This window comes from Rattus rattus, chromosome 6 (assembly GCF_011064425.1).
Source record: "Rattus rattus isolate New Zealand chromosome 6, Rrattus_CSIRO_v1, whole genome shotgun sequence".
Classification (NCBI taxonomy): domain Eukaryota; kingdom Metazoa; phylum Chordata; class Mammalia; order Rodentia; family Muridae; genus Rattus; species Rattus rattus.
Genome location: NC_046159.1, coordinates 53,521,230 through 53,593,318, shown reverse-complemented (window position 1 = coordinate 53,593,318; position 72,089 = coordinate 53,521,230).

Here is a 72,089-nt window from a genome sequence, read left to right as displayed (position 1 = left end):
TAGATAATTCTCATTGTCAGAAAACATCGAGAACAAAAACAAAACCCGTTCCTCAAAGACTAAGGAAAAGAAGCAAATTACATAGAAGAAAGACAGTTTCAGCAGAGAAACAAAGGACAAAGGACAAAGTCCCAGGTAGCAGGGAGAAGCTCATGGTAATAACCTAGCATCACAGATAGAATGTTAATCCAGATTTGATAGGTCACCTAAAATACAGGAATTCTAAGAGTTTTGTCCCCAAGATATCTGATGCTGGTGGAGTGGGTAGATTAGTCAAGTGTACTTGGATACTGAGAGGCTCATGGTAACATGACCTTTCTGATTCCCTTTGTAATATGGAGGATATTTTTCATATAGAACAGTCTGCTCTAATGTACTCTTCCAAGGAAGCCACAGCTGACTTAGTGAAAAACATAGAGAAGCCCAAATCATTTGCCATTATGTCAGCTGATGTCAGAACTTGATCCAAGTGTCCCAATTTGGGAAACCCTCTTTTCTTTGTTCTGTTTTGATCTTGCCTGTTTACTATTCCAATTTGATTCTTGTAAATTCTCTGAAAATGTGAAGTCAGACTAAGACCTAGAAACGTTGTTCTGTCTTTGTTTCCTTGAGACTTTCTTGTAACATAGCCAAACTTGTTTTCTCTTAGTTTCTTAAAATCAAGCTATTAGTTAATACATAAAAATATAGAAGCTCCACAGTGGTGGTGCTTTTAATCCCAGGACTCAGGAGGCAAAGGTACACAGATCTCTGTGAGTTCAAGGCCAGTCTGGACTACACAGCAAGTTCCAGGACAGCCAAGGCTGAGACAGCCAAACCTGTCTCAAAAACCAGACACAGACACAGACACAGACACACACACACACACACAGACACACACACACACACACACACACAAACTCACACATGGAAAATATGGGCAGAGTGATTAACAGAAAATAATAATGTGCTTACTTTGGGGAGTAATAAAGAGCGGGAAAGAGCTTTGACTTGGAAAAACATGGACAATATGTTCTTAAGGGTTAAATTAGAATTGTGGTCCTGGGTATCCATGTTATGTTATTTTGACTCTTTAAACTGTATAAATACTTTTCATTCAGTGTCTTGTGTATGGGACATTGGAAGCAGTTAGGTGGTTTGTGCCATTTTGTTTTTTATACAGGATCTCCTTCTGTATCTTGGGGTGGTTTCTAATTCATTAGGTAGCCCAAGGATAGGCTTGAATTCTGCCTTCTAAGTGATGATATTAGAGGTATAAATCACTTTGTTTAGCTTACATTCCTTTTAATGTGCAAGATACATTTGAAATGTTTTCAAGTATTTTTAATCTCAATAAAATAAAATGACTAAGGTAATTATGGTTTTCTCATGAAGGAGGCAAAGAAGCATCAAGAAGAGATGCTCAGTGGAGGGGAGAAAATGATGAGATGATGCTCCTGTATGGATAATATTTATATAAAGGACAATTAGGAGGTGATGGGAAGAACAGAAGCATAAATGATTCAAAGCCCAATTTTAACCTCTGTGCCCACTGCTCCCCAATACTCTCAACTAATACTCAAACTTATTCCAAATGTCTCAATGGCTGGTGTAACAGACAGCTGTACATATATAGGTTAAATCTATTCTGGATTCTAGAATCATATCGTTAACTGTGGAAAATGTTAATCAGGTTAGCCTTTGGAAGATTTTAATCAGGAGTTCCCAGTCAAGTATCTCTGCAGCCAGGCATTTCACATACCCTGAAAGTTACACCTGAGGATCCTCAACTTAGTGTAATAGATGTTGGAAATAACTCGTTCACTTGTGAAGCGAATGATATTTAAGGTATTAAAATGGCCAGAACAAGCTTTTATTATTATTATTATTATTATTATTATTATTATTATTATTATTAACTTGAGTATTTCTTATTTACATTTCGAATGTTATTCCCTTTCCCAGTTTCCGGGCAAACATCCCTCCCCCTCCCTTCCTTATGGGTGGTTCCTCCCAACCCTCCCCCATTGCCGCCTCCCCCAACAGTCTAGTTCACTGGGGTTCAGTCTTAGCAGGACCCAGGGCTTCCCCTTCCACTGGTGCTCTTACTAGGATATTCATTGCTACCTATGAGGTCAGAGTCCAGGGTCAGTCCATGTCCGGTGGCTTAGTCCCTGGAAGCATTGTTGTACATATGGGGTCTCGAGGATTTTCAAGCTCTTCCAGTTCTTTCTCTGATTCCTTCAACGGGGGTCCTATTCTCAATTCAGTGGTTTGCTGCTGGCATTCGCCTCTGTATTTGCTGTATTCTGACTGTGTCTCTCAGGATCGATCTACATCCGCTCCTGTCGGCCTGCACTTCTTTTTTGCTTCATCCATTTTGTCTTGGGTGGCTGTATATGTATGGGCCACATGGGGCAGGCTCTGAATGGGTGTTCCTTCAGTCTCTGTTTTAATTTTGCCTCTCTCTTCCCTGCCAAGGGTATTCTTGTTCCTTTAAAGGAGTGAAGCATTCACATTTTGATCATCCGCCTTGAGTTTCATTTGTTCTAGGCATCTAGGGTAATTCAAGCATTTGGGCTAATAGCCACTTATCAATGAGTGCATACCATGTGTGTCTTTCTGTGATTGGGTTAGCTCACTCAGGATGATATTTTCCAGTTCCAACCATTTGCCTACGAATTTCATAAAGTCATTGTTTTTGATAGCTGAGTAATATTCCATTTTGTAGATGTACCACATTTTCTGTATCCATTCCTCTGTTGAAGGGCATCTGGGTTCTTTCCAGCTTCGGGCTATTATAAATAAGGCTGCGATGAACATAGTGGATCATGTGTCTTTGTTATATGTTGGGGCCTCTTTTGGGTATATGCCCAAGAGAGGTATAGCTGGATCCTCAGGCAGTTCAATGTCCAATTTTCTGAGGAACCTCCAGACTGATTTCCAGAATGGTTGTACCAGTCTGCAACCCCACCAACAATGGAGGAGTGTTCCTCTTTCTCCACATCCTCTCCAGCATCTGCTGTCACCTGAGTTTTTGATCTTAGTCATTCTCACTGGTGTGAGGTGAAATCTCAGGGTTGTTTTGATTTGCATTTCCCTTATGACTAAAGATGTTGAACATTTCTTTAGGTCAGAACAAGCTTTAACCTTTACAGAGATGAGGCATGAGAACCCAGTGAGGCGAGAGGAGCCTAACAATTCTGCTGCAGAGAGGACATTGATTCAGGTACAGACCCACGTCGGGGATGCTTCTGCTCCTTGGTATGAGAATGCAGTTAATTCTTGCTGTATTATGTGATGACCATGTTTGTCTCCAGGTATCCTTGCCAAAGTGTCAGGTGGTGAGCTAAAACAGCAGAGGGCAGGGTTAGCCACAGGGAGGATCTCAGAGAGACCTATTAACAAGTGTTTGTAAGTGTGACTGAGATTGGTTTGGGTCCTGTACTGTTTAACAAAGTATCTCTGAGTGCATAGATTTATAAAGAAAGAGACAAACACCTCCTACCTAAGACTCCTTGTCAGGTACTACTACTACTGCCCTTATCTGATCTTGACAAATATGGAAGAAGAAACAGGTTTAAGACCATTTGCAACACTTCTCAGCCTACTTGCTGAATGAACCATGCTCGGATTCAGCTTTCAAACTCAACCCTTTCTTGTATTACGCCCTGCTCAAAATTTCCTGCCTCATCTTGTCTATGAACTTCACTTACCATTTCATTAAAGCTATTAAAATATTTAGAGAATGCATAATGTAAGCCCTACTTAACAAGTAAAATGTAAGCTCCCAGATGAGACTCGTACTACTCAATATTTTTACAGTAATAGTTATTCATTATAAGGATCTCAAAATCAATGTCTCTCTCCATCTCTCTCCTCCCACTCTCACACTTACAGTGTGCCAATCATTGTCCTATATGTCTAATATGAAGGAACTTGTTCAATTCTGGAGGTACTATAGATCCACATTTGACAGAGGAAGCAGCTGAATGAGACGAAGGCGGAGGAAACAGTTCAGAGTCACACAACTGTCATTCAAACTGAGCCAGCCAGACTCTAAAAACAAAACTTTCAACTTTTAGAACATAAAAATAGGGAACATTTTTTTGGTTTACAGCACTGAGTCGATCATTGCTTTTAATAGCAATAGGAAACCAGCTTATTGACATCTGTTCAAACCACCAGCATCTTTCTGATATAAAATGGACATTGAGAAGGATAGATATGTATGTCTATATGCTTGTTGAAATTATTACAATGACCAACAAAGAACAAGGGATGCAGAAATACAAAAAAATACATTTATCATGAGAAAAATACTATTAATTATAAATTTTAAGGGAGTTAAAGACACCGGTCTAAGAGTACAGGTCTTTACTCTGAACTGGGTTGGCTCAGAATGTCCTGTGGAGTTTGAGTAGCTCTTTCTATGTCTTTGGATCTCCACACCATCCAATCACTCAGAACCATAAAGCATCACAAAAGATGATAGATTCTCCTAACCTCACAGAGCAGAACTATTATTAACTTTGTTAAAGAAGAAAGATACACTGGGCCAGGTCATATAAGACTTCTTTTTGTTATAAGAATAGCATTCTAAGTATTTTTTTCTTTATTTCTTTATTTTTATTTATTTGGAACAAGTAATAATGTGTCCCAAGATATTCTATGAGACAGCCAAAATACATCATCATGAGTAGTGCTAATAAGCAGAGTCATGAAGACGTGTTCCAGGCTGACTTTAAGGACCACCATGTACTATAGCCTGGAGGTTTCTCCCTTCTTTTTAATGGATTCTTTTTAGTGACTTGTCATTCATCATACAGATTGAGCACACAAACCACAATGGCGTCAATCATATTCTGGAAGCTGTGCATTTGTATAACCTCATTTTGTCCTCAAAGTGCACAGAATGAGAACTTCAGATATCATTTTCTCTGCTGAAAGCTAATAGACATCTGTGCTAGCCCACAGATAGGGCCAGATCATCAGAGTGTTACTGTCACCAACACAGTATGTTTATGCGTAATGTTCCTCTAACAATACCATTACTGTAGAGTATAACAGGAGATTGTCCTGCAGGGACTAGAGGAGGTAGGGACAGAACAAGAGAGAGAAAGTGAAGGACACAGCTGTGGAGACTGGGGGATTTTGATGCTATTTGTCCTTGCGCCCACAACTGACAAAACCATTTAATGTTGTGTCAGCTGTGCAGCTCCAGCTAGAATTTAGTTAGGAAAGGGATGAAGGATATAAAAATTAGCAGGAGAAAAGTAAACAAAACAACTGAAATGAGCAAAAAATTAGAGCCCTCCACCGAAACCTGCATTGCCAGTGTCTTGGCAGATGACAGAGTTTGGGCATAGTATACACGTCTAATAGTTAAAGCATGTAAGGACATCGAATGAAGAAGCACAACAAACTGAAGACAATTCTTGTCTCATCAGAAATGGAATTACAATATTGGTTATGGAAAAGAGCAAGGGCATTTCTCTTCTGATTAGAGAATCTTCTTCTAATGAGCCCGTAAGGAGACAATGAGATGGAATATACGTTATCAGACAGGGAGGTCTAGTTGGGTGACTATACCCCCAAAAGACAAAATAACAGAGCTTTGTGACATGGATTTCACTGACACTTAAAAAGAAGTATAGTGTGGGAAGGAAAAGGAAAACAAAGAGAAGGGAGGTGGGGGGAAAAAGCTAAGCTGGCGAGCCACTTTTGTAGCGAGCAGAATGAGAAAACAAGAGCGAAGGAAATGTGTAAGGCACATAGGAAGGGCGCCTTTCTGCCCACCACTGGAGCTATCAGTGCCACCTCCACATTCACCGTGCTGTCTCCACGGCTCGTTTACTGGTGCTTCCACCTTCTCTTCTCTTCCCTTTCCTGACACCAGAATGGAAGTGATGGAAGATGCCTCTTGGCTCCTTTGTACTCTTGTGATGAGAGGGCTGTATAGCTTTATTTCCTGTCTCACCCAGGAAGAATACAATGCTGTCCTGTGACAACATAAAATTACGCCCCTCCTAGAAAATCCGAATGTTTGTTAGGACAGACAATGATATAGTGGGCGAGCAACATACCAATATCCATAGTGTCTCTATCAGGGGTCTCTACATATCAATAGTGTCTCTGTCAGGGGTATGTTGCACCAAGTTCCAATCACCCCTACCTTAACAAGGTGCTTTAAACAAAGTAGCACAGAAGACCATAGACTCCCCTAAGCTCACATAGCAGAGCTGGAAAGACGTGACTACACAGCAGTTCTTTCCAGTTCCCCGATGTGAGCACACATCAGTTTCTTTATGTGTATTTACAGCGCTGTAAGCCTGCTCCAATAACAAAAGCCCTAGATAACTGAACTCTGACCTCTTAAAGTTTTCAACAAAAATACAAAAACATTACTTTTTGTTGGAAATCATATGGATATTTATGATTATGTAACCATGTATGAAATGAACAAACAGTTCTCAAAAGATAAAGTACAAATAAACATGAAAAAAATAATGGCCAGCATCCTTAGCCATCAGAGAAATGCAAAGTAAAACCTAAGCCGAGAACCTATTTCACCTCAGGCGGAATGGCAGGCATAAAAAACAAACAAACAAAACAAAAGACAGCTAATGCCAGGGAGGATATGGACAAAGGGAATTGCCACAGCTGATCTTAGTTGTCAACTTGACTGTAACTGGAATCAACTAAAACCGCAAGGAACTGAACACACCTGTGAGGAATTTTCTTGACTGGGTCATTTAAAGCAGTGAGACACATCCTAAATCTGGGCCACACCTTCTGCAGCCCACATCAAAAGATATGAAAGGAGGAAGCTTTTGCTTTTTGCCTGCTTGCCCTCACTCTCGCTGGCAACTCCATCTCCCCTGCTGCTGAGACATTCCTTTGTTAGCATTAGAACTTAATTCTTCTGGACTCCTGCACAGACTGAGGACCGGCATCTCTCAAGTACTTCCCTAGGAAGCCAGCACCAGATTAGGACTGCTGAGGCATTTAGTCCCTTTTGAGAGACAACCATTACATAAACAGGTATGTGCTTATACAGTCACCAAACTAGATAAGATGGATGAAGCAAAGAAGTGCAGGCTGACAGGACCCAGATGTAGATCTCTCCTGAGAGACACAGCCAGAATACAGCAAATACATAGGCGAATGCCATCAGCAAACCACTGAACTGAGAATAGGACCCCCGTTGAAGGAATCAGAGAAAGAACTGGAAGAGCTTGAAGGGGCTCGAGACCCCATATGTACAACAATACCAACCAACCAGAGCTTCCAGGGACTAAGCCACTACCCAAAGACTATACATGGACTGACCCTGGGCTCCAGCCTCATAGGTAGCAATGAATAGCCTAGTAAGAGCACCAGTGGAAGGGGAAGCCCTTGGTCCTGCCAAGACTGAACCCACAGTGAATGTGATTGTTGGGGGAGGGCGGTAATGGGGGGAGGACAGGGAGGGGAACACCCATAGAGAAGGGGAGGGAAAGGGGTTATGGGGATGTTGGCCTGGAAACTAGGAAAGGGAATAACAATTGAAATGTAAATAAGAAATACCCAAGTTAATAGAGATGAAAAAAAAAAACAGGTATGTGGTGTGTGTGTGTGTGTGTGTCACTGTATCAATTCTATTCTTTAAGAAAATCTTTCAGTCCTTTCTTCTCTTTCACAAGATTCCCCAAGCTCTGTCTAATGTTTGTGGGTGGGTTAGTGTCCCCATCCCTTCATTGGAAGTCTTGTCTGGTTACAGAAGGTGGCCATTTCAGGTTCCATATTTCCTGTTGATACAAGTCTTAGAAAGAACTGATAGAACCAGAGAAGTCAAGGACACCACAAGAAAATCTAAGAACAACTAACTTGGGCCCATGGGGGCTCACAGAGACTGGACCATCAATCAAACAGCATGCATGGGCCAGACCTAGGCTCCCTACATATATGTAATTGATGTGCAGCTTGGTCTTCATGTGTGTCCCCTAATAACTGGAATAGTGGTTATGTCTAACTCTGTTGCCTGCCTTTGGATCCCTTTCCCCTAACTGTGTTGTGTTGTCTACACAATAGAAGATGTACCTTGTTCTACTCCAACTTGATAGCCAAGGCAGGTTGATATCCATGGGAGGCCTTCCTCTCTCTCATCCAGGTGGGAGGATGAGGGGAAGGGAGGGGGGCCTGAGAAGGGGGAGAGCTGAGATCAGGATATAAAGTTAATTAATTAATTACTTAATAAAAAGGAGAAATTTCTAACATAGAAACCCTATACACTGATGGTTGTAATGTAAACTTAGTCTAGTCATGGAAATTAGTATGCTGATTCCTCAAAATGCTAAAAAAAACACCTACTCTATGATCCATTTGTACCATTCATTTGTCTGGTCTGTCTGTCTGACTCCCTGTCTGTCTGTTTTCTGAAAGATCCAAAGTTAAGATCACAGAGACGCTTGACCACCAGTGTTCACTGCAGTGCTGTTCACAACTCTAAGTTATGGAACAAGCTTACGTGTCTGCAATAAGAGGAATGGCTTAAGAACACGTGGTTTATTTGCCCAATTTCACCACAAAGAAAGAAGTTGTTTCATCTGCAGGAAAACTGGAGAACACATATTAAATTAAATCAATTTCAGAAAGACAAACACCACAGTCTCTTGCATTTGAGAATCCTAAATTTTGTAGCTTGATAAAGTCATATATGCATAAATGACACAAAAGTAAAAATAAAACTGTCTGGAGGAACACAGGGGACGATGGGAAGGAGAAGCAAAGAGAGAGGGTGGGGTATGAAGGAGGTTTGCTCAAATGTGTTAGGTGTTTACACGTAATGGCTGTACATATAATAAAAGCTGAGGATCTAAAATGATAAAAGTAAGCTGTTCTCTTTGTGATTAAATTATCTCAGGGGCTTGCCAGCAGTGCCATCTTGTACAGTGCCACATCTAAACATAAAGATAATGATTGTAAATGCCTGTGAACCTAAGAACACAGACACACACATAAATACCATCAGAGTATTTAAACGGCTGGATATAAACATGTCGATTTTAGTTGTAACACACGACTTTCTTACTTTAGTCGTTAGCTGCCAACAATACAATCACGAAGTAAAAAAAGTAGCCTCAGACCAACTTTTAACCATCAGAATTATAGGTATAGGTGCTAAGACACAGTTGCTCCTGCTTTCAAAACTAATCACAAGTAACATGTTAATAGCTGAACACAATGGAGGTATGTTTTGTTCATGGCCTGTATACTGTGTGCATATAGTGTGCTAATAACATTTCTGCTGTGCTAATAAAAATATCTTGACAAAAATCATCTTAGGGGAGAAAGGGTTTATTTGACTGTCACATGCAGTTACCGCCACATCATCCCAGAGAACCCAGGGGGAAACTTGAAGCAGTTGGTCACATCCACAGTCATGAGCAGAGAGACAACACATGTCTACTTATTCAACTCGCCTTTTGGCTCTCCCAAAGTTCAGGGCACAAGCCAAGGAATGGCACTGCCTACAGCGAGACTCAATTCCTACGTGACTCTGGGCTTCATCAATCCCACAGTTAGAATTAATTATCATCTACAGATAGACAAACCAATGGATGGACTCTAACTTACTATCCACTTAAAGGTCCCAGATGACAGAGTTCCCATCTGTATCATTTGGTTGATGGCAGCTCCTTGGGCTTGTCTTAAACATTTGAATCAGCCCAGCAATGATACCTATTCCTACTGTATATAGCCTATGAGTGTTAGCCAGTGTCATAGCTCACTTAATGTGCAAGGAAACTGAGATTGGAAAAGGTACATGGGTATACAACTAGCAGCTAATATGTCTGACACAGTTCATATAAAATCTAAGTAAAAACCATTGAGTGGGTACCTTTGAAGAAATTAAAGGGAAACTAAATCATTCTATGTTTTATCCAGATTTTTACATTTTACAAGTAAAAGGCAGGTGTTCCAATTATCAAAAAGCAATGTTTTAAAGAAAACTGCTGAGTCCTCCTGAAGTAATTCAGTTTAAACAACACTGGTAAGTAAATGTTTAAAAGGGAACAAAAAGTAGCTTCCCAGGATAGCTCAATGTCAAGAATGGGCATTCTTTCCAGGGATCGGCCAAGGCTCTGTGTGATTTAGTGGCTGCAGCTTGATCAATGGCTGCAGTGATGGAGTGGAGAGCTTGCCGATTAAGTTCACGGATGAAGCTGTGTTAACTAAAGCTTTAGGAGCAGTGATTAAGATCCAAACTGGCCTGTCAGAAGTGAGTTATGGCCAAGTGTGGGGTAGGATGTTCTTGGGAGTGAAGAATGGATCTCTGAAGACGGGAAGGGTCAGACAAAAGCACTTCAGTGCCTCTGGTTTCACGTAAATCACATGCCAGATGCATGCATGTCTGGAATAAATGGGGCTACTTCCAGAAATATGGCACCTTGAACATTTCAAGTGTTAAGACAGGCATGGAGAGAAAAGGCGCATATTTAGACCTTGCTGTGTTTGGTACCACCAAGAAAAAAGAGAGGGAGGGAGGGAGGGAGGGAGGGAGGGAGGGAGGGAGAAAGAGAGAGAGAGAGAGGGGGGGGGGGGGGAGAGAGAGAAACAGGTATCATCACTATGTTCAAGGAGTGTGTCTAACCTTGTTTTGACAACAGACCTTATCTCTGGGTATCAACTGAAGCAGTTCTAAGCCCCAGATCTTCTCTGTGTGGTCCAGGCATCTGCAGTAACAGACTCCCCTGGGAGTCTCCGAGTAACACAAGGCCTAGGCTGCATCCCAAGGTGAACTAGAATCTGCATGTTAACAAGATGCCCTCGAGGTGGTTCACACACACGTGTCAGAAGATGGGAAGTGCCTCCCCAACCTCCTCACACTGTGAAGGAGGAAGGTCTTTACTTGCAGTCTTCTTAATTTTGATTTAGCCTAGCCATGGCTAAGCAAGAGGCCTCACAGTAAGGTGAGAGGCTAAACAGACAAAGATCCTGAAAAGGTCAGTCAGGAGAAAACACACAGAGAGAAAATGTCAGCACTGAGACTTTGAGGGAATGTTCAAGAAAATGCAGACAGAAGGAGAGATGCTGGAGATTACAAAGAGCACAGACAGCACTGCCAGGCATATCTGCAAAAGAACCAGTGTCTGGCGTCTCTGGTCACCATTCTTTGAGAGACCTCAGAAAAAGCTAAACTTTTCTGGTAACCATCTTTGAAAGTCACTACTGCTCCTGCTTTTACTGTGAACTCAGATCAACGGCTCTCTATATTGGCTCTACATTTCCAACTCTCCCTACCGTTTTAGGTTGCAGAGCAAGGAAGGCATTGAAATGTTATGACAACCTCTATCATCTCTGAATGCACACTTATCTTTCTGTGTCGTTTGTGAATTGGAAGAATCTTTCATTATCTCACCATGTTTCTGCTTTCGCAAGTCTCTGTTCTTAACGTCTCGGTGATATTATCTGGAGTGAGAACCACACACCTCTTTGATGTAGTTACACAGAAAAGGATGCACTTGGCATCCTTGAAGCTGACTTCAGCTCTGTGTCTCCAGGACAACGAGGAAAACCAGTGCAATGAAGATAATGTCCAACAGGTGGATCAGACAAGCAGTCAGAATCTTCCAGCACTTGGGTTGGGATGAACGACTTGCTTGAAGATCAGCCAGCACCACTCTCTGCTCACAGCAAAGCAGATCAATTTTAACAGAGCAAAAAGAAATTGTACAGCACCTAGTAAGATCCGATAACGTAGAACTTCAGCTGCTCTGTGTAATCTCCACATATCAAAAAGTTACAAGGCAAGAAAATGAGTGATGAAGAGAATGGCTGTTGGAGCTGAAGCAAGGTTGATGCATGAAAATTACTCTCAGGACATTTATTTTAAAAATAATTTTCAGATCAGGAAAACATTTTTTTAAAGAAACCCTTCCTTGCCTCCTTTGCTCTTTTTTGGTGTATATTTGATTTGAACTCAAGGTTATGACTTTAGAAACAACACAAAAAATTATTTTGATTTAACTTAACCACAGCCTTTGGTGACCTGTTGACTGGGTGCTGCCCTGTTTGACTTGGACATATTGCTATGTGGCTAATTTTAGAGCAATTCCAGATTTTAAAATGCCTGTTCTCTCCACAGTGGCATTTAGATCATGATAAAGAATTTTAAAACACACACACACACACACACACACACACACACACACACACACACACACAGAGAGAGAGAGAGAGAGAGAGAGAGAGAGAGAGAGAGAGAGAGAGATTTGACCAAGTTTAGCACACTTCTTGTCAGTGTATGTGTGACTGTGTGCATGTGTGCATGTGTGTGTGCTGTATTGATAAAAAATTATCTATAATTGCTGGTGTGGCTATCATTGAAGTTTTCTACATAAGAGAGGGGTAGGGAATTTGCTGATTTGAATATGCTTTGGAATATTTTATCAAAACTGCCCCGCTTCAAGTGTCTCACAGAAACGCTTGTAGTAGGAACAGAGATGGTGGGAAGTCATCTCAGGTTGATGGCTGCTGTTTAAGTTCTCTCAAGTGAGCTGCCCCAGACCTGGGCATCGCATCCTTTTGTCCACCTTTCAGCCCTTAGTTCCTACTCCACCGTCAGCACAATTTTCTGGCTTGGGGTGTCAGTATTTAAACTCTAATTACAGTTAATGCACTAATCCCAAGCACTGATCCCTCGGCTGCCAAATCCACTGAAGAAATTGGCCAAACACCAGGACCAGGGAGTCTAAAGGGAAAATAAAATGCTGAGAGGTGCAGGGTGAGTCTGTGTAAATGGTTTTACGTGACCCTTGGGATTAAGGTCAAAATTCTTAGGACAAATTTCCTAATATCTTACCAACAGGTGGCTCCCTAGCTCCCTTGCTCCTGAAGTCTGCCACCTTGCTATCCCACCAATATAGCCTTCTCCTCACCACAGGTCTTGGGGTTTGGCCCAAACTATGTGGATTTGCTCACTGCCATTCTAACTCTATCCTCCAAGTCATAGGGTCAGTGTCCTTGCCTCCAAGAAGCTCACCCCAAACAATACAGCTAGGAAGTTTGCTCCTCTGTTATATGAGCCCAAGCTCTTCCATGAGAACATACTTCCCAATTTCAGTTACACTGCTATTTCACAATCATCCTTTACTACTGCTTCTCCTTGGCCTTGAGTACCAAGTTCTGAGCATCTGGCACTCTTAGACTCAGTAAGTATTTGTTAGCCAAATACACAAATAAGATGGAGAAGAGCTAGGACTTCCCATGTTACAGCCTCTTCTACCAAGAGAGTTAGTGCCTGCTTCTACATTGGTGCCCGCCCCACTTCATTATATGATCTCCAAGGGAAATATGCATGTCAGGTATGAAAGTTTCTCAAAGCTAAGTGACTTAAAGAAGAAGAAGAGAAAGATGGAGAAACAGAAGATGAACGCAAAGGAAGGATGCAGTGGAGAGGAAAAGGAAAAGAGCAGAAAGGGTTGCCATTAGGGAGGAAAGAAGGAGATGCTGAAGAGGCATGGTTTCTGAGGACTTAAAGTACTCTGGTCTAGATGATTCTGTGGACATTCTTAAGTCAGAATGATGAAACCCAAGAGAAAAATCCCCTGATTAAAACCTTCCTTTGGAAGAAGAAAGGGCTTATGTAATTTTTCTGGAGTGAATATCAAAAAACATGGCATGCTAACAGCACGTTATAAATAGTACTGATTATAAACTGTTTTTACAAAGACGAACAGAGCACAAGAATTCTCGCTGGCAATTCTCAAACTAGTAATAATTTTGATTTCAAACTAATTATCTTGGGGGTGGGGAGAATAGACTGCTCCAGAGGACGATTAAAATCATTAGAAACCAGTGTACTACCACTGCTCTAACAACCCCTGTGATGTCACTTGCTTTGAACAATATGGAGACCAGCTGTACGTGATAGAGAATGCAGACTAATGACTAACCGTTCGCATGCAAACCCCCCAGCCTGGGAGGAGGACTTCTTGGGCAGCACCAGATTGTTAAGCTAAATTATTAGCTTATTTTAATTGTAAGTGTGAAAAGACAGCATTATGCAAGGTGGCACTCAGCCAAGGGCTTCCAAGCTAAGAGAACTTCAACTCGGGGAATTGCACAGAGCCAAAGCTTTGAAGTACACTTTGCAGATAAGGTGACGGTGAATCATCTGTAGTCTCGGGAGCTACATTCAAAATATACTCAGCTATATTCAGAAAGTGTCCACATTAGAAGCATTTAAATTATGCTTGGCCCTTTTTTACTTATAAAAAAAGTCAGTTATTGAAGATAATATTTTTTTCCAATGTTCCTTTCTAGAAGAAGATGGGTATCATTAATGCTTCAACTTCCTGACTTGTGTTGTTGTTTTTAATTCCTGAGTTCTGCACTACATCGACACTCTTAAAATGTGAACTCTCTCCTTAGCAAATGCTTCAATTCAATTCAGAGAGGAAGTTGGAACAGTCTGTCTTGACAGAATCTCTAAGTCAAGCCCAGTAAGTTTTCTGACATAATTAAGATGTTTTTGCCAAAACAGGCAAAAGCCAAATTCTGTGAAACAGCAGACGATTTCAATGAACTGGAGTCAGGCAGGATTCTGAACGTGAGCACACTGAACCCTGGCTCACAAAGACCAATTCCGCAAAGAGGAGCTGGCTCATAAATCAACCCAGAGTCTCCCTTCCTCTACTCCGCCTCATGTGCAGTCTGACACTTAATCCCCTTACTTTTCTTTTGAGATACCCTTCGTATCAGCACATTTCTGAGATTCAACCTCCTTCAGTGGTTTCTGCCCTTGGTTTCTTGGACGCCATCTTATAGGCTCTCCCGTAACATACTCAATAGCCACTGCTATTCTGTCTGGTCCAGGGTTCAGAACAGGAATGCAAGAAGGCGAAGATGACAACAGGCAAGGCTTCAACTCATCCACTCCTGCAGGCTCTTTTTTTTTTAAAAAACCCAAGTTCAGAAGCGAAGAGAGAACAATATTTAATTGTCTAGTTAGTAAAGAAGTGAACAATGAAAATTAATAAACAACATAAGTCAGGGATGAAGTACAACCACAACCTGCCTGTGGAGACTCCTCCAGGGGAAGGCAGGACCACTGCCCACTCCTCCCTGGACTCCAGCCAGCTCTATCTCGCATGTTAGCAAAGTGCATTTTATGATTATTAATCTTAGTCTTCCTGCTTTCTGTGAAATAAACAAATCTAAATGTTTTCTAGGGAAACGAGAGATGGTAAACGATTCTCTCAAATTTCTTTCATTGAAAATTTTCTGAAGCCGAAAAAGTAGAAACCAAATGGCAGCCAACACGCTGCCTTTAGAAAGAGGAATAATGGTGTAACCGTGGCAGGCTCGCTATTCTTCTTCCTACCTTCCCTGAGCCAAGAGAAGCCACGTTGCCCCATCAAGATCTGCGACGCCTGTGGTTGCTTCCACCTGGGCTCTTCACCACCTTTTCTCTCTCCTGGCCTTGCCTTTCACTCTGACATAGATATCTCTCTCTGATCTGCAAAACCTCCTTGCAGGAGTCTAAATGGAAATCTGTTTTGATCTACAGCCCAGTCGAAGGTGAGATCTGTATTTCTGCTTCCAGTGCAGGCTGCCTCCCTGTTGACATTAATCTTCTGACTTTGCCAGGTCTAGACAATAGAGGTTGGGGAGTGTTAATCTTCAAATTCACCAGACACCAGGTCATCAATCTGCCTGGGGGGCAGAGAGACTCCTGGTGTTTTCTATTTGCTCCGGAGGAGACGCTGGGTTCTGTTTGATCCTCATTGTCTTTTCTCTGGAAGATTGAATTACCCTTAATGTTGACGTGTCCTTCCTCCCGAGTGTCTCATACCCCACAAAGCTGAGGAGGACAAAAGCACCTTCGGCTGCTCCAGGAACCAAGTCAGAAAAGTGCTGAGTTGTTCTAGGATTCTTTCTCAGCAGAATAGAGCTAGGAAGGTGCTTCCCACATAGGGTCATACTCCCCAGTGCATAATCCCCAAGCTTTTACCTAATTGCTGCATTTAGGGGCACTTCAAAAAAATGGGGTTTAGGATGAAAGTTCTGAAATGAAGCTCCGAACCATAGTTACTAAAAATAGAATACAACCAATGAGTTGAGTAACTATAGTACCTTTTCTTAGATATGAATATTAACAAACCGGAAATGCTTCTTGTATATAAAAGTGGCCCTCAGGGCATTTCTTCCTGCACAATCAGGGCATCAGTACATCTTGTCTCTATCTACTTGTGATGAATGATTTCCCTGGGAAAATGATGCAGGATTTTTGTTAGACCTTCGTTTCCCTTGTATTAACTGGGCTGTTGATATGTATGGCCACAGACTAAAAGGCCATTCTTTGTGTGTCTTTCTGTATGTCTGTCTTGTCTCCCTCTCTGCTGCCCCTCTCCTTATCTATCTTTGACACTGCTCTCACCCCACTCTTTCAGAAAATATATTCATATCAATATGTCTCTCAGCCATTTCTAGTGGTTCTGGCTTTAGAGACAGCAATCTCAGGAAGAACCAACAGAGACTCCTTGGCTACCTTCCGTTCTGACAGCTTCACATCAGTAGGGGATCCCATGGAGGGAGTATTTCTTTCTGAGGCTGAGTTAGCTCTCATGCTCAGATACTAAAGTGGCTTCCAACAAACACCCTAATGGAAGCAGAAATAAAGGCTTCAAGTCAAGAAGAAGTTGGTAGTGGCTCACTTGGGTTGAGTGGAATTCTCTAACAATCTCCTTTTGAAGCAGGAAAGAGTGCTCCAGTCATCAGGTGTTAAGTCTGTAGAAATGGGAAGTTGAGCTGAGACACAAGCTGCCCTTTACAACTGGGCTCTCATCATTTCCTGTTTCTCCCACAGCTGCTACTCTGAGTCATTGCTCTTCAGACACTCTTAAACAAAGGGTTTGCTCTCCATTTATGTTCAAGGTGTTACTGAGGCAGGAAGCGACCCTTGGACACCCTTTCCACCTCAGTTTACCTGCCCTATAGCTCACTGTGGAGCTCTGTATTCTAGGTTTATTTGTGAGCCTAATAAGGGTTATCATGATGACTTAAAGTATCATATTTACATTTTAACTTAATTTGGGGAATTTACAAATCAGGAAGAGTAAACTTTATCAAATATGTATGTTCACACAGTTTGGTACCTTTGCTGGATCATATCAAAATAGCTAGTCCCATCCTACATTATATTGGCCCAGAACCTATATACTAACTTTCTTTTTGCCTAAAAGCAGTGCTCAAGAAAGCTTGGAAAATCAGAGATTAAAGTCCTATAGAAAGTGCTGCACTGACAAACACTCTGAGATATAACCTATACATATAATAGAATCATATATATATACATATATAATATCATAATATTTGGGTTTCAATTTTACTGTGGTGTGATTTTTTTCCCCCACCGAAAGCAAGCTTGCTATTCCAAGTTAAATATTCATGCAGCTTTGAGCTCTCCTAAAAACTAGTAACCAAGAAACAGCTTAAGAAATAAATCTCCTACACAAAAGCAACATGGAAGAAGGAGGTGGCTAGCAGACATGTGTAGTCAGTGCTGCAGGATCATGAAGCCGATGAGTTAATGCCCCGAAGCCTATAGAACTGTCCTCACAGTGGTTCTCTGAATGTGCCAGGCCTCCACTGACTCATCATTACATTTGCCAGTGAATGAATTTTCTTTTCCCGAAACATTTTTTGAATCGGAAAGCGCTGGCACTGACAAACACTCTCTGAAAAGAGAGGTTATATCCACACAACCCGGACTCCTCTGGTTATAAAATTGAAGAATTTTCTTAGACCACAAAGTCATTTTCTCTTTAGGAAATCCAAGTACCATCCGTCATTTATTTCAAAAGGCTTTTTTCATTTGTACCACTCTGGGTCAAAGTCACAGATCAAATAGTCTAACAGCGTATGCTATCAATAAGCAATGAACAAACACCTCCGATAAAATAAGGAGGAGAGAACGTTATCACAAAGCACTGTACATTTCAATTTTGCATGGCGGAGAACAAACTAAAGAGAAGAAGGAAGCAAGCAGATGCTTTCACCTGAGGAAGAAGCCAAGGCTTCAAATAATTCACATTTTTGGAACATCCCAAACTGCACCCACACACTTCCTCCACATACCCTAGAGAGCATGGTGCTCACAGAGAACTGCCAATTTCACAACACCAAATTGTTATTTTGAAAGTTCCTTTTTAATTATTTTTTAAATTGTATGTGTGTACGTGTTTAGCCTGCATGTATATTTTTGTGTCAAGTATATGTCTCCAGAGGCAAGAAAAGGTGTCAGATACCCTGGGGTTGGAATTATAGCCATTATGTATGCTATGAGAATCTGCTGAGCCAACTCTCTTAACCTCCGGAAGTCCCTTTTGGATATAATCATATTGTTTTCTGTGCTGCTTCATTACCAGGCAGATTTATACCACCACTATTGATCAGACCTTGAGATGTCAAATCCAAATTCCTTCTAATCTGCTTTTAGTAGGATTCCCTGAAAATCTAATTCTAATGGCCACACCTCAGAACTCTGCCAATTTCATGGCTGGCCAGAAAGTGGTACCACCCTGAAAAATAGTGAAAGCCCAACACAAAAAGAAAACAGCCAAGCCACTCCAGAGACAGACACTCCAAGGCTTCTCTTTAGGCATATGCTAAAGGATTTTTTTTCTTCTCCCTTTGAAGTGAGTTTCAGTCTCCAAAAGATCTCATGCTTCTGATATCTTGTCTGGATACCATCTTTAACATCCCCAAATGATCACCATCCTTTATATATATATATATATATAAATATTTATATATATATATATATATTCTATCTCCTACCCGTATTATACTTATGCAATAGAAAATTCTGAAGAGGCTCTTCTATTGTGGTAAGAGGGTTTGAGTAAGTTCCTTATATTGAGTTTTACTTGGTTGTAATACTTCCAAAAGAAAAAAAAGGATAAATCACTCTGAGTTCTTCTTATGTTATGGAATGCAAACCAGTTTTAATTTCTCCTCTGGAGAATCAAAAATTTAGGCATCATGGCTCCCTTCTTTCTGCAGACTTGAGACAGGATGGCATAATTGAAAAGGGTGTCACCAATGTTTTGCATTCCTAAAGCACTTCAGAAGTGTCACTGTACATCCTGTACACGCTAGCTTACTTGATCTTTGCTGCAAGGGGAGGGCAAATTCACTGTTATTAACAGCAGTTTAAAGATGATGTGTCAGAGGCTGAGAGAAAAGTAATTTGTCTAAAGCTCACAGATACCAAGTCTCAGATCAAAGAAAAGGATCCAGGCATTTGGTCTGCAAAAGCTTCATTCCATTTTACCACTCATACTTGAGAAGAGACACCTCCTATCCTTTGGAATTTTTTTTTCTCTCCAAGAAAATACTTTGCATGATATGCTCACAATTATACACTGGCTAAAAATAATAAATAGCAAAAAACCTAACTACTATATGTTTCAGTGTTGAGTGATGTCAGGATCTGTCTCGCAGGAAGACAACTTAGGAAGAATCATTTGGAGTTTAAAATTGTCGTGTGCATAAAACAGTCCCTGTGTCAGGCATTTAAATGGCATCAAATCTCAGCACAGAAGGTGCATAACGCATTACCTTTCCATAATTACAAGATGGTGCCATGCAGTTCCAGGATTCATATATGGAACACTCTAGCAGGAAATAGGAAATTCCTTCTGAATTCAAGAATGAACTAGAACCTTCTGGAAACATTCTAAGAAGTCCCACAGACAATGTTATTATTTTTTATTAGGCAGAACTAAGTATCATACCTACTATGGTGTGAATTGGCACTGTCCTCTGTGGGCCCTACTCCCACTGCCATACTTTCCCTACCATGATGGACTGAAACTATGAGCTAAAATAAAGCTTTTCTCCATTGAGTTCTTTCTATGGTGCTTTGATCATAGTGGTTCAAGCAATCTAAGCAACACAACACCTGCAGCAAACTGCAGAGCTCTTTGATTGACCTAATTAGTGCTACTGGAAATGAAGGAAAGGCAGGCACACATACAGAAGAGCTGGGATCAGGTGGCCATGCACCCTGATAGAGACTGCTAGCAGATATGCAGGGAATTTATTATATACTGCTGAATGAGGACACGTGCTAACTAATCTTGGTAGGAAAATAGGGGGTCTTTGAGTTCAGTCATCCAGTAGGAAGAAGAAGCTGTAGTTGATATTTTCTGCACAGTGTCAACATCCATGCTCAGACTAGAAGAAGGCCTTGCTATTCCCCAGGATCTGAGACATCCTGAGACATCAGGGTCCTTAACATGGTTGTGCACATATCATGAATGTTCATTCATTCAGGGTTACAGTAGTCCCTACACATTGCCTTATCCTAAAACAATAAATTGGAAAAGGAAATTCCTTAATTGGCTCAAAGAAATCAGGATTTATTTCTTGAGTGTAGAGAGGGATCCCTTTTGTAAAGGGAGAAATCCAGGAGCAAACGGACTTCGGTTGAAGAGGAAAAGGCTGTAGATATTTACCCATGACTCCCTGGATGGAACATGCAGAATACAAACAACACTGTCTGCTGTATAACTCCCTAAGCACTGCTAAGAATTCCTTTTTCTGAGGATCCTTTATGTGCTTCTTTTATACTTCATGCCTTCCAGATGGTGCATCTTTCCTGAAAGATATTGCATTACATCTTTGTTGTTTGCACAGAATTTTTGTTCATATCCCCTTTCTCAGAAGCTACCAAACCAAAGCATCTAGGATGTGCAGACTACTCATTCAACGGAAGATCATTATCAGTTATAAACTTGCAAGCTGCATCTTAATGTTTACTAGGTGCTAGGAATTAGGCTAAATGTTCCTCATGCATAGAGTTACTTAACTGTCACTGTTCACTTACTATGCTTTAACAGATAAAGAAGATAAACTGCAAAGAAGTTAAGAGACTTTCCTCCTAAGGCTACCTAAATAACAGTGGCAGAGCATGCTTATGATGTCATGCATTCTCCATTCCATCATCCATAACCTTAAGCTCTGTTTTACATCTTCTTTATGTCTAACTGTATGATCGATCAGCTTCCACACTCACAAGCATTGTACGGCATTATTTCTGGGGAGACATGAACAATATCTTCTCTTCCTCAATTGGGAACTGACTACAAACCAGTGTATGAACAGCACCAAAATCCACTTAACAGACCAATGAGTTTTATTGGGTCACTTATAAGAATATGGGTCAGAAGCAAATGCTGGCAAGGATGTAGAGAAAGAGGAACACTCCTCCATTGTTGGTGGGATTGCAGACTGGTACAACCATTCTGGAAATCAGTCTGGAGGTTCCTCAGAAAATTGGACATTGAACTGCCTGAGGATCCAGCTATACCTCTCTTGGGCATATACCCAAAAGATGCCCCAACATATAACAAAGACACATACTCCACTATGTTCATCGCAGCCTTATTTATAATAGCCAGAAGCTGGAAAGAACCCAGATGCCCTTCAACAGAGGAATGGATACAGAAAATGTGGTACATCTACACAATGGAATATTACTCAGCTATCAAAAACAACGCCTTTATGAAATTCATAGGCAAATGGTTGGAACTGGAAAATATCATACTGAGTGAGCTAACCCAATCACAGAAAAACACACATGGTATGCACTCATTGATAAGTGACTATTAGCCCAAATGCTTGAGTTACCCTAGATGCCTAGAACAAATGAAACTCAAGAAGGATGATCAAAATGTGAATGCTTCACTCCTTCTTTAAAAGGGGAACAAGAATACCCTTGGCAGGGAATAGGGAGGCAAAGATTAAAACAGACACAGAAGGAACACCCATTCAGAGCCTGCCCCACATGTGGCCCATACATATACAGCCATCCCATTAGACAAGATGGATGAAGCAAAGAAGTGCAGGCCAACAGGAGCCGGATGTAGATCTCTCCTGAGAGACACAGCCAGAATACAGCAAATACATAGGCGAATGCCAGCAGCAAACCACTGAACTGAGAACAGGACCCCCGTTGAAGGAATCAGAGAAAGAACTGGAAGAGCTTGAAGGGGCTCGAGACCCCATATGAACAACAATGCCAAGCAACCAGAGCTTCCAGGGACTAAGCCACTACCCAAAGACTGTACATGGACTGACCCTGGGCTCCAACCTCATAGGTAGCAATGAATAGCCTAGTAAGAGCACCAGTGTAAGGGGAAGCCCTGGGTCTTGCTAAGACTGAACCGCCAGTGAACATGATTGTTGGGGGGAGGGCAGTAATGGGGGAGGATGGGGAGGGGAAACCCATATAGAAGGGTAGGAGGAGGGGTTAGGGGGATGTTGGCCTGGAAACCGGGAAAGGGAATAACAATCGAAATGTAAATAAGAAATACTCAAGTTAATAAAGAAAAGAAAAAAGAAAAAAAAGAATATGGGTCAAAGCTTACTTACAGGAGTAGAAATGATTCAGAGATAGTCACATCATCAAAGCCCATCCCAGTATAAGTCATAACTCACAAAATCTAGAAACCTGGAGCACACTGTGGTTCAGTTGGTCTGCTCCTCTTCCAGGCAACTCCACTGGTCTCTGTTTCTTCCAAGTTGTTGGACTTGTCCTCCAATGGCTTTCATCAGTCTTCACTCTGTATATACTTGGGGGCAGGGAGGGTGGAGTCTAGTGAATTTGGTTGGTTTCAGGGACTTCCTGAAGCTATTTTGAGTTGTTTACTTCTTGTCTTCATAATACTTCCTGCTGGATGGAATGTTTCAATCTCCCCTGAGACAACTGCTATACAACAATAATTACTGATGACTGTGTCACCGGCACTGGGACCATCTCCACCACAGCTACTATTTACCAAATGAACAAATCCAAGGGTTAACTCAGAACTAAGAGAAGCCTCTTCTGACTCTCAGTTCTTTTACACCTATATCATGAAACCTCTTATTTAGTACAGGAATCATTCTTCCAAGAAGTTCTAATGCTCTTAACATCATGGTCTTGGTTTTCTCCTCAAGACTCCCTAGTAAATATTAGATAAGGATGTAACTTGAGAGGAGATGAAAATTCAGTAAGAGACAAGTGAGGTACAGAGCAACAAGGTAAGTCAGAAGCAGTGGGGAGGTTCCATGACCCTACTAAGTATCCAGATGAGCCCCAGTTACAAGACTCTTTTTTTTTGACACAGAGTCTAGGGTCTCACTGTGTTGTCCAGGCTGTCCTCATACTCATGGTCTTCCTGCTTCAGTCTCTCTCCTGAGTGGCAGCATTACAGATATGCCACACCCATATCAGAAGTCTTTGAAAATATTTCAGCTTACTCAAACTCAAGTATCTTATTCATTGCATTGACAGAACACAATTGCTTATGCCTTTCTTGTTCCCCAATCAATCAGAAGAGCAATGCTGCCTGTCAGTCCCACTGAATCAAAGCCACAGTTATCACCAAAAAAACTGACACTTCCTCCCAAAGAAGCCATCAACTGCCAATAGCTCCTTGGCCAGAGGTACAGCCTGGCGGGGCCCTGCTTTATCCATCCTGGAATTTGACTGCCTTGACCTTATATAGGTCTTGCATATTTAGTCACAGCTACTACAAGTTCAAATTCACAATGGGCCCTTCATGGCCAGACAGCAGTCCTCCATAACTCCTAGCTCTTAAAAATCTGTCTACGTGCTACAGTGAATAGTCCACATACTTACATTCAGACCATCAATACAACACACACACACACACACACACACACACACACACACACACACACACACACCCTCAACAAATAAATGACATTTTAAAAAAGTAATACTCAGGAAGACAAAAAAAAAAAAAAGTCAAAAAAAAACCTGGCCTATACTCACCAAACACTCTTAACTGTGGCCTCTGGCCCTATACGGAAGTTATAATTTCAAAATACTAAGAAAAAAGAAGCATGAGTGCTCTGTGGGAAAGGCTCCCAAGTAAATCACTCCTGCTTTCCAAAAGGTTAATCAGCTCTAACAGGGGATAATGCCACTGTGCTAGCCTCAAATCTGTGATTCCCAAATGGTGGTTGGCTAAAGGAACCACAAAGTCTGTCATTTAGCAAAACAAAAGCACACTCACCTCTGGCCCTGGGTCAAAGGCAGGGCAGCTTCTACTGTGGCTGAAGGTTAGGGGAAAATTGGTGCATGTATAGTGTAGAGAAGCAAGCTTATGGGGTTGATGACCCTGGCATTTCTATATGAGATAGCTCTTCTGATATTTGTATGTTAGATATTTTGGTGAAGTTATATCCAAGCACACAATGGCCATATAAACCTTTATTTTCTATCTGCATGCCCTGACCTAAAATAAGGAGAGAATCTTCCCTCTGGCACTGTTTGCCACACCTTTCCTGGGAATCTCGCTGAAGTGCATCACGTGATCCCCTGGAGTGTCTCATTTGCAGAGAGACCATCTCAGAGCATTCACAGGAGGGAGCTGCCCCGCACTCCTTTTCTCACAGTGCTCATTTCCAACTGTCTTTCTCTTTGGTGTGTGTGTGTGTGTGTGTGTGTGTGTGTGTGTGTGTGTGTGTGTGTGTGTGTGTGTGTGTGTGTGTGTGTGTGTGTGTGTGTGTGTCTGTGTGTCTGTGTGTGTCTGTGTGTGTGTGTGTGCCTGTGTGTATGTCTGTGTGTCTGTGTGTGTCTGTCTGTCTGTCTCTCTCTCTCTCTCTCTCTCTCTCTCTCTCTCTCTCTCTCTCTCTCTGTGTGTGTGTGTGTGTGTGTGTGTGTGTGTGTGTCCTTTTTTCCACAGTAGGATATAACTCAGAAGAACTGAGATCTTGTCCTCTATACCAAGTAACAGGAGCTTTTCCATTGGTCATAGAAAATCCAAACTAACATTGATGTCAACAGATTAAGCGCCTGTTTCAGTCTCATCTAGAAGTAATCCAGGGGTAAATGGTGCTGGGCTGATAGGATGACTCCCAGATTGCCAAGGCTCTGTACCTCTATCTATGGCCTCTACTACCCTCAAAGCTTTTACTTCTGGATGTAATCAGAATTTCTCTTTTCAAACTAGCAGGAAACAGACCAGGAAAACAAGCAAGGACCCTATTCTTTAAACAGTTCAGCTTATGTCTCACTGCCTAACCTGGCTATGCTTGTCTGCTGTGAGGAAGGGCTGAAAAATGCATTATTCTTCATAGACCCAACCGACAACCAAGGGTTTCACTGTTAAAGACAAGGAAATCAATCTCAGAGTGTAATTAGTCCCAGAAGCATCTCTCATATCAGCTCCTCACTACCTAGTCAAGGCTTGACACATAATAAGCCTCCCAAATATCTAATAAATGAAAATGAATGAAGGCATGGCCTTTCTTGTCTTAGTTTTGAAAGCCTTCTCAGTACCTACAGAACAAAGACAGACTTCCTTAGCCTGGATGTCAAAGCTGCTTATGACTTAGATCTCCTCAGCTTCTCCAGCTTTCTTCTATTCTCTTTCTCATGCATCTTCCTCTTCTGGATCCAGATATACAAATTTCCTTCAGTTTCTTGAATATTGCTGGACCTCCCCAAAGTCCTCTTCAGAGCAGTATAAATGGCATCTCCTTTGATGGAGACATCCTTCCCTGTACTTTTCATAGAGGCATTTGCTCCTTTTACCTTGCCCCTTTTCTGTCCAGTACCCAGGATATAGAAGATATGCAATAACAGAAAGGGAGAAGGCTCAGAAACATCTTGCCTTGTAAGCACAAGGACCCAAATTTGAATCCCCAGAAGTCATGTAAAAAAATGTCAAGTGTGATTTTACATGCTTGTATTATCACTCAAGAGATAGAGATATCTGGATGCCAAGGGTTTGTTTTAGCCATCCAGCTTAGCATTAATTCAGTGCACCCCAAAACAATGAGAGACACTGTATCAAAAAAAAATTAAAGGTAGCTATTTATAGTCCCAGCACCCAGGAGGAAGAGGCAGATGCAGATGGATCTCTATGAGTTCAAGGCTAACGTGGTTTACACAGCAAGTTCCAGACCATCCAGGTCTACATAATAAGACCCCGTCTCAAGGAAAATGGTCAGTGGCACCTAAAGAATTTCAGCTGATGCTGATGTGACTGGCCCCCACATTTTTGCCCACTTGCATACATGAACACACACACACCCCACACATCCATATACTCCCCCACACAAAGAGACATATACACAGGCACACATATATGAACATAAACATATACATACAAAAATTCTAAATAAAATAAAAAATGATCAATTACTTCTTGACTTGCTAGATTCAAACATGGATTTTTCTTGAGAAGAGTTCACTGATCCTACAAAGAGAGTTTGGGTCCATATTAGATATTGCCATTTAATCTTAGATTTTCTCTTGACAGTATACTGTACTTTCTAAACAATTTACTTATTTAGAAGCAATTCTTATTACTTAAACTGTACTTTCTAAACAACTTACTTATTTAGAAGCAAATCTGTTACCCTCACTAGATGAAGGTTCTAGAAGGACAAGATTTGACTAGCCTCATTCTTTGCTGCAAGCCTCAAAGCTTAGCAAAGTATAGGGGACATGGTGAACATTTCATAAGCATTAATTAGCCATGATTGAATGGATATTTTGTGTAGGTTATAATATGAATCTTTAAGTGAAGCAATGCAAAGAATCAGATCATGGAACTAATGTTTGAAGGGAAATGTCTGAGCATAGATGCAAAATTCAGAAAAATCTGTTTGGTAATATTTGGTTGAGTTGAGCAAATACTTAAGGATCATCTATCTGTTTTGTGCTGAAGGAGTAAAACTCTTGACCTTCAGGGACCTCAGTGAATAATGAGGAATGTGAATTACTAATAACCTTGCAGTATTAGGATTATCTCCTTTGATGATGGAGACTGTACAATCAACTCAAGAATTAGCAAGATATATAGCTGCCTTGTTTGAGACTAGTTTTTCCATACTTATTCAAATCTACTACAGACATATGGCCAAATGTGACCAATGGGAAGTGAGTAGCAATAATGAAAGTGACTTGTAAATTATTACCTTATAAAGGATGCTTCCCTTCCCTATATCTCCTTCCTGTCTTTGCAACAGCTGGAGGGCAGCAATGGTTCTAATCACTTTCTTGGCCCAGAGATGGACACACTACAGTTCTGATGTCATAATTAGTCTGGACTGTTCTGCAGGAGAAAAATAAAATATGGATATAATTTATGCCACTGTGCTTCAGGGACTACCTCTCATATTACAGTGTAACATATTCAAATCAAGTAGGTTGACAAATTCAATATAGTAATTGTGCGTTACAACAACAGAAGCATAAAGGAGCCTCCTCTCAGCAAAGATGAAAATTGGGCATGATAAATTACCTGTAAGTCACTAAGAAAGCACATGGTAAGTCAGCAAAACACCTTTGAGTGATCCTTCTATGTATTCCTCTAGAATGTTGTCTTTAACTGCTTCCTAAACAGGATGTCAAGTGTCTCTAACCTTGTTGGCTCATGTGTTCCTTCTCCATGCTTTGCCTTCCTGCCTAGATTATTCTCACTCACAGGCTGTTCATGAAGGAGCAGTCATTGAGGGAAGGTGTCTAAATCTCTTTGCTTAAATTCATTTATGTTAGATGAGCAAATGATAGCCACCCATGAAGGTGGTCTAGAGATAAAGTGTTGAACCGAGATTGGGTGTGGGACATGAAAATCTTTGGAGAGATGTTTTTTCAGAATTTTTCATGAAAAAAAGGAGAGTCTATTGCTATCTGAAATACTATGTAGAGTTCGTGATGTGTAGCTAATTGGATTTGTTGAGATGCCTGGTTCTGTCTTTCTCAGATGATGTTATGTAGCCCATCAGTCATGGGATTCTCGTCAGTGTTCATGACCAATCTCAGAAACCAAGGTCATTGATATATACTGTGTCCACTTATTTATTGCATATGTAAAGCTGGACTATCCAAATATATTGAATGAAATCCATTCCACACTGTCTAAAATAACCACTTTATGAATCTCCTCAAGTAGCTCATTTGAAAAATAACAAATTTATTTCTGAAAAATATTCTTTTAAATGTTAGGTTTTTAGGTGAAGATCACAATTATCTGGCAGTTGCTTTTAATTTCTTACTTTTACATATTTACCTGGCTTATTGTGATAATTGTGCCATTAAAATCACACCATGCTCCAACAACTCGCTGAGAACTCACAGAGACCCCCAGAGCTATAATTCATTATACTTTCCTTCAGAGAGCTCATTAAGTTGTTGTCAGAAATAAGAAACCATTGTGTGAACCACCTCCATCAACCACACAATTAGGAAGGACCATTTATTCTTCTTGAAGTAGGCTGTCTTCAGATAATACCCTCCCACAATCATACCCTCCCTTGTCCAGTGTGCCATTGTTTTCACCAGAAGGAGGCCATTTTGGCCCTTAAACTTAGTGTAGTCATATAACACTCTTTAACAAAACAATAACAACAACAACAAAAAAAACAAATAAGCAAAAGCAGCATTAGTCCCTTTCTGTGCACTGGAAAGTTCTCCTTTTACTAAGACCCAGAAGAGAAGGGTAGGCTTTGAATTCTGAGAGATCTTGTGAAGAGACAGAGGTGGGGGGAGGAGGGGAATCAGTCAGCCATTGGATCTTCCATCTATCCCAACTGACTTCCAGGCTGTGAAACAAGCCACTTTGGGTACTACTGTAGCGCCAGTCTAGCCTTCCCACCTTTCCCTTTTAGATTCTCTTGTCCAACAGTCCACATAGAGTGGACTTATCCAGTTCCACACATGCTAAGCTCTGGCTGATTCTTAGAACTGTGAGCAACTAAATGATTATGGTAACTTTAAGTTACTACATTGGGAGCTGGTTGAGTTCAGAGACACAGATAAAACTAAACTGTGAGGAAACTGAAGCATAGAAATTTCATAGGGAAGCCAGGATTTGAACTTAGGCAGGCCAGTATAGATGCCTTTAACTACTATTCTGCATTTCCTGTCTGGATATAAACAAGGAGCAAAGCAGAATGAAAAGGCCTATCAAAAGCCACACTCTAAGAGGTAGGTACAAAAGAAGGAAAGGAGACAAGAGTAAACAAAACAAAGGACAAGACCAAGAATCTGAGGTCATGAGATCAAGAAAGTGTATAGGAAATGACATAATTGTCAACCTTTATTTTTGCCCTGTAATTGCTGCCTGCGACACACCTCTACTTATACCTATGAAAATAGGTCTGTATACTACTTCTCAGGCAAGGTAGAAGCTTAGTCTGAACTCTGAGTCATGTGTTTTAAATCACAACTTTCTTGTTTCAGCTCAACTGTGTTTTTTAAACACATTGTTCAGCTGTTCTGGGCCTCAGTCCATCTATTACAATCAAGGAAGAATACACTTCTGGTGGTTGAGTGGCCCATGGGCACAGTTTTGATCTACCTCAGATTCTAATAGATGAATAACTCAGATAACGCACTCTTTTCTTTTGACACAGGGCCTCATGCAGCCTAGTCTGGTTTCTAACTCTTTATGTACCTGAACCTAACCTTGAACATCTGATCTTTCAATCTCCATGTCCTGAGTGCTAGGATTACAGTTGTATCACCAAGATAACTGAGTTATGCAGTGCTGGGCCCCATGACCCCAGGCTTTATCCCAATAAACACATGAGAGGGATAAACTGAGGTTTAAAAATAAAACTGTTAGCTCAGCGAAGTAACTATTTTCTTAACTATCTTCAAAATATCTATTTATAAGCCTGATCTTACAGTAAAGTGCTAGGTCTGCAGAAATCCCTTTCTGTGTCATTCTTTGGAGCTAGTCTGCCTTTCTCTTGAGCAACTCCAGACCCAAGAGGGTTCCTTACCTCTGTTTCCTAGAATACTGTTTTACCTGTGTCCTGCCAGCTGCTTTCTCTATCAAAGGTCCAATTGCTTCTAAAAGAAGTCTCTAGTTCTTCCCCTACACCTTGGGCAAGCTGAACTATGTCACCATTATAGTGGGGGGACTCCAAGCCAAGTCAGTAGGGGCCGAACCATTTCACCTTTACAGTGGGGCAGTTTAAGGCCATCTAGCCGATTTGCCTCTGGTCATAGAGCAAAGACCACAAGACCTATCCCAAGCAACTTACCTTAAGATAGGCAGGAACCGTCCATTCTGCAGAGTGCATTTTCAGAGGCACGCCCAAACTGTATCTCTTCAGGACACACCTAATTGCCTCAGACAAACGCATTGTATATTTAAGTTGTTCTATTTTGCTAGCAATTAAGTTTCCTATGCACAATAAACAAATATCCTGTAATATACATGCTGCTCAAGAATTCTACCAGCTGAGCTACCTCCCCAGCCCCCAAAGTTTCTTGGTTGAATCACAGTGAATAGAAGTTATCATCTTGGGAAAACACCCTCCCAGCATCCTGTGTTTGGTCTGGATCCATGTCTTTCCCAGTCTCTCTCTAAATCATCACGTCTTTCAGCCACCACATGTCTGTCCTTCCTCCCACAGGGCTGCAGACTCCTCATATTCACACGGCTCAGCTGTCATACCAGTTTGGCCAACAAGTTCAGGAAACTGTCTTCAGCCCCCTCGCAGACTGCCGTATCTGAACCCTCCCCTGGCCATTTTCCAAGCCAGGAAACTCATTTTATGCCCCTTGCCATGGGAAACAGTAAATAAATCACCTCTTGATCAAGGCAAAAGCACTCTCAAAAGGCCTTTTCCTTTTCTTTCTTCTCTGTCATCAATCTTTGTAGCTATCCAGATTATTTTTTCTAATGACATCTAAGCTCTCCACTCCCATGGGTGTTGATACAATCTGCATGCTGTGCCTTGTTATATCCCAGTCTTCCCTCTCTCTTCCCATTAATTCAAACTCCTGGGCCAACAGAGTGGGATACCAAGAAGCCAACAGCTTGATGGCTGCCAGACGCTCTTCCAGACCCTCACTACTTCAACGGAGTCTGGGGCAAGGAGCCCACCCCCACCTGCAGAAGCACACCCTTTCCCTTGCCGTTTTCTTTCCAGGCTATGTACCTGCTCCTTGCAGTGGCCATGATGGATTAGCTTTTACCTTAATTTATTCCAGCACACACACGGAAAGCTCAAAGATCCAAATGCCCTTGATTAATGGACCACTCCGTTCCACCAGAGCCTTCATTTTTCACTCCTCATCAGTCTTACAAAGACTGAGCCATGATGTGCATATATCAGCAGCTTCCTGGACCACCAGAGGGTGCTGCCCTTTCCCAGAATTCCCTGGGACTCAGCTTGGAGCTTCACTATTTCAGCTGGGGTGTCTTCAAAATAATGCTTCACTCAAAGTTCTGACACACTGAATTTTTACTTCCTTTTGAAGATGTCATGAGAACCTTGACTTTTAGAACATTCTCTAAGAAAACCTGGTCGGAGGGTAATGCCTCCACTCCTTGCAAAGAGAAGTGGTTTTTAAAGCATAAATAATCAGTGGCTTCCATCAAGAAATACTAGAAGCATTTCTGGACGGTCTCCATGTATACAGAAAGGGCATTTTCATCAGAAAGAGAAAGAACGGGATGGAGTTCATTGACATTTACTCGATCTCTGAAAACCCAAAAAACATCAGATTAAAGTGCAATTCAAGGCTCTTCTCAAAATCTGTTTTCCTTAAATAGATGAGAAAGACACTTACACATAGAGAGAGAGACAGAGAGCAAGAGAAAGAGAGAGAGAAAGAGAGAGAGAGAGACAGAGAGACAGAGAGACAGAGAGACAGAGAGACAGAGAGACAGAAACGGAGACAGACACAGGGACACAGAGATGAGTCAGAGACAGAAAGAGACAGATATTTACTCATCTGGCCATGCTATGAGAGTATAATGGGGAGACTCAATGAAAATATCTGCAAAAATATGAAAATGATATTTTTATCTCAAAGCCATTTTTTCCATCCATTATCACAACATGCGTTGAATTACAAATTAGGGCTTGTAGCTAGAGGCAGGGCATTCCTTGTTTCCTGACTGTAGGTGTTAGTATAAAATAGGGTCTCTTCTTTTTTGGCTCTAGAAGAAGATTGCACAGAAGGTGGCAGGGGCAAAGAGAGACAGCCAGGTGGGCACTAACCTACTGGTACAGGGAACGAAGCACCTGTGTGGTGGTGACAACATGTCAGTCACTCAGGAGTTAAAAGTTTCATCATGAAGGGGAACTGTGAGAACACCTAGGTCTGCTTCTGCCTTTTTATCCTAGCCTGCCATACTCCACGAAACACAGTTTTCTGCTTTGGGATCATTATTCACATTAATACTTTCTTTTAATTTTAATTTTATGTATAGAAGTGTTTTGCCTGAGTGTATGTCTGTGCAGTACATATGTGCCCATAGCAATGTATAAGTACAATGTAGCCTATTCGAAGCAATATTTACTGAGGCACAAGAATCTTCTTATCTATATTTCTAAGTATAAACTAACAAACTATGAATGAAGTTATTTGCATAAAGTGGATACAAAACACATTCCCGCATCTGAGTGAACAGATCAAAATGAGGCCAAATAACCAATTAGAAACACTGTAAAGCTAACCAATATACAAATTGATTCCTAAAAGAAAAACAGTCATTTTCACCAATTTGTAGACTGAATTTACAATTAAACTAAATCTAAATGATAAAAGAGAAATCATGACAGAAGAGAAAATAGGATCTTTCATACAAGCACATTCATTCACGAAGTTGATTCAATTTTTGCTTTAAATATTCAGCCATCTGCATGGACTCCAAACAGACACCATCTAATTCTCTATAATATATCATGTCAAACTATCAGATATTTTATAATGAAGCAGTTGTTGACTTATGTACTCATTCATCAACACACATTTATTAAAGGTTCATTGTCTGCTGAACCCTGATAGGCACAGTGATGTTGCCTATGAAAGACATAGGCATAAGCTCTACCCTCAGAGAACCTGCAGTCTAGTAGGTTTCTGGAAAGTCTTCATGACAAAACATGGATGGGAATTGTAGTGGGTGGGGATGCTCCCCCATAGGTTCAGATGTATGGTGGCTTGGTCCCCAATTGGTGGTGCTGTTTAGGGAGAGTCCTGTGGCTCTACTGGAGGAAGAATGTCACTGGGAACAGCCTTGAGGTTGTAAAGCCTTGTGCCATTCACATTGCTCTCACTCTCTTTGTTTCTGTGTCTGCATCTCTCTCTCTCTCCTCTCTCTCTCTCTCTCTCTCTCTCTCTCTCTCTCTCTCTCTCTCTCTCTCTTTCTCTCTGCTTTGACTTGTGGTTTGAAGAGATGAAGCCTCACTTTTCTCCTCCACTTGTGATGCCTCCATACTTTCCTGCCACAACAGACTCTTATCCTTCTGGAGTCATGAGCCATATGAACTCCTCCTTCTTATAAACCGCCTTGGTCATGATGTCTTATTACAGCAATAGAAAAGTACTTAATACAGGTATATAGCTGAAGAGAACAGTCAACAGTGATCAAAGAGATTGTGCCACATGAAAGTAGGTAAGCACAGGACCTTGTAGACCCCGAGGCTAGTGAAGAGTTCCTGGAACATGTGAAATCAAACTAAGAGCTGGAAGATAGGCCAGACTAGCTTAACAATGCAATGCTTTTTGATAGGAAGTTTCCACAAAAGAGGCTCCCCAATAGAAGCAGTGTTCAGAGATTGGGTAATAAAGGCTTGCCTCTAAGGATGCTTTAACCTACTCATGGATTCAGGCTCTGACCAGAATCTTTGGAAGTGCTGAGATTGTGCAAGCTGGGGAACTGCTTTAAGAAAGTAGGCTACTAGGACCATGTCCTGCAAAAATGTATCTTGTCCCAGGCCTATGCCATTCTCAACTGTTTGCCTTGGAGTCACTGGCTTTTCCCCACCAAGCACTCATAGCACAATGCTTCTCTCTTACTTATCTCAGACCGGATGGCCATAAATCAGGTGAACCATGAATGAAAACCTCTTAAGCCAAGAGCCAACATATGACCTTCCTTTCTGGGGCTGTTTTTATCAGGTTTCTCTGTCACAGAAATGAAATGTGTCACATAAACAGGAAGTATGTGGAAGATAACGACAAGAGCATTCAAAGCTAGAGGAATGGGATGCACATATAATGATGCTGGGAAAGAAAAGTTTGAGAAACCAAAAGATTCAGTTTGAAGAGATTACTGAAAGATGAGGTTCTAAAGACAAGTAGAGGTCAGAGAGTAGAGGGCATGTGCAGGAGGTCCCGGGTAGTCCTGTCTTATCCAGCATCTCAGTTGGATGGGAACATGATGCCTAAGCAGAAGCCACCAACATCTCTCTTTTACATGTTCTCTGATAAAGGAGCACTTCTTTATTGGCTGTGCACAGTTGATCTAAAGTAAACTCTGTATTTCTCAGGCCCCCTTCTAAGGAGCCATGACCTCAACACTAAGTACTTATGGATATCAACAAAAAAAGTGAACAACTTTTAGAAAATTTTCTCAAAACAAAATGGAGTTCCTTTTATTCATATCTTTCTCTTTACTGCAGGTTAGAAAGTAATCATAATGTTTGGAAGGGAGCAGTCATCTTGCCGTCTTGGACCATCAAATGTGCCCCTGTGTGTGTGCGTGCATGTGCATATGTGTGAATACAGGTGAATAGCAGAGTGGAAACCACAGACTATCAATGACTTCCCTGGATAGATGATTTTTGTCTTCTGAAATGCAAGAAAGAAGATGTGAACCATCCTTAAAGCACTACTATGTGTGGGCTCTTTTTATTCTTGTCAAAAGAAAGCTTAACCCATAAGTGACTATTAAATTACTTATTAAGTTAGGCTCTTCTATTAGACTCCTTTTTGAAATTGACATAGTAATAATTGAAAGTAAGTTTCACCCTGAGAACTTTAAGCTCAGAAAAAAGTATATTCTGTAAGTTAAAAGAAGAATCCGTGTTTTTACAATAACTGCAATAGCACTTTTTAAATGCTCATTAAAAGACCATCACATTAAAATACATTTGTCAAATCACTGCATGTATCTAAGCAAATTTGTTTCTAAGGAAACCAGCAACACATAACTTATAATATGAAGAAGCGAATAACCCCCCAAACCCCTTGGCAGGTCAGTGTGGAACTCCGCAGCTAATGAGGACAGCAGAAGACATCAGCTCCTGTTTCTACAGATTATGTACAACTTAGGATTTTAGCTGTACATGTGATTTAGAAATACCCAATCTATCAAGAAGAACAGATAGTCACAAACTCTTCTCTATTTGCCCTCTGGTATACTGGGTACAGAGTATCCTATGTATAGGGTAAAGAACAGGACACATTCAACTTCACTGTGTCAGGCCTCCAATATAAGACTGAAACTGAAGAGGACACACAGACAATCATGACTGGAATCCTGTTCAGAATAATAATGCATCAGGCACTTGAGAATTGGAGCTTCCAGTCAGGTTAGATTACCTGCTTTGGCAAACACCTTGCTCCCTACCAAGTTGTTGACATGGACATCCAACAAAGGTAGGTAGAATGTTTCCTCAGTGTTTCCAAAGCAACAAGTCTGAAAGGAGTGGGAACCATTGGAGATCAAACACGTCTCAATGGGCTTTGGTTTAACTCTGTGTCCATCACTAAGCAGAAGAAGAAGTGCTGGGAGAACAGGATTAGAGCACAACAGTAGCTCAGGGAAACAGACTTTTACTCCTTGTTGTCAACAGAGGACTCTATCAGGCCTCAGACCAGCTTAGGTCTACCTGAGTTGTGTACTGGGTGGTCACAGCATCTCATCCCTCTCTACACAGTATACTGTCTTACTTTGCCCTTCTTCCCTCCAGGAGTACTAGGCTGCCCTCAGAAGGACTGAGGAATGTGAAGGAGCAAAGTCAAGTGACTTCTGCTGTCACATCTCCTGTCTTCTACTGAACTTGGAGGATTGTACCCAGCATCTGCTGCGGGGACAAGAAATATAAAAGAGCAAGCCCTGGAGTTAATCAGTGGGCTCAGTGTGTGGAAGGACTGGCTTTGCACTGACCGGGCTCTGCATTCCTGATTGCTTAGTAAGGCCGGCCAGAACCCAGGGAGAGAAAGAGGACACCAGACCCAGCTTTCGTCATTCCCTGGTTCACAGTTTGGGAAAACAAAAGAATGGAGGGCGTCATATACTAGGGATTCTACCCAGCCCTCCTGGTTCTCAGTCTAGGTTTATGCTGCTTCCAGAAAAATCTCAGTGTAAAATTCCCAGAGAATCTGGAAACAGGTTCCCAAAGTTAACAAACAGACTTTTGTTTTGAGCTAAATTGTATCCTAAAAACAATATGCTTGGGTTTTAACCCCAGACATGGAAGTTGTAAAGCATTCCAAATGTAGTCAGTTAAACTCACACAGGAGGAAGGTGGCTCTGGTCCGACGTGACGTGGTGTGCCATAGAAAGATGGTGCACATGGGTGCACATACACTGTGTTGATGACACGAGAGGGAGTGATACATTAGCAAGCTGAGGAAGCCATGCGGTGAGCAGGTCAGAGGAGAGACACTAAGAAGGATTGTCTCCTCTAGCGGAAGCATGGCTTGGGGATGCCCTGACCTTAGAGCTCTATAGGCCATGATTTGAATCTAAACTTTCAGTGTTCTAAGCTCCTCAAATTGTTCTAGTTTCTGGCAGTCTCCTCTGAGAAATGTACATAGGTTTCTTGTACACCACACAAGAAGTATAATAATTCACAATCTTCCAGAAAAATATAACCACCCATAAGGGACCTAGGACCTCAGGCTGCAACTACAACTCAATTTGTGATCTTCTATATGAGTTCATTTTAGCAGCGATAAAGGAGAGGTGAGATCACCGCTCCCTTGCAGTTGGAGGTGAGACTAAATGAGATCATGCATCTTAAAGCATACAGCACATAATAGAGAAAGAAATATTAATAATGTTTCAAGTTGACTTAAACACCAAGAGAAATAACCAGAGAATAACTCACAAACTTTACAGAAGTCTTAATCAACTCTCAACGACTCCCAAGTATCACCTGTTGCCACATGGGATGACTTATGAAATCAAATGAAACTTGAGCTTCTCTGATACACATGCTGCATTTTCAATTACTCGAGAGCCACATGTGGCCAGGGCTGCAATATCCGATGGTGCGGAATGGGGCATTTCCAGGAGTGTGTTTCCACCCTCACTGTTTTGAGCTTTGGATAGAAACTTTCCGGCACAACGAGGACTCCAAGTGTGTGCTGTTTCAGCTCACAAAGGACTTCCACCACCATATCCATAAGTGGATATCTGAAAAGTCCCTTTATCATCAGTAACCATTAAAAGTCAGTTCTTACCACAAAATGCCTAGCTTCTAAGAGCTTTTCAGCCTCAGTGAAGATACCAGAAGCCAAGAGTGGGAATTCATATTAATCATGTGGATACCAGGGAATGGGTAACTTCTTTAGCATTGTCCATAAAAATGGAAAAGGCTCTCAAATGAAGAAATGAGACTTGATGCAAACACATGTCAACCAAGCCCTCAATTCACTACAGATTAAGAGAGGCCGTTCTAATATTGAGTGTTGGCTACGCAAATAACATTTATGAGTTTCAGCACCTGGGATGGATTAGAAACCACATGGGAGGCCAACGTGCAGGCAAAGCAAGTAAAACACAGCAGTGAGTGACAGAACAGAACCAAAATGGCAATGGAGTTTGCATGTGTCCGGTTAGATGGCATCTAAAATGCTTTGTTCACCATAATCGATCCATTGAGAAGATATAACGTAACAGCCAGTTCAACAGGCAACCATGATCCCTCCAGTGCTGATAGACATTCTACAAAGGGAAGAATATAATGAACAAGTTACTCCTGTTTCAGTCAAGAAGCAGAGTTCACAATTTAAGAGACAGCAAATCAGAATTAAGAAATAAGGTTAAGTTTCCCGTTCATTCAAAAGAAAAAAAAAAAATCAGGGAAAGAAAACCAAAACAAACAAACAAACAAACAAATAAATAAATCCCAAGAGATTCCAGCAGATAGAAAATTCATGACATGGGTCAATGGAGCCAAGCTTTGAAGTTTCAAAAAACTTATGCCTCCCCAATATGCCTTCTATGCTGCATGCTGTGGGTTAAGATGTGAGATCTCAGCTACCACTCCAGCATCATGACCACTGCCATGCTCCTTGTCATAATGGTTGTGAACCCTTTTCCTCTCGTTTTATATTGATATTTTGCCTTGGTCATGTTATTTTATCACAGAAATTACAAAGTAACCAAAACCCAGATAGCCAAAACACACCTACACCAAGATAACAGTTTTTAAAAACCAAACACGGTGGTTAAAGTTGAAACCAATGGAAGGCAATGCTATTATAGAATGAACCTAAAGACATTAAAATATCTTCATAGAAATTCTAAATACTATATGGCCCAATAACTCATTAATCAATGAGGCAAGCTTCCCCTATGCACCCATTGCCTGCACAGTCATGTGTGATATGTAAACCCAGCCTTTAATGTGTGTGTGTGTGTGTGTGTGTGTGAGAGAGAGAGAGAGAGAGAGAGAGAGAGAGAGAGAGCTCCTGGTGTAGCTTCTTAGAAATAGACAGGAAGCTTTCACTCTTCAAGGTTCCAAGATATCTCCATTCCATGTTGGTATTCATGGGAGCGGAACATGAATTCCTTGTTTACTTGTGCAATGTGCATAAATGTATTAATGTAGCCAAAATAAGTGGCTGGAACCCTAGCAGTGGGCCAGGTACTGTAATGTGAATCTATCGGGTGAATCGGCAGGCAGGTAGGAATAGAGAGCATGCTCTCCTGGTTGGCTGCTCCTGTGGAAAAGGCCACCGGAGGCATTTGAAGGTCCTGTGGCCTGAGCTGTAAGTGAGTTCCACACCCCTTCTATGGGAAGCATCTCAGTTTTTCACAAAAATTATGTCCTTCAAAATACTGACAGTGGAGGCCTTTCTGCCAAAGTAAGAGTTGGAATTTCATCTTAGCATCAGACAGAGAAAAATGCTTGAAAGCCAAGCAACAGGAGACAAAGGGAAATGATGAGAGGACTAAAAAATTCACAAAGGCTTCAAGTTTCCCTGAGCTGTAGGCTATTCAGTTTAACATGATCTCACCAAGACTACAAACAGTGAGCTTAATAACACTTAAAGTGGATGTCATTCTCCACACAGATGTCTAGACTGCACTGCTAACACTTTTACTCCAGCCCCACTCCTCAAACTGTCCAGAGCAAGTCCCCTAACCTAGGCAGAGTGGCATTATCCCAGCACTCCAGAGACAAGGCAGTAGAATCTTGAATGTAGACTAGCCTGGACTAGCTAGTGAATTTAAGGGTAGTCTGGACCACATATGAAACCATGTCTCAACAAACAAAATGAAAATATCACCAACAAAAAGGAGGTGAGACCTTTTGTCCAAGTGTGAATAAGAGACACATTTGGCCCCATGCCCCATGCCCAGGCTCCTTCTGCATGTGGAAAGGACATGCATCCCTCCAGCTTTGAGGACTTACTCTCCACTTGCTCTAAGAGGAGGAACACAGGAGTCGCTGGATCCAGGCATTGCCCCTGGTAGGGTATGGAGAGTGAAAAGTCAAGGAATACCTGGCCGTAGCACTTGCATGACATACAAACACACACACAACACACACACACACACACACACACACACACACACACACACACACACACACTTCCTACCTTTGTAGTAAAGTGGGCGTGTTGATGGGTATTCCAGTGCAGGGTTGCTTTCCAGGGCTGACCCCAAGTACATTCTCGGCAGAGCCTCCTCCCCACATATCCTTCTTCTGAGGACAATGGGATTTGGGCTCTTTCTTCTATGATTCTCTTTCCACCATCCCACACCCTACAATCCACAGGTAACTGTAGCTTTCTGCCCGCATTTAAAAGCTGTTTTTTGCAGCAGATGGAGACCATCAGAGCAACCCACAAAAGGTAAGCATGCAGAGAACAAAATGCAGCTCCAGTTGATTTCTCTACAACACAACACTACATTTAAGGCTCAGGGGACATTGTGGAAGAGGAGGCAGAGAGATGGTAATAATGGCAGCCCCAAGATGTGTGCTGTGAGATAGTATTTTCTATATGTGACAGGGAGTTGCACCCATGGAACCTTAACAACTTAGGTACCTGGATAAGACCTGCACAATGGTAACATTAGCTGACATCTTAATGTTGATGGAGAAAATCTCACAAGGTAAAGAATTATAGTCAATTAATTAATGGCTTCTAAGAGAAGGAGTGTGTCTTGTGCAGTGATGAGCGCCGATAGGTTATCCAATCCAAAAGGTATGTTCTTTCCATTTGGTGCTAAAAGTAGACCCTGATGGTGCTAAGCATATTTATTGACGTGTAAAATCTTGGGAACAGATACAGTTCTTGCCTGGTAATTCCAGCAAAAGTCCTTAGAAAAGTTTGACTTGCCTAATTTAAGAGAAATGTCCACTCCTAGGCCAGTCGTTAAGATGAAAGGAAATGTGGGCCTCAACTGATCGTGAGTCTCAAGACCACTTCTAGACCCTGAAAGGAAGGGTGAGTAAAATAATGGTGAGTGGAAGGAAGTACATGTGGTTCTCCACAGAAAGGGAAAAGGGTTTATTTGATGAGCAAATACCAGACATATCCTAGACAGGTCCTTTGAGGAGAGACTTGTAATGGATAAGAGTGGGACTGTTTTTGTAAAATGGCATCCTCAAAACCATAGCACTGATTTTCCCTGATGTGAGTGTTCAGCCATTACTCACATATGGAACTAAATCAAGACCCAGGAAAACCAGGTACGTCACTTAGAACTGATGTGAAGTTGCTGATTAGTTCCCTTTCACTGGACATCAGAGGCATCCCAAACCACTTCTCTAACTAAATCCTAAGTTGGTAAATAAAACCCAAAAAGCCTAAGCACTTATTCTTCATCTGTAGCTCAGGTAACGTCAGGAAGAAACAGCATTAAGACACAGATCACCGGCTTATATCCTTCTTTAGGACAAATGAGAGCACTTCAGAATTTCAAACTGATGGGTATTTAAAATGGAGTCTTGTGGTTCTGTGATTAAAATGGTAAGAATTTCCTAACATCAAACTTTAAGGATCTTTAATGGTCAAAAATGGCAAATGTTATGAATATACTTGCATCAGAATTAATAGTTAATTTTTAAAAAACAATACTATACTTTCAGAGCACAATAAAAAAATATTTCACATCTGCCTATGCCTACCCTGGCCTGTGGGCATGGGAAATAAGGTCAAAGGCATACTTCAGAGCTGCAAACATCTCCCTCTTGCTTGAGTTTCCAAAGTAGCTCTCAAGTTTCTTCAAAGGTCTGTTTCACGAACCAGAGCTAAAATGTAATGAGAAAAGGCTGAAAGAAATGCCCTATCCCAGGGACTTCAGGTGGCTTTGGAGAAGTCTGTTAATGACCAAGTTGACATCAACATCTGTTAGCACCTTTCATAATGCCCCCTGGAAAATCCACTTAACTCTTGGCATCTGCTAGAAAGGGATTCTCGAGGTCCAGCCACTAATAGATGCCCTACACATAAGCCATGGGGTTCTCTGATGGAGTAAAACCTAAGAAAAATATGCCAGAGCGAAGCTCTTCATGTTGGCTCATCCTGCCCTGAGGGAAAACGATGACTTAATCCACGCTGGCTAAACCTCAATAGACTGAACTGTGGATGAGGACCTTGGGTCAATCCAGGACAAAAAAAAAAGTAGCATCTGTTAGTGTTTGGGAATGGTGGATTCCTGGGCACTTTTATAAACAATGCCAGCATTGAAATAGGGCTGATCCCTTTTTCCCTCCAGATATAAACATTGTGCTTCAAACTTTAATAATAGGAACCAAACCTCCTGCCACACTTCACAGGGCAACATATCCACTACATTTTTTTTTTTTTTTTGCTACTGAGAGTCCAGTTAAAAGCACAAGTATCCTTACAAAGGCAGTGCCCTACAAGAGATTAGAAAGTCCATGTGCTAATTGATGTGCTGGATAGCCAGCAGCTGAACATTATGTATTTCCAAACCCAGTGTGCTTGGCAGAATCATTATTCTCACTTGGCTTACTCCTTCTACACAGTGAAATCCAAGCAATCCAACAGTGTGTAAATATTTTTCTTTTACCCATAATAAAAGACTATCTGTGAGTATCTTTGTAAAACAAACAAAAAAAAACTACACAAAGAATATTGTGGACGACTACAGAGGCAGCGTGCGTGCCTTCACGCCCCTTAGCTTGCTCTCCCAGCTCACAGGAACTGAGTATACACTATGTACATACTCTATACTATGTATAGTATATAGGCTGGAGTGATAGTAGGACTCCGAACACAGAAAGGAGGTTCAACATGAGCAAGCGCGCATAAGCAGAAGATAAACTAATGAGTGTCTCCTAACAGTTGGAAGAAGGGGATTAGAAAAGAGGGAGGCAACTTTCACCAGGCAAAGGGATGTCTTATTAGGGAAGGGTCACTGGGTAGGTAACCTTTGGCCTTTGAGAGTCAAGTAAGAGCACACCAGGTGGAAAGTGGTGTTGAGTGGAAAGACAGAACAAAGAACGGCGAGCACATTCCAGGCTGAAGAAGACAAGTGGACTTCATCTCAAATCCCGGCTCTAATTGCTGGGGAGTGGTGCTCTAAGTATGGTGATGACAACAGCTGTGGGTATAGCCGAGCGCTTCAGCATCCTACATCACTGGCTACCCTGTAATTCATTCACTCCACCTTGACTTGACTTCGGCTTCCACGGATGGTTCACCTACATGCTGGCAGCTCCCCAGTTTCACGCCTCTGCAGCTTTCTGCTTCCTTGACAGAGATTTGGATTCTAAAGAAACCCAAGAGTGAAGTGGCTAGCAAGTATACAGGAACTGAGGATGCCATAGAAGTTAAACAAACGACAAATGGGAGACAGTGAGCAAAGACACGAGATTCCCCATCCCTTGGTAAGATTATTCTCATATGCATTCTAAGGAATCCCTAGTGGTTTGTCAGGGGAGTAGGCCCAGTTGCCCACACCATAGCTAACTCCGCAGCCTCCCCATTACTGAGCCCTCTCCTCTCACCCATGCACTTCCCTCCTTCAACAAAGACTCCTGAAAGCACCTTTCAAACGCTTCGCACCAGTCTAAAACAGAAAAAAGTAAGGATTTATTGTCTCCTATAGTCCCTAAAGTCAGGAAATATGCCGATGCTACATTATAAGGTCTGGCTCAGAACCTCTCATGCCAGAAGCTTCCAGTCGACTGGAGATGTGCTGCGTTTGGTGGATCTAAGATGGCTCACTCAGATAACCACCAACCTGGCGCTGCTACTGACAGCAGGCTCCACCCTGTGGCCTTCTCCTTGAGATTGCACGAGAGTCCTCAGGACATGGCTTTGGCCTCTTCCAGATGAAATAACCCAAGACTGCAAGAAAATAGTCATGATGGATTTTAAGATTCAACTTCAAAACCATACACTAGCACTTGGTCATATCTTACTGTTCAAAAGGCCGACCTCCTACAATGTGAGAGGAAATAACACCAGAGAGGGTACGCAGGGGAAGCTGGGAAGTCTGGGGACGTCCTAGCAGCAGGCTAGCACACTTTACCTGTGGGTTTCTCAGGAAGCTTAGTCCTAGTCTTTGCTGGTTGACATGACAGTACTCGCCGTCATCACACACACTTAGGATCGAGCAGCCTGATAGAACAATATTGAGACCCTTAAACTTCAGATCAAGGTCTCAAACTGAATTTTTCTTTCTAGGTCAGTACTCCTAAAATTAAGATAATTCCAATTTCTTACTTATTTGTTTCCCTTCTGGGGACTCTCCCATTGGCAGAAATAGGGCAGTATCTCTCCCATATCTTATTTAGAAGTAAGAATGAAATAAGAAATAAGAATACTCTTCAGATCTTTCACTTGTTTATGACAGTGCTCAGTTACCTCTGTCACCAATGTATGTACAAAATTCTAAACCGTGGTTCCTTTTAATTGGTAATTTATCCACGTTCTTTAGCAAAAACTCAGTCCCTGAGAGACATCTGGAGACAACCTCAATTACTCTACACGGGAATTTTACTTTATAAATCAGAAATAAACAAAGAAGTTCTAACCCCAAATTCTTTAAGATGTAGAAATGATATCAGATAATTCATTTTGCAGATGACTATTTAAAGCCTTCCTCTTGGTCTTGTTGTAATAAATCAAAGATAAATATAATGTATTCAATGTATGATTATCTCAAATGGCCCAAAGAGGCTTCAGTGGGGAGGAAGAGTTATGCTTGATCTAGAGCTCGACTTCTTCCTGAAAAATGACTTGTCAGTCTATAAATGAGCAATTCACACCATTTGTTCTCGGGGAACATTTAAATCACAATCCACTTTTACAATTACCCTTCATCATGTGTGCCACTTTGCTTATATCACCCTCATATAAGCATGCGACACTCCAGTCAGTAAGCAAAGAGTAAAATACAAATGTTCACATGAATATACAAATGTGCACATGAATATGTAAATTAGAAGCTTGAGGTTCAAACATGAGAGACTCCTTACGTATTCTCTTTTAATGCATCTTGTTATTTCTAACAGCAAGGAAACCAGCTCGTCAGGATTCTTTCTGTAATATATTCCCCTGAAGTCAAAGGTATGGAAATGTGTTAACATTAGTAGTGAAATCAAATGTGGACATTAAGTAAAGGTATTTGCCTGAAAAGAAATAGACCAAGGCAACCACAACAAAAATACATGGTTGGCTACTTGGGAGCTAAACCGTTTCAGTTGCTCAGAGGCTCACCCCTCTAGTCATTCAGCATCTTCTATGACATTGAGCTAGGAGTTGGATGTTCTCCTTCAAGGAGTCACCGATTTCCCTTTAAAACACTCTCCAGTGTAAGTAAGGTATTGCTTAAACTCTGGGCGCTTTATTTAGGATGCCAGGGAGACAGATTTTAATTAATTTAATCACAGCAAAATTTCACAATCTAAAATAATTAGCAGTACTCAGCAGACAAGCCATTATCTGTTGAAGGTAATCAGCAGAGAGTGCCAGGCTGGACAGTTAAGGATCTAAGAAGGGCCTTTTACGGTTGATGAAGTGTAAAGCATGCAGGCCTCTACCTCACTGTGTCTCTGCACCTCTGCCAATCCACGCTCTGCACACAACACCAAAACATTTTGGCTGTACTTGTGAGTGAAGCCTATCTCCATATGGTGTTTGGAGGGAAAACGGCTTGCTTGCTGCAGTGTATAGCAGGGATATGTAACGATTATTATGCATTAAAATTGCTGTATCAAAAAATGCTTTTGGCTCTTTTAAAAATGTAAGTTAGGAAACATTGACTCTGCTGAGTCAACCTTCCACGGAAGTCCTGAGAACACTGACTAAGAACAAGTAAAACGTGCTTTTAGCTTTCTCCATTGAAAAACAGCTTTGAGGAGGTGTAATTCACAGAGCAGAAGAGGTATCTTTTTAAAGCATATGCTTCAGAGCTTCAGAGCGTTGACCAAGTTGTGCAACCATCACCATCAATTCCAGAATGTGTGTAATGTGTGTGTGTGTGTGTGTGTGCATGTGTGTGTGTGTGCATGTGTGTATACACATATGTGTATGGGTGTGTGCATTCCCGTGTATATGTGTGTGCATATACATGTATGTGTGTGCATGGGTAAGCATGTCTATATAAGTGTGTACAGAGGCCAGGCCAGAAAGGACATTGCACCTCCTGCTCTATAACTCTCCACCTTAACTCCCTTGAGTGAAGTCAGTAAGTTCAGAGCTAGGCTGGTGGCCAACAATTCCCAGAGATCCTCTAAATGGCACCACACAGCACTGACGTTGCAGTCATGCATGCGACTAAGTGCAGCTTCTTAATCATCACTTACTTTCCTACGTTCTCAAGATGATTTTTTTTGGTCTATGAGTTTGTATGTGGTGGGTGTGACTGAGTTCACTTGTGTGCAGGTGCATGTGCGCACAAGTGCATATACACATGTATATGGAGACCACAGATGGACAACAGGAATCCTCCTGGATGCTCTCCACAGAGCTTGGATCTGGCTGTGTTTCTGTAGTCTAGCTAGCAAGCTCTTTCTCTACTCCCCAGTTCTTGTACTATATGCAGCCTGCCTGGCTTTTCCATGAGGCCTGGGGATGTGCACTCTGGACCTTTCGCTCATAAAGCAAACACCTTACCCTTTAGCCTACTCTCTAGCCCCAAAAGGTGACTTTTATGGTCATTCTCATTTCTTCTTTTAAGAAGTGGATTCTTAGAAACCTTTAGTTTGTTCCTAAGGGTTGGTCTAGTACCTTCTTTCTGAGATTTCTACTGCAGAGTTCTGAAGCAGCAGGATCAAAGAAGAGATGGGAGGCAATAGAAAAGGCACTAGATGAGCAATGGGCAGATGAAGACGGTCTTGATTCAAAAATCTCAATGTCTGAAATCTACTTCTAGTATCACAACATGTTGCTCCATTGTTCCTTTCTTTTCCTTTGCTTACCATTGTGCACAGATGGGATTGGAAATCAGAATTTCACTGTATTGCACATGCACCTACAAACCTATACAGTTGTTTGCAGTGTTTATGGCAAGAATGAAGAAGGAAGGTCCTCTATGATTGCTAGTTTCCTGTGTCCAAAATATGTCTACGTAGGGCTACCAAAGGGAGGCATACTGTGGCAGATTCCACAGAGGAGGCAGTGAGAAAAATCAAAGTCCCTCAGGCTCCTCTTAATCCTTTGGTATAACAGCACTGCATACATCTGTTGTATGTATTTATGCTTACATAATTGGAAAACTACAGTCTGAATTTTTTATGCATCAAGCCTTTTGTCATTGTTAGTACAGACTTCGATATGTAACTTTCAAGGTTATGTGGGATATAAACATTTATGGAAAGCACTGTATGAAATAGCAACATTTCAACATAATTATTGTATTTCACCATGCACTCCACAGCAGATGATTGCCCCTGGGAAATCTATCCTTATAATTTCCAAATATGATTGGTGGTATTCGCAGAAGGGTGCAGAAAATATTCCTCCTGGGTATGACCGAAGAATGGCACTTGATCCGTCTGTGTTTATAACCCAGTTAGTCAGACTAACAGCTGCTTCTGACTGGGGAGGAACAAAATCCTCAACACAGGGCAATATCTGAGATGGAATACTTATGTACCACATATCTTTGTTTGTTTGTTTGCTTGTTTGTTTGTTTAATTCAACTAATGGCTGCATGTTATGAGAGTAACAAAATCCCCAACACTGGCTGATATCTGAGACGGAGTACTAATGTACTGTGTTCTTTGTTTTTGACTCAGCTAATAACTGAATGTTATTTGAATGCCTTACCTGAGGTAGTTCGGTGTTACTATTTATACTGAAATCATCCTGGAGCTTTGGAAATGAATGTTTGCAATAGAATGCAACAAATATACATACCCAGATAGCAAGGCCTGACAAGAGGAAAACATCAGAGTCACTACATAGATAGCATCCCTATCTGTAACCGATAGAGAAACTTTCTCTCTTGTAGCATGTGGTAATCCCCAAGATTTGAGCAAAGTTTCTCTCCGTGCTGTTAAAATTCTAATTATCCATCTCAGTGTGAGGACTCTGGCAGTTCTCTGCTGTCCTTTTGTCTGAACTAACGTATTAGATGCTTTGGTTGTGCTCGTACAGCAATCCCTGCTTCACGTTGAGCCCTTTCATCTTTCTGATGGCTTTGGGCATCTTTCTCTGTGTCAGGAACACAGCCATCCATTTCACAAATGAGGCCAAATGATGACATTACTCGGCCTTCCTTTCACAAGTATCCTTCCTTCCCATGCCAAAGCAGGGGAGCGTTCAATAGCATCTGAGGCTGACAAACTGTGTCTGTAAATCTTCTCGCATGACGAAATCAATACACGCTTTCAAAACAGCCAAAGGGTCCCTGTAAACTAATAAGCTGTGTACACCAAGGGAAAGAGTTGTTGGAGGATTTCTGTCTGTGGCCACTGCCTTATTATACCTTCGCAGTCTGTTTTCTTGCCCAGACACTGAATTCTAACAAGAGACAATTTTTTTCAGAAACGAGGAAGGTAATTCTTAGCCACTGTGACCTTGAATAAATTTCTTAAGCCTTATTGGCTGAAATCTTCATATATGCAAATAGGAATAATAGCACCTCCCCAGCAAGCTGTAGAATAAAATATTAAACCCACCCAGTACCTGGCTCTTGGCTCCTACTCGGTGTCTGTTAGTTTTTCTTTTTGTGTTAACAAGGAAGCAACCTGACAAGAAGAAACTTTGAAGAAGAAGAAAGCCTTTTGCCTTACAGTTGCAGGGGATACTGCTCCTCATGGCAGGGGATGTATGGCGGCAGGAAGTGGTAGTCATATGCATTCATCAGGAAGCATAAAAGTGAGGAACACTGATGCTTCACTCACTTTCTCCTGTTTGCTCAGGCCCAGACCCATCCTGTGGAATTCTTCTGCCTTCAATTAAGGTGGGTCTTCCCACATCAATTAGCCCAATAACAAGATAATCCCTCACAGATTGACCCAGAGATTTGTTTCCTTGGTGATTCTAAATCTCATGAAATTGGCAATCAAGATTAACCATCGAGGTGCCAAATAACGGGTAGCTTAGAAGATGTCCTAGTTTGCCTTCCATTGCTGTGATAATACCATAACCAAAAGCAACTTGAGGAGGAAAGAGTTTTATTTGGTTTAAATTTCCAGGTCACAATCCATCAGCTTCTGCTCAACTGTCTTTCAAATACAGCCCAGGACCCCCTGCTAAGGATAGTACCACCTAGAGTGGCTGCGCACTCCCACATAAAGAAGCAGTCAAGGAAATGCCCTACAGATGTGCCCACAGCCCAATATCATGGATACGGTTCTTCAGTTGAGGTTTTCTTTTCTCTAAGTGTGTTGGGTTGACCACCAAGATTCACCATCACAGATGGTGACCCCAATGATAATGACCATGGCAACACACGAGAGTAGAGAAAATGACGTCACAATTTACCTCTGAATTAACTGGCTCTCTGATACTCTCCTTTCTGTCTTACATTATTTAGTTCCTTTCACTCAAGGTTGGATTCCTCCCAGGTAGAAACAAAGCATCAGTTTAGTAGGTATAACTGTATGCTATCTGAAAAGAACGCAGTAAGTGAGCTACCCACCAGCGCGGGCAGAGATGATGCCGTGTCTGTGTTATCCAAAGCAACTGAGTGGGCAAAGAGAAAGAATGAGATCAAGTAAAGAAAGTAGAACAGCTTGCCATCTTGTACCCTCCTATAATCCCAGCACTCTGAAGGCTAAGGCGGGAGGATTACAAGTTTAAAGTCAACTTGGAATATACAGTATGCCTGTCTCCAAATGAAAATGAAAATGGAAGCAATGAGTGGGGGCACAGCTCTGCAGCAGGAGGTCACCTAGCATGAAGAAGCATGGGGTTTGATCCTCAGCACTGCAAACAGCAGTAATAATGAAAAGATACAGGACAGAAGAACTAACAGAGCGCAATTCCCAGTCAACTTGGAGAGATGGATGGCCTTGTGGACTTGATTCAAGAAAACACTACAGTAAGCACCTCTGTTGACCATCTGAACCATGCAGATGTTTCAGCATCTAGGTCTAGGTGGTCAGACTCCTAGATATACAGCATGAATAGCTCCATCCTCCATCTCCTTAATTTAGTAGATTGATTGCAATAGACTACCCACCAGTTAGTGACATCTTTGTTAGAGTTATCCTGCTTGGTAAGTAATAAAACTCTCTTGAAAACCAGTATTGAATTCCCTTTCACTGGGGAGTGTGTGTGAGTGAGTGTGTGTATGTGTGCGCGCGCGCACACGCACGCGCATGTGTGTGCACGCATGCGTTTTGAAGAAAAGCAAAATCTAAACTTCTAAAACTTAAATTCCAAGTCCTTTATGATCAGGGCCTGAGCCTGAGTTTTACTTATGTTTGGCTTCAAAGTCATGGATACTGATGATTTGTGTGACTTTCTTTCTGAGAAGTTAATATAGGGACTAGTCTGGGTGAGGAAAAACCATACAGGATTGCCTCGCACAAGTCACAGTATAGGGTCACACCCAGTCCTCATTCTAGAGAACCCTGCTCAGTGCGGAAGTCTGTTGATTTCTTTCATGAGTTCTATGAAAACAAGAACTATCAAGCTGGAAAACTTAAACCTTTATACAAAATTCTTATATGTTTTAAAATGCAGGAATATATCCAGTTCATTGTAAAGTTCTTCCACCATTTACGCTGAAGTCCTGCTGCTTGGGTATCTCTATGTTACAGTCTATACATAATTATATGGATGTGAAGGACAGAAATGTCACTGGAAGCATGGGTGTACTAGAGAATCACTTGTGCATTTGGCTTGGTTATGTCTAATACTCCTGGTTATGTCTAATACTCCTGAATAAGTAGGCCTAGTTCAGCCTTTTAAAATACTGTATAAAATTACACTACACCAGTGGTTCCCAACCACTGGGTTTCGACCTCTTTGGAATGAAAATGTTTTCCTATTTTGCATAATTAATTTGAAAACTGTGCTGTCTTCAAGTTAACGTGCCTAAGGAGACATATTTTATCCAGAATGATGAATGCTGGAAGTAAATATTGAATGAGCATAATTCTGAAATACATTATCGTAGGTCAAGCCTAGTATATTTGTGTGTGAGAGAGACCGAAGCAAGAAGGGAAAGATGGCAACCAGGGAGGAGATGAGAAAAGGCAGGACAGTACCTGTGTTTGCCGGAATCGGTAGCTTTGTGACCATTTTGAGCGTTTGTTTTCTTTATTCTTTAGACAAGAACAAGTGAAATGTTAGGAAGGCCTCACCATACAGACAGTAGCAGAGTATGATGAGCCGCCCTCATAGCGATCTCTGAGACTGTGAATCCTGTGCTAGGGTGGCACAGGGCAAGTGTCTGGACACTTATCCTTTCAAAGTCACACACAGACAGGTCACTTATGAGATCTAAAGAGAAAGGTTTCTGAGGGACATTCTGTTCACACCAAGAGAGTTTTCTTTCTGATTGACTCAGTGTAAAAAGCCAGTTTCTACATCCGCATGTTGAGGACTGTGTAGTTCGGACCATGTTTAAAGGTTTAGCCCCTCTGTGTGACGATTCCCTGCAGATCAGGATATAACGTTCTCAGTCCTGCTTCAGGGCCTTGCTTGTCTGTTTTTCACCATGATGATAATGTAAACAAGCCCCAAATTAAATTCTTTCTTTTGTAAGGAGAAAAAGAAAGATTACACTATACCAGCTGTTCTCAATAGCTTGATGGCGACCCTTTGGGAGTAGAGTGACCATCTCATTGGTGTCACCTAAGACCATCAGAAAACATAGAAAAATAGCAAATTCTTCTGTTATGAAGTAGCAACAAAATAATTTTATGGTTGGGGTCACCGCAAACTCGAGGAACTATATTAAAGGGTCGCAGCACTGGGAAGGTTGAGAACCACTCTTCCATACCGTACTCTGTTCTATACCGTACTCTTAACTTGCCATGTCTTTGGAAATGTAGTTTTAAATTTTGATTTTTAGCTCACAAAAATAGGGCAGTAGTGAGGATTCTTTTACAAACTCATTGCTTATGTGGATCCAAATGCCCCCTTGACGGTGTGTGTGAGAGAATGCTTTGAAGAAATTAACTTTCTTTTCCCCTCTAGATTGTATTTTTCCCACCCAAATGATTCTGAACTAAAATTTTCAGTGTCTGTCTCCCTGTATGTCTGTCTGTCTCATACACATGCTTTCAGTCTCACTCTTTTTTATCTCCTTCTCCGAAAAGTAAAGAGCCAAAAATAATGACATTTCCTCTCAGTCTGTCAGAAAGCCACACTGAAGCCTGCAGCGCCACTTCGCAAGGTGTTATTTAATATCATCAATAACGGGATACAGTTTAACCTGTCAAAGCCCTTAGAGTTTTAGAAAAAATACTTAGAAATTGATGAATGTGAATAACAACAAAGGAATGACACTCGGAGGGAGACAGGGGCGAGGTGTTAATTGCCTAAAGAGAGACAGCGAGCCCAGATGAGAAGAAATGCCTCCTTTCTGACTGACATGGACAGAAAAAAGAGAACAATCCGACTTCAAAGACGGAAAAGAAAACACTCATCAGAATTCGTAGGATAAAATTGACAGTTTGCCCTGAAAGTTGATCTCCCAATGTGGGCTTAAGTCACTGACTTGAGAGTTCGCTTTATTTACAGTAATGCTTGTGGCTTTATGAAATTTGCTACAAGTCAGTTTACAACTCCCAGCATTTAAAAGCAAAGTCTCTCCCCCGCCCAAATTGAGATGTAATTGCAGCTGTTCCTGACTCTTTTAACTCAAGAGCTGCATATTATGTCAACACAACATGGTAATAAAACCCAGTAGACTTTACTACAAAGGAAATGCAAGTGTGGTGGATGGTGTGGTCACCTGTCTCTAAGGGTGAAGTATGAAACTGAAGAATGGAAAGGTAGGTCCTGAGGAGAACCATTTTACTGTCTTCCAGTGCTCCACGAGCCCAGCCAGTCCCATCTGTCCAACACATGGATTCATCACATGAATCCATCTTTATTTTATAATGAAACAAACTGCCTGAGTGTGAAAGATTTATTACGTGTGTGTGTGTGTGTGTGTGTGTGTGTGTGTGTGTGTGTGTGTGTAGTGTGGAGAAGGTAGAGGGCTGGATTGTGTGGGGGCATGGGTGTACATGTTTATGTGTTTGTGGATGTAGATGTGCAATTTACTGCAGAACACATGTGGAGGGGAGAGAGCAGCCTGCTATACTGGTTCTTATCTCTCACCTTGTTTGAGGCAGAGTCTCTCATGTAGTTCAGCTACCTGGCCTGTGAGCTTCCAAGGATTCTTCCGTCTCCGTCTCGCCCCTCACACTGGCATGCTGAGATTACAGATGTGTGTCTTTGCATCCACATGGGTTCTGGGCACCCAGACTCCCACCCTCGTGTTTGTCCAGCAAATATGGCATCTGTTGAGCCATCCACCCCTGCCCCCAAGTCAGAAAGACTTTTAGATGAGAAGATCATATCAGTCTCAAAGTTTTCCAAAAGAGATGAGGAAAGCGTGGTGAGGATTGGGGTTTAAAAAGCCCAGTGGTAAAGCATTTAGATTACTTGAGGTCCTTGGATTGAATCCTAGCATGGAAAAGAGGAGAGCGAGAGACAGACAGACAGACAAACAGACAGGAGTGCAGGAGGAAAATTCATATACCATATGGCATGATCTTTGAAACAACACAATATGCAGGCTTTTTTTCCAAAGAGAAACGTCTTCCCAAGGGACAAGGCAGCTCCAACCAGTATTCTGGGAAGTCGGGCAGTATGTACTTTTCCTGTAACCAAACCACTGAGAAAGTTCTACAGAGTGGTACATCCACACAGCTTAGGGCATACGGATTCACAGAAACTACCTCTGAAATTGTGTTGGTTTAATACATCTGAAATTATTCATCTGATGCATTCTGCATGGATGTGACAGTAAGGTATGATAGCACACAGACAGAAAATGAAGTCTCTATGTCCTCATAATATTCAATATTTACTTTTTCAGTACTGAAAAATCATACGTATTCTCTGAGATTCTAAGATTATTTTTCAGTGTTTTAGTACAATACCTACATATATTAGATATCTAGTATAGACAAAGGGTGTGCTTTCCACACACTGAACAAAATTCTTATTTAAACAACAACAATAAAACAACACTTAGAAAATATATCACTAAAGGATTCTACACAGTATCTGTTTGATACAGTTTGGGCACTTCTGATCTCCAAGTATTACTTATCAGGAGTTTAGTTCTCATTGTGTCATTCTGTGGGAACTTTATGAGGTGACACCTGATAGAAGTTCTTTACTCAATTAGATGTGTGTCATTTGAAGAGCACCACCCCTCAGTTTTTATCTCTGGATTCTGACTTTAGGCAAGTGAGCTCTTGTTCCCATGAGATCAGCAAAATGTGGCCTAGAGAAGAGGTTCCTCACTAGAGCTGAGTTTATAACAACATGCCCTTTAACATGAAAATTTTTGAATTAAGTAATCTTTTGTTTATAAAATAAGCCTGCCTTGCATTATTTATTACAATACAATGCCGTTCCTTGCCTGGTTTCCATTCATTAACTTTTATATCCTGATTTTCTTGTGGACATGTCCATTCTACAGTGCAAAGGAAGATGGTATATCTAATCTCCAGTGCTCCACAAGTGACATAATTCAAGATGGCCAATCACAACTCTAAGTCTATGAATCTAGACTGACTAGTTCACGGATAAACAAAAGAGCTGGAACCAGTCTAGTTTCCAACCAGTGAGTTCCAATGCCAGAATTTTACTTCAGAAGAGAGATGCTGTTTCTGTGGGCACAACATTTAATTAATTTTAATTTTAATTGGGAACACACAGCCTCCAATGCAAGCCCTTTTGAATTCTGCCTTTCTCAACTTGTAGAAACTTTTGGAAAACAAAATCATCCTCAAAGTTGATATTTCAGTTTCCCTCCCCCACTCCTGCTTTAACCATCTCTACGTGTTCCTGGTTGCTAGACTCTTCATTCCTATAGATATGTGCCATGTCTCAGAGGATAGAAAAGAAAGAGTGAAAGATCAGAATCAAGGCACTGTGGAGAATTCAGCTGGACAGTTCTTGACCTATTCCTCACAAAAACAACAAATAGCAAAATAAATAAAAACAACCACACTTAAAAGGCAGCCCATCCAGCAATTTTTCTCTTGTCTTGAAAGATGGGCTGGGTGGCTTAGGCAAAGCAATCTATTGTCAGTGTAAGGTCTGCGTGCCTTTCACAGGGATGAATACTTACCTTGCGTTGACATGTTAGAGAGAAATGGAGACAAGGTGCAAAGACACGCAGGGAGAGAGAGAAGCTGATTTATTAGGCTGCACAACAGAAATGCTCAAGACAGAGGTTGGCCTACAAAGCCTATAGATTAGACATTTACATGACATAATCAGGACCCATTTTCCTCCCTGTCTCCACACTGCCTTCCATTCTGTGCATGTAATTGAGCCCACAAAAATCAAGGCTCCGATATAGCATATGTGAAGTTTTATTGTGCCTCGTTAGCTTCCCCTGGGCCATTCACTCATCATTCCATTCATCCTTGTTTCTCTCACAGAGATGCTTTCTGATTACAATTACCAATCATGGCACCCTGGTTTGGTGACATCATTTCACAAACATATGTGACTTTATAATCTATTTCTCCAAAAGCAACCAATTAAATCATGATTACTAATTCCAAGAAGCATCAAGAACCATCTTGTGTTTTCCTCCAGTCCAATAAGAGAGGTCAGGAGCTGCCTCTCCTAGGCTATAAAGGAAAGTCTCCAAGAAAGCAGAGGAAGCAGCAACCTCTCAAGCATGCAGCCTCCACTACAAAGCACACATAATTCAGCACCTTTTAGGGTCCTCATGTCATTTCAATCAATTCTTCTATGTGTACAAGAATCAGGACAATTTTGGGCAATTTCTCCATTTAGGCTGGGCAAACATGAAAATATCCAACTTCCAAATGCCAAGCTCATCCCAGCCCAGTGGAAAGGGCCAGCACGTTGCAGAGTAGCATCGATGTAGACTAAGCAGGGTGGAACTCTTAGCCAACACTACCGTAATTTTTACAAACACCAGCTATCCAGACACTGTGAGTTCAAATCTTGGTTCCATCATAGTTATCAGTAATATGGCCTCAGGCAAATCATTCAGCTTCTCTTGCCATATTTTCTTTGACCATAAAATGCAATTAACGTGATTTTATCATCCTTCCTCCATAACATTTTACATGCTTTTCTGCAAATTAATATAATTAGTGCTATGCTCTCATTACCCAGCGGCCTCTACTAGTACTAGGACAGAGTCTACCAAGCATCAGGATAGAAATATATTCTTTGCCACAGCAGGTCATGATTGTAGTTGACAGGGTTTATAGCAGGTAAGACAGTTAATGACTATTCCCTCAGCAGCTTGCATAGTACCTTCTCGTGTTATGTAAACTGATGAACAGGGAAGAAGCTTCCTGCTCTGTACCAACTTGATATCTCCATGTTCTGTAACCAAAGTATGTAGTGTCCTCAGCAAGGATCTTACTCTCAAGTTCCAGTGGGCAATTGTCTTAGTTAGGATTTCTATTTGCTGTGAAGAGACACCATGACCATGACAACTCTTATAAAGAAAACATTTAATTGGGGCTGGAATATAATTCAGAGGTCCAGGCAGGTAGAATGGGGTCATGAAGGCAGACACAGCACTGGAGTGGTAACTGGGAGATCCACATTGGTCAGCAGGTAGCAGGAAGAGAGAGTATGCCACTGGACCTGGCTTGAGCTTCTGAAACTGTGAGAGCTAGTATTTTTCCACCAGCCTCAGACAGTCCCTCCTCCCCCATCCAGGAAGGAGTGCAGCAATTGTGTCTGGATCAGTTCCTGGAGGTTCCAAGAGCCATGTCCTCACAGCAGGACTATCTCAACTTTATCTAAAAGAATGCATTTCAGGGACCCTGGCCTTGCCCTGGTTTGTATGGACCTAAGGGTCAATTGAGCTCACCAATGCCCAATTTCCATCACTGTAACCCACCCTTTATGGAATGTATAAAACTGTACTTTACAGATTGTTCGGGGTCACCTTTCCTCCTGAGGTAGGTGAACCCCAGCTTGCTGGAATAATAATAATCCTCACACTATTGCATCAGTCTCTGGTCTCACATCTCATTCACAGGAGTCTCCTGGTAATTAAGACTCAGGTCAGGTCTTACAAAATCTCAAAGGCCACCCCCAGTGACACACTTTCTCCAACAAGACCATACCTGTTCCAACAAAGCCACACATCCAAATAATGTCACACCCTATGAGCCTATGGTGCCATTTTCATTCAAACCACCACAGCAGCTAAGAGCAATGTCAATAGCCTGCATTGTTTGTGGAATCTCCAGGATAGTCTGTGACCAACAACTTGATGGGAGGCATCCCGTGCCTGGCACTGGGATTTTTGTTTGCTAATCTGTAGCTTCTGGAAGGAGAACCCTCCATTGCATAGGATAGCTCCAATTAGACTCATGTTACATTTATAAATTATCAACTTTTCACATGACTTTTTCAAATATCTTTAGTGTTAGTTATTCTTCCCCTGACACCCTCCTCCACCCTACCTTCCCAGCCTCTCATACAACAGAGGTACAACAGAGGCATGAAGTTATAGAATACTAACCAACTTCGGATTGGATTTAAGGCCTGATCCACAGAAGGAAGCACATGCCCGGTACTGCAAATCTAACTGAGAACCCATGGCTGAGAAGTGCATAAGCGCCAACAGTGACCCCTACTCCCATCATTTTGCTAAATGGACTTATTGACAAACTGCCCTGTAAATAGTTGGCTCTATATCCATAGTTCAGTGTGACTCCTAGAATTCATCAGAGAAGCTTCTCTGTGCACTAGACGGTGGTTAATACAGAAATTCACAACTGGTTTAAGTGTAGGGGATAAGTGTTCATACTACAGGGTGCTTAACCACAAGTGGAACATCTGTACACATCCCTTCCTGGGGACTCAGGGGCCATCATGGAAAAAGGGCAGGAAGACTGTAAGAGATCAGAGCAGACTGCAACAACAGTGTTCTGTGGACATGACAGATCAATGTGCTCACGAACTCACTGAATTGCTAGTTGCTTGCACGGGACCTTCACGAGATCAACCCAGTTCTGGCACTGAGTGGGGGTGAGTTCACAGCCCCCTCTGGCTGAGGAGATATCCATAGTTGATGGTGTCTGGGGGAGGGAAGTCAGTTTTCTTAAGGGTGTGGCCTCTAGTGGGTTACCCATGCTTCAGTGGATGGCCCACACCCATGAGTATATAATCAGCACAAATTGGACTTTGTGGGGTATTTTTTTAAGAGATATAAATCTGGGAAGTGGTTACAGAGTGGATCTGAGAGGGAAGGAGAGATAATCAAAATGCACCAATGATCAAAATATGGATATGATCAGAATACATTGTATGAAGGTATTAAACTCCCAAAGAATTGACAAAAATACCATTTTTTTTAAAAAAAAAAAGGAAGTACAAACTGGAAGTTCTTCATCCAGCCCAGAACCTAGTCACTGTGTTACCCTGGGCAATCCATGTCATGGTACTTACCTGGTCACCTACATGATGAGGGAGCTAAAGTAACCATCCCCAAGTTTCCCTTCAGCTTCATTCTAAGAATACTTCCAAATCCAACAAGTATTTTAACATCAGGCTTGAAGTAACTGCCGTCATGGAAAACCCAAGAGTCCTTTGTTAAATAAAGGAACTGCCAGGATAATATCAAATACGGCCCGCTTGCATAAACGTGGCTAAGAAAAATTAAGAGAGGGACCTCTTAGCAAGGCTTTAGAAAGACTCTGAGATAATATCCTGAGAGGATATAGCTCCTCATTAACATCCTTGGGTCCACACAGCCAAAGAATGAGGCTTAAGGAAAACGTTTTCCTCTGGTCCTTGCCGTGGGTGCTTCTCCCCAGCCTTGTTTCCCTGTACTGGTTAACTAGTAACAGTTTTCTTGGCCTAGCCGTCAGCTGGCTTGTGATTTATAAAACAGACTCCAAAGCAACCTTTGCTTTGCCTGACGCTGACAGTTAGGCTTTCTGCACCTTATAGCATTCTGAGGGAATCTTAACCTGATACTTCACTGATACAGAATAAGTGTAAGGCACAATAGTCCTCAGCCTGCCACAGAGGCAGATCTTTGACATGCCAGGAAATATATGCTTTTTGTTCAGGAACAAATCACTGCCCAGACCTCTCCACTGAAGCAAATGTCATCCTGTCATTATTTTCTCCCTGACCTGTGCTTGGGGCACAAATGCATTTCCCAGCAGTATCAAGGCACTGTTCTCTGGGAGCTCGATCCTGTAGCCACCCTATCAGTGACAGGAATGAGGGAGAGGACTCCCAGCACCACCCAGGAGTCTGCTCTCTTTTGTGTACCTAATTGTCCATGTAAACAGCAAAAAGGTAAGTAATTACCGGGGCAAAATCCACACAGGAATGTAAGTGGGTATATTATCTGGTAGTCTAAAGAAAGAGTGGGGGAGTGGAAATAGCTTTTGAACACGTACAATTCGTCGATTTGCAGGTGTCAAATTAAATCCAAATAAAAGCTGTGAAGAACACAGGCTTCTATTCCCATGTTATGAAGCCAATTGCCCAACGCCTCCCCTGGCACATTAGCTAGCTTTTCATCATGGTATTCAAAATAAGTCACGTAAAAAATTAAGGGAAGAAGAATTTGCTTGGACTCACAGTTTCACGGGGATCATAGGATAATCATTTGGACCTACACGTGTAGGAGCACATCATGGTGGTATGACCATGTGATAGAGGAATTGCTTTGCATCATTTTAGACAGGAAAGAGAAAGAGGGAGACACAGAGGGGAAGAGACATGATAACCCCAAGACCTGCCCCAGTAATATACTTCCTCCCTGTTTTCTAAAGATTCCAGAGCGTTTCCCTGAATAGTTACACCAACTAAGAACTAAATGTTCAACTAAGCCCTCGTGGGGAGCATCTCATCCCCAGACGTTACAGACACGTAGTTACTACTGAGCTGGAATCCAGGCCAAGGTTTGCTTATTTTTTAAGCCTGTGTTTCTTTCCTCACTCCTAGGAAGCCGGCATACCATTTGATGTAACAGAGAACGCGTGCATCATTTCCTAGTTTTTACACCAGTGAGGTTTCCGACATGATGGGCGGGGCTCTCCCTATGAACTTCTCATAAGTAAATTTTTCTTTAAGAGAAACCTAGACTTATAAAGCGTCTTGCTTACTTGAAAAGACAGATCACAGGCCACATTACAAACAAAATAGCTCCCCCTAGAGTTTTCACTCGGTGAACATCCAGACTTCAGGAAGTCGGTTGGAAGAAAAGCCCCTGGTCAGATGTTTTGGAAGGAAGAGCTAGAAAAATGATTGTCAGTCCATCTGCTAAGAGAGATTTAGCTACTACTGTTCAGGATAGCCCTTCACACTTCACTTTCTTTAGTGTCCACAACAATTATAGGGAGTGGAGGTGAGTGTTGGGGGAATTCCCGTGTTGAGTCTTGTGTGCTGAATTTGACCTACTCTAGACGTGCCTTCTGGCGGCAGAATTCCCTTCAGACTTCCAGCGTATATCTGGCAAACGAAGCCACTGTCAGCCATCCAAGCGTCGAGACTCCTTGGTGACATCACTAGGCCCTGTGTGCCTATTGCCTCCCCTCGCAAAGCCCATGCGTCAGCATCACCTCAGGGACACTGGGCCAACGTGTGCTCCCATGGGTCTACACAGTTCATGATGCAAAGGCTGACGGGAACTTCTTGTAGTGATGGATGGTCAGTGGGCCTGGAACATCAAGAATGTAAACAACCTAAAGGTCTTTGCTTTCATTATCCCTTCCAACAGCAAGCTCTCTGCGCTGCTCTCTGATTTGATTCCTCTCCAAAAGCATTTCCCAAGGAATCTGGGGAAATGGAAAACTTTTCATACTGCTCATGCAAAAACAAACGACTCTTAAGTGGGTAAAAGAAGTGACACGGGTAACAATCAGACCTTCCCTTTTACTGATGGTATGGACGAAGAGATGAGACAGTGTGGCAAATTTGAAAGCATACACAAGCTGTGAAATCCTGGGGACGTTTTCGTATCATGTACTTTGAGCATGCTCCCTCTCAAACCCCACGTCCTCCCTTTTCACCCTTCCACTTATTCAGTCCTCTTTCCCCATAGATACTTTATTGTGTACCTTCATGTTGTGTATGTACACATATGTGATTTTATATATACATATACACATACACACATAATCTAGGCGCCACGAATGTGAGGCAGTTTGTGATGCTTGTGTTTCTGAAGCTGAATGATTTCATTTAACACAGTTATTTACAGCTGCATGTATATTCCTTCTCCCACATATAACTTCGCTCTTTTTTATGGCTCAGCATAAAGATCCTTTGCACATCTATAGCCCATTTTCTTCCCTCACTCCTCTTTTGCTGGATGCCTGTGTTGTCTCTGTAACTGAGCTATTGTGAACAGAGCTGCAGTAAATGCTGTTGTACATCTGGATAGGGTGATTCTGCATTGTTCAGATAAATACCCAGGAGTCGGGTAGCTAGGTCAGACTCTCGATGTCGTTCTAGGTTTTCTGTGAGGAGCAATGATGAGTTCTATAGCGATTGGGTGAATTTATATTCATACCAGTAGTGTGCAAGTATTCACTTCTGGCTGCATCCTCACCAGCATTTGTTATTTGTTTTCCTTGCCACTGCCATTCTGACAAGGGTGAGAAAGTTCTCAATATAGTATTCCTTGGTCTCTCTCTGATGGTTAGTGAAGTTGAACATTTTTTTCTGTATCCTTTATTCATTAGGCTTCATCTTTTAGCACCTAATTCTTTGACTTATTGGCTGCTGGTTGCTGGTTGCTGGTTGGAAAGATCCTGACACTGAAAAATCAAAACTGCCCCCAAGACCTTGATGCCCCTAATTAGCAGGGAGTGGTCTAATGATTTGACACCACATTTTAGGCTTCTTTCTTTCCTACCTAGTATGTTGGGGTGTTGGAAGGAATAAGGATGGAGAAGGATGAGAAGTAGGAACGCATGAAGTAGGTTAAAGTCTGGTTACACACATGCAATGGAATTTGATACAACTGTAAAGAATACCAAAACCATGGCGTATGCAGGAAATAGCTACAAATGGGCCTCAATACAGCAAGTGAAATCAGCCAGATTTAGAAAGACAAATAGTGTGTGCATTGGAGGTGGGGGTTGGTAATGGAACTAGAAAGGGGACCGTAAAAGGGTGGTCAACAGAATAACAGAATTACTTATCATCTGACTGGGGGACAAACAAGAGCCCATCAGAGAGGGAAAAGACGTATGGGAAAGTACAGGGAGAGTAGTGAACGAGAACAGTATCTGGCAGTTCTTCTCTGAAACCCATCACTGTGAACACTAACCTAAAAAAGACAATAAATGAAAGTGGGGGAAAACAAAACAATTGATACATATAAAAGTGTATGTGTGTGCACATGCGCATGCATAGTAAATATGACGTACACAACATTTTCTTAGAACAGATGAAGATCATGTTGATGAAGAAGAGCAGGAATCTTGAACTCTAAAGGCAGCAAGTCATGTAAGCAACCAGCAGACTTTCTTCCCACTCATATTTTGAGAGCATGATCCTGTCCACAGAAAGCTTACACTGAGGACAGGAGGATAGTGAGCACAACCCCACTCCAATCTCTTCTGTGGGGAAGGAGCACAGAGCTATCAACTGCCTTCTGACTTCAAGGTCAAGGTTGCAGACAGTATAATTTGGAGTCTGGTAGGTGCCTTTGCCTTAATGCTTTCTCTTGTAATTAAAGCCTTTCATCATGGTCATACAGATGTCAACTGCAATGTAGAAAATGAAACCTATATGCATATCACTTCAAAGTTCATGCTCATGGCACTTGACAGTCCAGTTTCTCCCAAACAGTAACGTAAGTTGCCGAGTAGCTTTGACAGTGGAGAGCAATCAAACATTAATAATGACACCCAGAGCCCCATGAAGAGTGAGGTATTAAAGTGTGCACGTGGTTCCCAGGAAAGTTGCCTTTTGATCCACAAATTGTCTCTCAGTTCGATGGCTGAACATGATAATTAACATCTACAGAATTATTTGTGGCCTTTAAAGCATTTCAGTGTGTTTTTATTGAATGTACTCTCTAATCGCATGAGCAGTGTGTGACAGGAATGACTATCTGTGTTTTCTAGACAAAGGGACCAAGGAGGGAAGTGATGTGGACAAAGCTCCATGGCTTCAGATGTCTCCTGATTCTCCTTCTGCTGCTGTTCCTACTCCCTTCAGATGGCAGAACAGACTGTAGCTCTATACACTTTTACATTTTATCTACAGCCAAGCCAGCCCCTCAGCTCTCCCCCAAAGCATCTTCATTCAAGGTATGCCTGTCCATCCATTCAGACATATACATATATATGTATATAGATATACATATATACATACATAAACATATACACACATACACATATACCCATACATACATGGATACACATGTACAAATATATACATATATGCACACATATATACACATCTATGCATATACATATATACACATATACACATATACACATGTATAAATATACACATATATGCATACACATATACACATGTACACGTGTACAAATATGTACATATGTACATACACATATACACACATATTTACATATACACATGTACACATGTACAAATATATACATATATAAATACATGTATACACACATATACATATTGCAGGTTTACATGTTTACACGTATACAAGTATACATATATGCATATATACATATATATATATATAAAAACTTGTTAATGTATATTACAAGTTTAAGTTGTCTGTTCACACTAATACTCCCTACAAACCAGGCTTCTCCAGAAAATGTTCTGAGCTTTCTTGACCAGCTAGCTGTAATAAAGAGCAATGGAGGGAATTATAAGGCATGAGATAGTGAGTGGAAGTTTGACAGATTGAACCTATGGGACAAGATTGCCTACCTAGATTAGTTCAATCAAATAGTTGAGCACACATTATTAGCTCTATTTTATTAATGATGTCGATGGAGTGTCCTCCTAAAAGATCCTGTCATGCCCAATCTGCACTTTGGTATCATTCTTTTTCTAAATTCTTTAGAATTTAGTATGTTGCATTTTATCATACTCATTCCTCCTCCCAACTTCCCCACATCTAAGTCCACCCAATATTGTGCCCTCTTTCAATTTTTAAAAATAAACCTATAAAGACACATGCTCCACTATGTCATAGCAGCCTTATTTACAATAGCCAGAAGCTGGAAAGAACCCAGATGCCCTTCAACAGAGGAATGGATACAGAAAATGTGGTACATCTACACAATGGAATATTACTCAGCTATCAAAAACAATGACTTTATGAAATTCATAGGCAAATGGATGGAACTGGAAAATATCATCCTGAGTGAGGTAAGCCAATCACAGAAAAACACGCATGGTATGCACTCATTGATAAGTGGATATTAGCCCAAATGCTCAAATTACCCTAAATGCACAGAACACATGAAACTCAAGACAGATGACCAAAGTGTGAATGCTTCACTCCTTCTTTAAAAGGGGAACAAGAATACCCTTGGGAGGGAATAGGGAGGTAAAGTTTAGAACAGAGGCTGAAGGAACGCCCATTTAGTGCCTGTCCCACATGTGGCCCATACATATACAGCCACCAAACTAGATAAGATGGATGATAGGAGCTGGATGTAGATCTCTCCTGAGAGACACAGCCAGAATACAGCTAATACATAGGTGAATGCCATCATTAAACCACTGAACTGAGAACGGGACCCCCGATGAAGGAATCTTAGAAAGGACTGAAAGAGCTTGAAGGGACTTGAGACTCCATATGAACAACAATGCCAACCAACCAGAGCTTCCAGGGACTAAGCCACTACCCAAAGACTATACATGGACTGACCCTGGGCTCCAACCTCATAGGTAGCAATGAATAACCTAGTAAGGGCACCAGTGGAAGGGGAAGCCCTTGGTCCTGCCAAGACTGAACCCCCAGTGAATGCGATTGTTGGGGGGAGGGTGGTAATGGGGGAAGGATGGGGAGGGGAACACCCATAGAGAAGGAGAGTGGGAGGGGTTAGGGGAATGTTGGCCCGGAAACCAGGAACGGGAATAACAATTGAAATGTAGATAAGAAATACTCAAGTTAATAAAGATGAAAAAAATAAACCTATGAGTCAACCTAAGTACTGCTCCTGTAGGCTTGAGTGTGTGAATAGCCCTTGGAGTGGTCAATATCCCAAGAACTACAAACTTAAACAACAACTAATTCTTCCTCTCCTGCCAGAATATCACTAAGGAATAGCTCCTTGGCTAGGGCTCCAGGCCCACCTCCCCATCCATGTTAAGTTTTTGTATGGCTTGGCTTTCCCAGATATTGTGCATGCTGTCACAACTACTATGGGTTTGTACATGCAACTCCCTGCCGTGTCTGAAATACCGTTTGCCTGTAGTCAATCACTACCTTTGGCTCTCATAATCCCCCACCCCAAATCCCACATGACAATCCCTAAACCCTGGGGAAGATGTGATCCATTTAGGCTGACCACTCTACAGTATCCTATTCTTGATGGTTGTTGGTCTCCGTTAATCCCCATTTACCGTGGGAAAAAGGAAAGAAGCTTCTCCAATGAGGGTTGATAACATGCACTAATCTACGGCTGTAACTAAGTCATCAGCAATTGGCTTAAGACTAAGACCTTTGGGCAGGGCAGCACTTAATAGGTCCTCCCAAAAGGACCTATGATCTGCCTAGTCATGGGTCATCTCATGGAGCAGGCCTTCAATCCAATCAGAAAGTGCTGGTTGTCCCCAAGACATCTGTGCCACTATTGCACTCATCTTGCAAGCCTGATAATTGTTGAAGTTCGCAGGTTTCACAACTGGATAAGATCAATGACTACTTCTGCCCACCCACAGCAATCATAGTACCTTCTAATACTATGAACCCTATCCAATAAGGATAATGCCTAACAATATCAGCTTGATTTCTCTGTGTTCTGTAACCTGAGTATGTGGAGTCCTCAGTAGTAGACTTACTGTCACATTCTCTTGTGCCAAGGGTAATGGCAAATAACCTGTGACATATACAGGTCAATGGGTCCTCACTGGCCAACAACATCCATAGGTGACCCTATAGTGGCAAACATTATGTTTTTTACCCTGTGGTTTCTATTAGAGAAAATTTGTTGCTACATTACAAGGTAATGCTACATAAGCCCTTTATAAATGTACATGTTATATTTTAGGAAGATTTTTCAGTGATAAATTTTCATATGGCTTTTCATAGTTTTAGTATTAGTTATCCTTCCTGTGTTCCTTCCTCTTCCTTGCCCTCGAGGCCCCACCCCACTTAACCCTTCCTGTGCCATCATTTACCTTCCCTCCTTCATCTCACTGTGCTTCATCTCCCTACCTTGAAAGCCCACTCCATGGTTCTTTATTAATTTTCTAGTCTCTGCAGGTATTAAAAATTAAACAGATACCTAAGAATTCAAAGCTAACATCCCTGAGTGAAAGAAAACACGCAGTAATTGTCTTTCTGGCCCTGGGTTACCTCACCCACTGTGATTTTTCCAGCTCCCTACTTTCACCTGAGAATTTCATAATCTCATTTTTCTTAACAGCTGGATAATAATTCTGTTGTGTAAATGTATCACACTTTCATTATCCATTCATTTATTTATAGATACATAGGTGGCTTCCTTTTTTTTTTTTTTTTTTTTTGTGCAAAGGGCACCAAGGACACAGATGAACATGTCTCTCTGCAGTGGGATGTAGAGTCTTCAGGCTAGATCAGTGATTCTCAACTTGTGGGTTGTAAGCCCTTTGGGACGCAACCAATTCTTACACGGGGGTCACCTAACACCATTGGAAATATAGATATTTACAGTACGATTTATAATAGTAGCAAAATTCTAACTATGAAGTAACAACAGAGATAATTTTGTGGTTGGAAATTCTAAACTATATTAAAAGGTCATGGCATTAGGAAAGTTAAGAACCACTGGACTAGATGCTCAAGAGTGGTCTAGCTGGATCATGAGGTAGAGTCCTAGCATTTTGAGGAACATTCACACTGATTTTCATGGTAGAGGGACCAGTTTGCACACCTACCAGCAGTGAATAAGTGTTCCCCTTTCCCTACATCTATTCCAGGATTTGCCATCATTTCAAGTCATACCATAGAGCTAAAATAATAAAATGCATCAATGAATAGAATTGAAGATCTGATTCCTAAAACTTAGAAATGGTCACCCAAATAGAAAAATACCTCAAAAAGTCATTAGTGTTTCAACAAACAAAGATCAAGAACATTTACTATAGCCTCAAAGGAAAAAACCCATCAACCAAGCATGTTCTACAATGAAACTGTTAAATTTCTAAAGAAAAAATTAGGGAAGGCATTAGAAAATGGAAAGACCTTCTATGCTCAAGAATGGTAGAATTAATATTGTGGAAAATGACCAGTCTACAGTCACCTAATTTTTAACAAAGAAGCTAACAATATACATCGGATGAAAACAACATAAACCAAATAGTATTTCTGTGGTGTGTACTGTAACCCCAGCGCTAGTGAATCGGACGCAAGTGGATCCCAGGAGTTCACTGTCCAAGCACCCTAGCAAACAAAGATGTCAGCCAGGATTTTCCAAGTCCCATTAGCACAAATGGCACTCCCAGACTGTTTACCAGTGGTTATGATAATAAATAAGCACATGGAATTCTGCTCTGGAACACCATGAGAAAAGACATTTACTGAGCATGAAATTGTCCAGATTTAAAGTTAGTAATTCACAGTCCTGCTGCTAAGGTATAGAAAATTTCATGACCAGAAATAGGAGTCAGCTGTCACAGTCTACCCCAGCCTCTCCTTACGAATCCACACACGTCTTACATGCCTATGAATAACCCAAAGAGTAGATATATTTCTAATCAATATGGAGTCTATATTACATCATTCTTGTAAGAGTGAGTAAAGAAGGTAGGAGAAGAAGGACATGACAATCTATGACCTATGACACCTATGTAAGCGTTTTGTTTGTGTAGGAGTGAGGAAATAAAGAACAAGGAACTACAAAGAACTACTGCTATAGTGCTTCTTATTTGGGTTTCAGTTTCCCAGCCTTGCCCCCGCCGTGTATATGTTTCTGTTTTTCTCTCAAGAATGCAAATATATTCTACTTCAAAGCATGTCATCTAAGTTCCTGCCTTTCATAAAGACCTAAACGAGGCCATGACATGTACAGGTTGAACTGACTGAATTCCTGAAAGAAACATACAGGGAATGTTTTAGACACCTCTGTGGTCCTTCCCACAGAGTGAGGACTTGTGCTGAATGTGGGTAGAGTCTTCACTGCCCACCATAGTGACACCCATAGTTGTATACCATGCCAGATGGCCATGAAGAAGCATTGGATTTTTCCTTGAATGTACAGCCTTTGAGTGTACAGTTAGCAAAACTTGGACAAGTGCTTAAAGTGTATAAACATGTTTTTAAAAAGTGTCTTAGTTAGGGTTTTACTGCTGTGAACAGACACCATGACCAAGGCAACTATTTAAAGACAATATTTAATTAGGGCTGGCTTACAGGTTTAGAGGTTCAGTCCATTATCATCAAGGCAGGACCATAACAGCCTCCAAGCAGTCATAATGTAGGAAGACCTGAGAGTTCTACATCTTGTTCCAAGGGCAAACAGGAGAACACTGGCTCCCAGGCAGCTTAAACAAGGGTCTCTTACAGTCCACGCCTATGGTGACACATGTACTCCAAAGAGGCCATACCTCCTAATGGTGCCACAACCTGGGCCATGCATAGACAAATCTCCACATATGGTTAACTGTACTGTTTTACCCAAATGAAACACCATTGGTGAGGCCTTTCTCTACTTGTACATCTTTCTACCCTCCAAGTAACCAGAACATATTGATTTAACTGGCCTTCTCAGTTACACGTTCATAAAACTACATCTTTTATGAGTTGAGCCAAACTAGTATGGTAGATTTCTTCTAGAACAAGAATACCCAGGGGAAAGTTAGCCTTGGAAGACCAAATAACTTAAATAAGACAACATTTAACTCTCATTCCACCCCCTCTCCAAGGTCATATTACTCCTAGTCTCTTCTTACCCATATTTGTCTATGAAGCTATTCTTATTTTGCAGCATCCCATGAGAATATGGTTAATGCTCTAAAGTTAATAGGATCAAAAATCACCAAAGGGACAAGGCTTTTGGTATGTCTATGAGGGAAGTTTATAAATTGTGTTGAGGAGAGAAAACCTACCCTAAATGTGGCCACCATTCTGTAGGATGGAGTTCTGAACAGGTTGATCTATGGGGAATGTCTGCGGGAATGCTATCTTGATTACAGTGATTAGGAAGCCCTGCCCACTGTGGGTGGCACCATCCTCTGTCCAGGAAATTTTGGATTGTACAAGCATGGGAAAAGTGCACTGAGCACTAGCATGCATTCATTAACTCATTGTTCCCTGCTCTTGATTGTGGATGCCATGTAGCCAGCTCCCTCGAATGCCTGTCATTGTGACTTTCTCACCACTGGGACTATAGCTTGGAATTTGGAGCCAATATGAACTGTTTTCCCCTTAAGTTGTGTTTGTCAGTGTATTCTATCACAGCAACAGGAAGACAAGCTAGCACATGGTCCTATTGGAAATCTTGGAAGCCATCAAGCCAGTGTAGCAGCATGGAACTCATGAACAGTGTTTCCTCAAAATGCACCAGGCATACTTTCAGTGTTTCTGGAGCTGCTCCATGTTCTATGTCATCTTTGGTTCTCTTGCCTCCATTTTGCTACTTCTTTCTAAGGACCTTTGACTTCAGATTCAGTTTTTAATCCCTTGTCTGGCCCCATCTGGTCTGATGTTCCAAGACCTCTGTTCATAAGTCCCAATATACCAACACACCACAGAGCAACCTCACTCTAATCAACTCAACAGTAAGAAGCCAAGCTCAAGGTTTAGCTTTAGAAGCCACATATTGGGACTTGGAAGATGCCTCAATGGGTAAGCACCTTGTTCCTTTGTAACATGTCATAAAATTCTAAATCTATGTCCTCTGAGACCTAATTCTTATATAAATGCATTATACTTGCCTGTATAACGTAACAAAAATCTGTATCTATTTTTCTCATGATCTTCCATACTGTATTGATAAATTCTTTTGCATATAATAAGCAGCCAATAAATGAATAGAAAAGTGAATTAGTCCCCTATACCAAAATCCCATATGCTACATACAATCATTTCCCAAACCCTATCTTACTTTCACACACTGAGGTTATAGATTTTATATATGAACTCCAGGTTCAGTATGAGATTCTATTTCAAGTCCTAAAATAGAGAACAATTGAGGAAGACGCCTAACAGTGATCTCTGGCCTTCACATGCATCCGTATCTACCTGCACACAGGCTATCATGTACACATAAATATATACACATACACTACACAAAACATAAGATAATATTACATCTTCTTAGTTCAGATTTCCCTAACTCAAATGCTAACACAAATCCTATTGTGTGCTGAATCCTTTTCTATCCTGGCTTTCCTTCCCCAGTACACAGGATGATGTCTGAAAACATTTAGTTGTCAAAACTGGATTCCAAGATGGAGGGGAGAGAGCTACTAGATTGACTAAGTTGACATCTGGAATGCTGCTGAACATTCTACAACACTCATTCCCAACAAAAAATTATGTGACCAAAAATGTCAACAGTGAATGCCACTAAGAAACCTGCCTCAGAGGCCAAGTAAGTGCTTTATAGCCAGAGTCTGCTAGAGAACCGAGCCACCTAAAAAGATTACACATAGAATTCAAGGTTTTCCAAATGCTTATCGTCCCCTGATTTGCTTTCACCAAAGAGTGGTCTTCATTATTGCTATTACTCTACTCTGTAATCACCCAGAATGCCTTGCTCATGTTATGAGTTCAGCCAGTTGGTGAACCCAATTGCTCAAATGCTTTCCCTTCTTAGTGATGCTTTTGTCTGTATTACAGGGTAGGAACCAAATCTAATTCCCTAGTCATAGGACAAATATTTACCACAAACAATAGCATTCCAACAGCTTGAATTCCTGACTGGCAAGGTGGCTGCTGTAAAAGAAATTGTGACTATAACTGCTCAGCCAGCATTTAAAGAGCCAATTGCTCATAAACCAGACAGCATATGCACAAATTACCGTTTTCTTCACTTGACAACTGCTGTTTTTATCTTGACACATCCACTTAAAAATTATTTCTGACAAGAGTCTTAACAGCTTTAAATGAGTCTAATTAAAGGTAATACATTTTTGCTAGAAAAGTGTTTGAAATTATACAGTATTGCACAGTTCACTTCTTAAATCAAGTTCCTGAGTGCATTAGTAAATGCCAAAAACACCTCCACTGACATATGGCCTCCTCTCAGAGGAAAGCATTTCTCATATTCTTCTGGAACTTTCTAATTGCAAAGTTCTAGGTACCAATAAATAATTCAGTTTGTCTGTGGTATATGAGCAGCATGTCCTCAAATATGACTAGGTGCATATGGCCAGGTACTCTGCCAGGGCTCACAGTGACTCCGTATTAGCCAGAACTCCACATAAGCTCCTTTTGAATGGTCCAGATCTACGACAATCATTTTCAGTGAAGAACATAACACAGGCGACATAATGTTTTGTCCATGGGGGAAGTTCCAGGAGTCTGGCTTCCATCTTGTTAGCTTCTTTTTCGTTGCTGGAATTCTCTCTTGTCCTCTACCACGATGCTACCATGTTGCCATCAATCCAGTTGGAGATGTCAACCTAGTCATGAATCGAAGGGCCCATGAGAAGCTAAACATTCCTCTTACAACCCACAAGGAATGAAGCCTGATAATAACCACATGAAAGAATCTGGAAGGAAATGCACTTCAGTCAAACCTTGAGATGAGTGTGGCCCTTGAAATACCCAAAGCTGGAGGACCAGGCTTAGAGAGTTTGTGAAATGGAGGCAAACGATTGAGGACAATAAATAAGTAATAGACAGTGACATCTTTCCCCAAATGTTAAACTCTTCATTCCATTAAAAACCTGTGTCCTCCGGCCCCTACTAAACCTTTCTTCATTCCACTACACCCTTAAACTGAGTCTGCATCTGCTTACCCATACACCAGTATTTCTTCCTGACATCTTTATTTTTCAAAAGCATGTGTCTTTACACACATTTCATCTTTCCTCAAACACAAGCAAATGAAATGAGAAACATAATCTTAGCCATCTGGATGCAGAGCAATGGTGTCAAAATTCTCTTCTTCATTGCCTTCATTGGCAGTCCCACACATGGCCACATTTCCCTTAACCTAGACTCTGTTCTCTCACAAAGCCTCTCACATTCCTCCCTTCCTTCTTATTGCTTCCTTATGCCAGAACTGTTGGAATTGTCTTTAAACTTTTGCCTGTCCAGTTTCCTTTGTACACACAAAGACTGATTATACCTCCCAGAACAGCACTTTTCTCATTTTACATGATTTTTTTTTCTAAAGACCTAGAGAATGTTCATTCA